General features: G+C 35.4%; 4 protein-coding genes and 1 long non-coding RNA gene across 6 annotated transcripts; 4 read left to right on the top strand and 1 right to left on the bottom strand.

Moving 5' to 3' along the window:
• The first annotated feature begins 22144 nt into the window (after nt 1-22144).
• Nucleotides 22145-23305, top strand: LOC111886209 (uncharacterized). Its single transcript, XM_023882440.1, has one exon. It carries the CDS (start codon nt 22145-22147, stop codon nt 23303-23305), a length of 1161 nt encoding a protein of 386 aa, XP_023738208.1.
• Nucleotides 23306-26685: 3380 nt separating this feature from the next.
• Nucleotides 26686-28519, top strand: LOC111886217 (uncharacterized). The gene is made up of 5 exons (XM_023882451.2): nt 26686-27029; nt 27272-27424; nt 27530-27662; nt 27898-27937; nt 28180-28519. The coding sequence occupies exons 1-5, from the start codon at nt 26760-26762 to the stop codon at nt 28265-28267; spliced, it is 684 nt and encodes a 227-aa protein (XP_023738219.1). The 5' UTR covers nt 26686-26759; the 3' UTR covers nt 28268-28519.
• Nucleotides 28520-31716: 3197 nt separating this feature from the next.
• LOC111886218 (uncharacterized) lies at nt 31717-32914 on the top strand. The gene is made up of 3 exons (XM_023882452.3): nt 31717-31897; nt 32122-32198; nt 32393-32914. The coding sequence occupies exons 1-3, from the start codon at nt 31760-31762 to the stop codon at nt 32811-32813; spliced, it is 636 nt and encodes a 211-aa protein (XP_023738220.1). The 5' UTR covers nt 31717-31759; the 3' UTR covers nt 32814-32914.
• A 127-nt stretch (nt 32915-33041) lies between these two features.
• Nucleotides 33042-36477, bottom strand: LOC111886216 (probable alpha,alpha-trehalose-phosphate synthase [UDP-forming] 7). 2 transcript variants are annotated; one of them, XM_052770399.1, is made up of 4 exons: nt 36339-36477; nt 33988-36056; nt 33620-33897; nt 33042-33542 (listed from the first exon to the last, which is right to left on the bottom strand). In XM_052770399.1, exons 2-4 carry the CDS (start codon nt 35967-35969, stop codon nt 33229-33231), a joined length of 2574 nt encoding a protein of 857 aa, XP_052626359.1. In that variant the 5' UTR covers nt 35970-36056; nt 36339-36477; the 3' UTR covers nt 33042-33228. The 2 variants fall into 2 exon arrangements, with proteins under 2 accessions (XP_052626359.1, XP_052626360.1); XM_052770400.1 differs by having other exon boundaries at nt 33988-36477.
• Nucleotides 36478-57390: 20913 nt separating this feature from the next.
• Nucleotides 57391-69175, top strand: LOC122197340 (uncharacterized). Its single transcript, XR_008231656.1, has 3 exons — nt 57391-57705; nt 68681-68753; nt 69008-69175. It is a non-coding gene; the product is annotated as an uncharacterized LOC122197340 (long non-coding RNA).
• The last annotated feature ends 2914 nt before the right edge of the window (nt 69176-72089 follow it).

Raw genomic sequence — 72089 nt, 5'->3', positions numbered from 1 at the left:
CCTCCAAGATCTATATGGGATTGGAGCTAGGGTTTGTAGAGGTGATGGTGGCACAGAAATTGAAGCTAGGGTTTGTAGAGGCAGCAATGGCAGTGAATTCGTCTCTCACCATTTAACATATTCCCTTCACAAACAGAGTATGAGAAAAGGTTTGTAAAGAAGAGGAGCGGATCCGGAAGGACGCCAACAAAGACGGGTTGTTTTTAGTGTCGTTTCCATCTTCATCTTCATTAGGCTGAGGGTTCTAACGATGTCTAGAGCTTCCATAGACTTAGGGTTATGATGAAGGTGGCGGTTTTCGTCATATAGAGATGTTCACCTTCACCTGATCCATTTGATTTGTCATTTGTGTATGTCTATGTGTGAGAGAGAAAGAGATAAAAAGAGGGAGAGGGAGACATGTCTGAAGCATTCCAACGACAATGGCGGTTTCCGACGGTGGTGGTTTCCAACAGTGGTGGTTTCTGGCATGGTGGTTTTGGGAATAGGCAGTGGTTTCCGGTGAAAAAATATAGAATATGAGAGTAGGAAGAGGGAAGTCGGTTTGGCGAGGTTTATATTTTGGTTTTTGTTTTATTTTGTAACACCGTAAATCTCAAACCAAATTTTTCATTTTCAAAACACAAAAAGATTCGTTTTACATTTCATAAAAACCACAAGTGTCTCAAATAACTGTTGGATTAATGTCTAAGCGCGTAACTATATTTGGTATGTACTTGACCCGGTTGTGCATGGTCCTTTTGGGTTGCCTTCACCAAAGCAACTTGACAAGGTAATTTAAGGAGAGAGCGAGAATATTATGGTTTATTAATATATTATAAGAATAATATATTAAAGGAGAAATCATATTTATTTAATTAGTATTGGTCATAAATTAATTAGGAATTAATTTGGTGACTAAAAAAGAGATTAATTAAATAAAGGGGCATAAACTGTCAAATGTATGATAGTTGAGTTTTGGGCTGGGAAACCTAATGGACTAAAGGGGGAACGAAATTATGATGGGGATCCATCATATTTTCGTCCAAGGCCTTATTCCAGAAGGTTCATTGGGCTGCTTGGTGGCTAAGTTGTCCATTAGGGTTTAAACTGAAACCCTAGCAGCCTACAGTATAAATATGACCCTTAGGCTATGAAAATCGGCTACACTTGATTCCAAGAGAACCCTAGGGCCGATTTTAGCATCCTCTCCCTTCTCTCATATTGCATTCTTTCTTGTGGGGTTTGTGAACCATTAGAGGAGTTACAATTGTGACTCTAAGCTCAAGATCAAGAAGACTCCAAGGATTTTAAGCAACTTGAAAGAGGTAAACACTGAGATCAGTTCTTATGATGTTGATTTTGAATCATATATGCCAGATCTAGGGTTGCAAGTCTTGGTTTCAAAGCATGTACAATAAAGAAACCTAGATCCAAGCATTTGGGTTTGTATGAGCACATAAGATTGTTCTTATGCCTAAATCCCATCAATAACATCATAAATCCACAATAAAAGTCAACTCCCAGAATCCTTAACATGATCATGAACAAGTGTGTACAATCAAGTCGGTGCCTTCCTACGGTCCTACGTGGTACCTGAAACACATATCATGTAACACGGTAAAAACAAAGCTTAGTGAGTTCCCCAAAATACCACACATATCTCATTAGCCTCTCATGGCTATGCTCAAAATAAGACCCTCTGGTCAATGTGTCTCAGTGGGACCCTCCGGTCCCACAACTCGGGTGGACCCTGCGGTCCTAACTCAGTAAGATCATAATAATACATAGCATGAATCACATAGACATAATGCAAAGAAACACAATACTCAAGTAGACACAGAAGACCCACAATTCACACAAAGATACCACTCATGGTAAGTATAGTGAGAAGACTCACCTCGTAAGTAAGCTAAGTGAATGTATATTCCTCGAACATGAATCACCAAATCTAGCCTCCGCCTAATCACATAGGATAATTATCTCTAATTAACACTTTAATCACAAAACAACTAAGTTATTTCTATCTCTACTCTTGGAAAGGGTAAAAGACCATTTTACCCCTCTATGGTCTCCATAAGTCACGATTGACCAAACCCTAAAGTCAACAGAAGTTAACTCGAGTCAATAGCCCATGTTTGACCCTACTCGTCGAGTGCACATATGGGACTCGACGAGTCTGTTCGGTATCCTCAGAATCACCCAAAAGTCCAACTCAACTCACCGAGTTGACCCGTCAACTCGCCGAGTTGCTGCATGATCAAAACCATCGGGACAACCCAAGCCGACTCGTCGATTCGGCTCATCGTGTCACACCCCCAAACCAGAATGGCGGAAACATTCGGGGGTGGATGACTTCACGTAGTATCACAACAATTGAATATTGTAAAGAAAGTAACACAACCATCATATATATAATAAAAACGTATATTGTTGCGTTATACATATTTGCAAAAGAATATTACAATATGATGATATAAATGTTTAATGATAAACGTCCTTAGCGTTCCTTCTTCAAAAACTGGTGGTTACCTGTATTACTGATTCCCTGAGAAATACAATTGGTTTCGAAAAAGTGTCAACAATTAAGTTGGTGAGTTCATAAGTGTTTTTTGTTGAAAAGTATGCCCTTTTGGTAGTAAATCGATGAACGAGGTTTTCAGAAAATCCAATATTTTCTATAAATGGTTTGAAAAGTTCCCAGAATTGGACTGCATTAGTGTGTTTCATACTTGAATAATAATGATAAACTTTATGCTAAAAATAACGTGGAAAAAAAACTAAATGCATATATGAATCTCGTAAATCAAACTTGTTTTTATACTTTTATGTGAGTTTTATAACCATACTATTGACACTGACTGTCTGTAACAACATTCTTCAGGTGTTGTAGTGTTATGACATTTGTCACCCCAGACCTGCCGGTCTAACTATAACTAATAGTTTAGGTGCGGGGTTGTCAATCCCATATAGATCTGTACACAAGTATCACGCTCTCCCTCCAAGAGATTATGATATATAATACAGGACTTGAAATGCATACATATGAGTACGTTGAAGTTTGAATATCTCACATTGCTTAGTATAAACAGATTTACGATAAGAAAGACTTTACTTCAATTGAAAGTATTTCGTTTGTCGAGATGTATATGTAAAATGTATGAATAACTTGCTAACTATACTCATTATAGTTTCTCAAAAAGTATGTTTCCATTTGGTAAAAATAACTTGGTGATATAATAGCCATTAAACATAATGACGTTTGTATCGAATACTCTATAAGATAGATATTACATTTACGTTTATAAAATGATACTTTGACTTGTAATGTACTTGTATTTCCCCCCTAAAACATGAAAAGAATTGAAAGGTAGGGGTATGAACTCACTCGTTTGGTTTGAAGAGAGGGAGGCTAGAGTTGAGCAGAACTTCGACCGCGGAAAGCTGCGCCTTCAGACTCTTCGGGGATCTCGGTAGCATAGATCTTTCGTCGGGGCTCGGGGGCGGAAACCGAGGGCGTTGGGACAGCTTATGGGGCTTGAAAGTATGAGAGAGTATGTGGGAGTTTGAGATGGTGTGCCAAAACCCGTAGCTGATGCCCTCTATTTATAGTGCTGGAAAGTCACGTACACTGGGCGTACCACCGGAGTACGCTGGGCGTACGCGGTACGCGGGGCGTACTTAGGTTACGCGGGGCGTAAAAATACGTCACAACTTACAACTCCGGTCTAGCTAACCGTAGAGTTGCAGCCAATGGGACTCGACTCTGGGTCTAGTACGCTGGGCGTAATCTGGGATTACGCTGGGCGTACTCCAGTCTCCCATCTTCTAAATTCCGTAACTTTCGCGTACGGGCTCCGTTTTCGCGTTCTTTATATCCACGCGTAAGTGAGATTATGCTCTACAACTTTCATTTAGACTCCGTCGGCTAGTTTTGACTTTATTTTTAATGATATATTTTTAATAGGCCGGGACTGCTAAAGTTCGTTAAAAATCCATAGTCTCTTTATTCGACGTCGGTTTGCGTTTGACTTTTTATCATTTTACTCCTATTGTGGAGATCTTCAACTTTCGTTTAGGTGGTGATAGCTAACAAACACTCGATCTTCAATTCGAGTTTTTAGCCCTCTACTACTGTTACGAAACTTAGGAAAAATCATAACTTCTTCATACGAGGTCCAATTTGGGCGATCTTTTTATGTACGTTTACAGTTTAACGAACTCTACAACTTTTGTTCAGATCCTTAAGGCTAAAATGCATTTTATTGAAATTTCACTTTTTTACGTTAAATAGCGTTTTAACGGTGTGTCGTAAATATACAATTAATTATAATTTCTTTAATATAACCCGGTTTTGAATGTTCTTTACGTTTTTGGAAACCTTGGCACGGTATCTAATATTTGATGCATCCCAACTTAGATACTTGAACACTTTATTTTTGAGGTTAATTTAGTTGATTCCAAATAGTTTTCGTTGTTTTTGACATTTGAGCGTTACACTGCTTTTGGAAAAATATAGGGTTGTCACATCATCCCCCTGTTAAGGGAATTTCGTCCCGAAATTTAATCTAAGATAGAGTTTACAGGTTAGGAAAAAGATGCGGGTACTTTTGTTTCATCTGATCCTCGCGTTCCCAGGTGTATTCAGGTCCTCGCTTGGCATTCCAGCGGACCTTTACAATAGGTATGCGGCTTTGTTTAGTCCTTTTTATTTCCCGATCCATGATCTCTACTGGTTCCTCTACGAATTGGAGATTCTCATTTATTGCAATTTCGTCTAGAGGGATGACAAGGGTCTCATCGGACAAGCACTTGTTTAGGTTTGATACATGAAAGGTAGGGTGTACGTTGTGGAGCTCCTGAGGTAATCTAAGTTTGTAAGCCACTGGACCGATCCTGGCTAGGATCTCGAATGGTCCGATGTATCTTGGGTTCAGTTTCCCGCGCTTCCCGAAGCGTATTAATCCCTTCCAGGGCGAGACCTTTAGTAGGACTCGATCTCCGACCTGGAATTCCAAGGGTTTCCGTCTTTTATCCGCGTAACTCTTTTGTCTATCCCTTGATGCTTTTATACGTTCCCGGATCTGAACAATCTTCTTCGTAGTTTCCCTTATGATTTCTGGTCCAGTGAGCGTGTTGTCTGTTGCTTGTCCTTTTGCTAGTTGTGTGTCTCCCACTTCGGCCCAACACAAAGGTGACCTGCATTTGCGGCCATAGAGGGCTTCGAACGGGGCAGCCTTGATACTAGTGTGGTAGCTATTGTTGTACGAGAATTCGACCAAGGGTAGATGGGTATCCCATGCTTTACCAAAATCGATTACGCAAGACCTCAACATATCTTCTAGGGTTTGTATGGTTCTCTCACTCTGGCCGTCGGTTTGTGGGTGATAAGCAGTACTCATGTCCAATCTTGTCCCTAGAGATTTTTGTAGTGCCTGCCAGAACCTTGAGGTGAACCTACTATCTCGGTCCGAAATAATGGATATGGGCACACCATGTAGTCGTACAATTTCTCTGAGGTATGTCCTAGTTAGCTTCTCTAATTTATCCGTCTCTTTGATCGGTAGGAAGTGCGCTGATTTAGTTAACCTGTTGACAATCACCCAGATAGTGTCGAGTCCGCTTGCCATTCTGGGTAGTTTGGTTATGAAATCCATGGTTATACGTTCCCACTTCCATTCGGGTATTTCTGGTTGTTGCAATAATCCCAAGGGCTTTTGGTATTCTACCTTGACCTTGGCGCACGTCAGACATTTACTCACGTAGGTAGCAATTTCAGCTTTCATGTTCGTCCACCAGTACAATTTCTTGAGGTCGAGATACATCTTATCGGAGCCGGGGTGTATGGAGTATCGTGTTTTATGGGCTTCGTTCGTGACGACATCTCTGAATCCACCAAACTTCGGCGTCCAGATCCGATCCATGAAGTAATGAACTCCATCACTTTTGACCTCAAACTTCTTATCCATTCCCCTTAAGGCTTCCCCTGCCACAATTCCAGATGTTAAGGCTTCTATTTGGGCTTCCTTGATTTGTGTGGACAGGTGTGAATGGATTGTCATGGTTAAAGACTTCACTCTGCGGCCCGAGTATTCCTTTCGGCTGAGTGTGTCAGCCACCACGTTAGCTTTTCCGGGATGATATCGAATCTCGCATTCATAATCATTTAGTAGTTCTACCCACCGTCTTTGTCTCATGTTAAGTTCTTTCTGGTTAAGGATATGTTGGAGGCTTTTATGGTCGGTGAAGATCGTACATTTCGTGTTGTAGAGATAGTGTCTCCATATCTTTAGAGAGAAGATGACTGCTCCTAGCTCAAGATCGTGCGTTGTGTAGTTCACTTCGTGCGTCTTTAGTTGCCTTGAGGCGTAGGCGATGACCTTCCCTCGTTGCATCAGGACACACCCAAGTCCTTGGTTTGATGCATCGCAATAGACCACAAAGTCCTCCGTTCCTTATGGCAAGGTTAGGATGGGCGCACTACCTAAGGCTCGCTTTAGCGTTTGAAACGCGGCATCTTGTTTTTCTCCCCAGTCGAAGGTCACACTCTTCTGAGTTAGGGTGGTAAGTGGTTTGGCAATCTTCGAAAAGTTCTGTATGAACCTTCGGTAATACCCGACGAGTCCCAAAAATTGCCGGATTTCTGTAGGGGTCCTTGGTGTCGTTCAATTTTCTATTGCCTTGATCTTAGAAGGATCCACGTGTATCCCCTCCTTGCTTACTACATGTCCTAGGAAATCCACTTTCCGAATCCAAAATTTGCACTTGGAAAATTTTGCGTAAAGCTTTTCTGCCCTCAACGTTTCCAAACCTTTGCGGAGGTGTTGGCTATGTTCTTCCTGGCTTCTAGAATAGATGAGTATATCATCTATGAACACGATCACAAATTTATCCAGGAAGGGACGACATACTCGGTTCATCAAGTCCATGAACACCGTTGGAGCATTTGTCAATCAGAAGGGCATTACTACAAACTCGTAGTGACCATAACGTGTTCGGAAAGCCGTTTTGGGGATGTCTCCTTCCAACACTCGCAGTTGGTGATAACCAGATCTTAGATCGATCTTTGAGAAGTAGCTTGCTCCCTGTAGTTGGTCGAACAGATCGTCTATGCGCGGTAGGGGATATCGGTTCTTGATCGTGAGTTTGTTCAGCTCCCGATAATCGATGCACACGCGAAAGGATCCGTCCTTCTTTTTCATGAATAGGACTGGTGATCCCCATGGTGAGAAGCTCGGTCTGACGAATCCCTTGCTCAGCAGCTCGTTTAATTGACTGGACAGTTCCTGCATCTCGGTTGGGGCTAAACGGTAAGGCGACTTTGCTACTGGGGTAGCTCCGGGGATTAAGTCGATTCTGAACTCAACTTGGCGCTCTGGTGGAATTCCTGGAAGATCTTCTGGGAAAATATCTGGGAAGTTGCAGACTTCCGGAATGTCTTTAATGTTCTTTGGTTCTTGTTTCTGGTCTACTACATGGGCTAGAAAGGCATGGTATTCCTTACAAAGATATTTTTGTGCCTTAACACAGGAGATGATTTGTAAATTTGAACTAGGTTTGTCACCATAAATGACAAGAGTTTCGCCGTTTGGCAGATTGAGGCGAACGGCCCTTTCGTGACAAAGTATATCGGCATGGTGAAGGCTCAACCAGTCCATACCGATGATGACATCGAAACTTCTTATTGAAATGGGCATTATGTCGATTTGAAATAAGTGTTCGTTTAAATTTAATGTGCACCCTACGTACATATCGCTTGTGCTTTCCGTTTTACCGTTAGCCATTTCTACCGTGAATATTTTATTGAGTGGTTGAGGTCTTTGATTAAGTAAGTGTTTGAATTTATGGCTCACAAAACTTCTCTCCGCACCGCAGTCAAAGAGTATGCATGCATAAATGTTGTTGAGGAGAAACGTACCCGTAACCACCGTTAGGTCGGCTATTGCTTCATTTTGACCTATTTCCAGCACTCTCCCAACACCGCCAACATTCCTCGTCTTGGGGCAGTCCCTCTTGAAGTGCCCAGTTTCTCCACACCCATAACATGCTTGGCTTATCCCAGTACCAGGAACTTGAGTGACTGTCGCGCTGGTGCCTTACAGAAACGGGCTGTGTGCCCTTTCTTGTCGCAGTTCTTACAGTGCATCTCGCGGCAATTACCATGGTGATGGTAGTTGCATTTGCTGCACTTGGGCAGGTTCCCCGCATATGGTTTTGTTGGCGCAGGGGTAGCAGGAGTTGTGGTGGGAGCAGTAGCAGCATGAACCACAACCATTTGTTTCTTTGAAGGTTCTTGCGAAGTTTGCCCCTTTCTCTTGTTCCAGAATTTCTTCTTGCTGTTGTTGTTGGCATTGATCTCGTTGTTGTTGTTCCCTTTGGTTGGTTCAGTCATGACAGTCGTGACTCCTTGACAGACACCATGATCAACGAGAGATTGCGCCAGTTCCTTGGTGCTGTCGAAGGTCATGGGTTTGGAAGCTAACACACTTCCTCGAAGTTGGGGTGATAGTCCCCAGATGTATCTCTTGACCTTTTGGCTTTCCAGGATCAACATTCCTGGGCAAAGTGTTATTAAATCACTGAACCTGTTGGTGTAACCTGCGATGTCCGAGCCTACCATCGAAAGGCCCCACAGTTCCTGTTCAAGCTTCTGAATCTCGCCTCTAGGGCAGTATTCTCGAAGGAGCATTCGTTTCAAGTTTTCCTAACCCATGGAGTTCGCCACCACTAGGGTTAGTGTCTTGACGTGGCCGTTCCACCATGTCAGGGCGCGTTCAGAGAAAGTAAAAGCAGCAAACTTTACTTTGCTTTCTTCAGGGCATGCGCAAATTTCGAATACAGCTTCCGTTTTCTCTATCCATTGAGATAGAGCCAATACTCCCCCAGTCCCATAAAAGGGAATAGGTTTTCCGTTGGTGAAGTCTTTGTAAGTGCATACCCCTGAACGGCCTTGACCTTGGCCATTTGTAAAGCTGTTTGTTCCTCCTCCCGATCCGTTGTTGCTCATTTGAGCCATCGCCGCGGTTACAACAGCGGTTACAACAGTTTGGAACATAACGGCATCCATAATTGGAGGAGGTGGTGGAGGTGGTGTTGAAGTTGAGTTTCTGCGTGTTGATCTACGAGGAGGCATGTTCTGGTAGAGAAAATAAGAATGAATACTATAAGTTTCTATTGTTTTGACAATCGTGTGTTAGTTGTATCTTGTAATTTGTTTTGACGTTAGTTTATGGTTTCAAGGTAGGTATAGAAATTTTTAGTTAATCCCATAAGTTCCGAGAGGTATACAAAGTAGTACTTCATATTTATATATATATAGGTCACACCTGAGGTGTGTTACATTACGCTTCTTGTTTGGAAAATTTGACCTACCTAGAGGTCTCTGATTACAGATACAAAAGGAAATAAGGGAAAAACTTTTATCCGAAGTCCTATTTTATAACAAAATTGTTGGGGTTTGGGCAAGCTCTACTTGCGGCGTGTTGCACGTTTGGAGCTAGATTCGGCATCCGACTGTTTGACTCCCATCAGGCGCCTCTTGAGATCTGCTTGTTGTTCCTTCATCTCTCTTATTTCTGCTAGTGCTGTTATCATTTGATTCTGAAGCGTCTCTGTGTAGATTTGGGTATTCTCATGTAGTCCTTCCAGACGGCGGATGTCTGCGGTGTTACCCTGAGTAGCAGCATTGACCTCGCGAACTCTGGCTGCTTGCTTGTCCGCCTGGTAGTTCTGGGTAGCTATAGCGCCCACAATAACAGGAAGTGCTCGATCGGCTGAGCCTCCCCCACTGACATTGTAAAAATCTCAACACATGCCGAAGGGAGGGCGTACACCTTGCTGGCGGCTCCAGTAGTAGAGGTGGCTTCCCCACATGGGAATGGGTCCCGGTTGATATGGTCTGATTTTGGGAGGATGAGGGATGGGAGGGTCGATTACTTCCGGCTCGGAGTCTGTTTCACTAGTAATTTCCTCGACCTCCTCGTCGACTTCGAATTTCTCTCCGACTTCGACTTCGAATTCTTCTTCGAATTCCTCTTCGAGTTCTTCCTCGACATCCTCTTCGATTTCCTCTGGGTCTTCCTCCGGGTCTTCTTCTATCCAGCCGCCGTTGCCTTGGTTTGGGTAGTAGAGATCTCCCGGTAAATGGAATCCGGCCATTTGTCTGAACTAGGATAGAGGTATGAGAATTTTATAAGAAAAGAAATTTCTATTTAACGACTTCCTACGTTTAACTATATCCTTACAGAGTGCAAATGTTTCATTGTACAATTATTTTTAATAATGCTCCTATAGTATTTCAAATTGGTGAATCTAAAATAATTTGTATTTGGTAAGTTTTTGGCTTGTTGTCCACTATGACCATTCCACGACGTACGTTGGTCAAATCTAGGATACATATAGTTGATCAGGCTATATTTATTCTCGACCTGATTACATACCCCGAGGCCCAATCGTAGTGACGCAACTTGCCTTAATACTTTTTAGAAAACTTGTCATGATATGAGACTAATACATGCGAGTAAAGATGTATATTTTTAAAAGCAAATATATTGTTCATGAAAACGTTTTGTCAGAGGGTTTTTGGTCCCCTTTGCATTTATAGTTTGTATATATTATGTGGTTCGATATACTTAGTTCACTATAAACAATGCTCTGATACCAATCTGTCACACCCCCAAACCAGAATGGCGGAAACATTCGGGGGTGGATGACTTCACGTAGTATCACAACAATTGAATATTGTAAAGAAAGTAACACAACCATCATATATATAATAAAAACGTATATTGTTGCGTTATACATATTTGCAAAAGAATATTACAATATGATGATATAAATTTTTAATGATAAACGTCCTTAGCATTCCTTCCTCAAAAGCTGGTGGTTACCTGTATTACTGATTCCCTGAGAAATACAAGTGGTTTTGAAAAAGTGTCAACAATTAAGTTGGTGAGTTCATAAGTGTTTTGTGTTGAAAAGTATGCCCTTTTGGTAGTAAATCGATGAACGAGGATTTCAGAAAATCCAATATTTTCTATAAATGGTTTGAAAAGTTCCCAGAATTGGACTGCGTTAGTGTGTTTCATACTTGAATAATAATGATAAACTTTATGCTAAAACTAACGTGGAAAAAAAACTAAATGCATATATGAATCTCGTAAATCAAACTTGTTTTTATACTTTTATGTGAGTTTTATAACCATACTATTGACACTGACTGCCTGTAACAACATTCTTCAGGTGTTGTAGTGTTATGACATTTGTCACCCCAGACCTGCCGGTCTAACTATAGATAATAGTTTAGGTGCGGGGTTGTCAATCCCGTATAGATCTGTACACAAGTATCACGCTCTCCCTCCAAGAGATTATGGTATATAATACAGGACTTGAAATGCATACATATGAGTACGTTGAAGTTTAAATATCTCACATTGCTTAGTATAAACAGATTTACGATAAGAAAGACTTTACTTCATTTGAAAGTATTTCGTTTGTCGAGATGTATATGTAAAATGTATGAATAACTTGCTAACTATACTCATTATAGTTTCTCAAAAAGTATGTTTCCATTTGGTAAAAATAACTTGGTGATATAATAGCCATTAAACATAATGATGTTTGTATCGAATACTCTATAAGATAGATATTACATTTACGTTTATAAAATGATACTTTGACTTGTAATGTACTTGTATTTCCCCCCTAAAACATGAAAAGAATTGAAAGGTAGGGGTATGAACTCACTCGTTTGGTTTGAAGAGAGGGAGGCTAGAGTTGAGCAGAACTTCGACCACGGAAAGCTGCGCCTTCGGACTCTTCGGGGATCTCGGTAGCGTAGATCTTTCGTCGGGGCTCGGGTGCGGAAACCGAGGGCGTCGGGACAGCTTCTGGGGCTTGAAAGTATGAGAGCGTATGTGGGAGTTTGAGATGGTGTGCCAAAACCCGTAGCTGATGCCCTCTATTTATAGTGCTGGAAAGTCACGTACGCTGGGCGTACCACCGGAGTACGCTGGGCGTACGCGGTACGCGGGGCGTACTTAGGTTACGCGGGGCATAAAAATGCGTCACGGCTTACGAATCCAGTCTAGATAAGCGTAGAGTTGCAACCGATGGGACTCGACTCTGGGTCTAGTACGCTGGGCGTAATCTGGGATTATGTTGGGCGTACTCTAGTCTCCCATCTTCTAAATTCCGTAACTTTCGCATACGGGGTCTGTTTTTCGCGTTCTTTATATCCACGCGTAGGTGAGATTATGCTCTACAACTTTCATTTAGACTCCGTCGGCTAGTTTTGACTTTATTTTTAATGATATATTTTTAATAGGCCGGGACTGCTAAAGTCCGTTAAAAATCCATAGTTTCTTTATTCGACGTCGGTTTTCGTTTGTCTTTTTATCATTTTACTCCTATTGTGGAGATCTTCAACTTTCGTTTAGGTGGCGATAGCTAACAAACACTCGACATTCAATTCGAGTTTTTAGCCCTCTACTACTGTTACGAAACTTAGGAAAAATCATAACTTCTTCATACGAGGTCCAATTTGGACGATCTTTTTATGTACGTTTACAGTTTAACGAACTCTACAACTTTTGTTCAGATCCTTAAGGCTAAAATGCATTTTATTGAAATTTCACTTTTTACGTTAAATAGCGTTTTAACGGTGTGTCGTAAATATACGATTAATTATAATTTCTTTAATATAACCCGGTTTTGAACGTTCTTTACGTTTTTGGAAACCTTGGCACGGTATCTAATATTTGATGCATCCCAACTTAGATACTTGAACACTTTATTTTTGAGTAGGGGTGAGCAAACCCGAACCAAGAAACCGGGAAACCGATCAAAACCGACGAAACCGAAACCGATAAAACCGAAACCGAAGCAAAACCGACGGTTAGAGTTTCAAATTTTTAAAAACCGAAAAATCGGGTTCGGTTTAGGTTTTTGCCTAGAAACCGACCCACCCAACCCGAGAAACCGACTCAATGGTTGAGTGCCATGTTTTTTTATATGTAATCATAAGAATATATATATCTAAGGCGCGAATTAGATATACAAACACACTCTTGGCCCAGCGGTTGAGCGCCTTCCCCTTGAACATTATGTCAAGGGTTCGAATCTTGTTGTTTGCCAAAGTTTTCCCTAAGTTTTCTATTTTAATTTGCAATTTGATCTATCCCACATCGATGGGTGTATGAAAGTTGCGCATGTTTCACCCTTAATATAAGGAATCGTTAACCTCTATCAAGCCTCAAATTATTTAATTGGGATTATCATTGGGTTCGGGTTTAAACCCGGAACCGACCCATGAAGAAATTGAAAACCGACAAACCGAACCGACGGTTTGGGTTCATGGTTCGGTTTTTATATTTTTGAAAACCGATTTTATTGGGTTGGTTCGGTTTTAGGTCAAAACCGATCCAAACCGACCCATGCTCACCCCTATTTTTGAGGTTAATTTAGTTGATTCCAAATAGTTTTCGTTGTTTTTGACATTTGAGTGTTACACTGCTTTTGGAAAAATATAGGGTTGTCACACATCGACTCGGCGAGTCCATTCAAACTCATTTCTCATTCAGACAATTTCAAGGTAGAAAACCTTCCCGAACTCTAGATCCAACCTCCCAAGGCTCGAATTTCATGTAAAGCTTCGATCTTTACGTTCATGCACGACATATTTGCTCCATATTACCAAATACATGATCTCACAAGGTGTTAAGCACAAAACCTCCTTATGTCTGAATTAAGTTAGGACCTTTAGACTCTAGGGTCCTCACAAGGTCTGGATTTGAAGTATAGACCTCCTAATAGACTCCATGCACTCATTGTCCCAACAAAAGGTGGTAAAAGCCCTAACTTCCATACTTAAGAGATCTAACTAAATAAATGAGAAAGGTGTAAGCTTTTACCTTCTACAGAAGCTCCAAGTGAAGGAATTGTTGGATCCCATAGTATCTCCTTGTCCCTTGCTTGCATCACCCTTCTTTCCTTCCAAAAGATTCACTAAAACACTCAAAAGTTAGCTCAAACACTCTCTCTTAGCTCAAAGGCCGATTAGGGTTTTTCTCAGTGAAGTTGGGCAGCTGGTGAGGCGTAAATGAGGACATAAGTTCTCTTAAATAGGCCCCAACCCTGGGGGATTTAGGGTTTCATCACACAGTGCCTACTCGGCGTGTCAACTCTCTGACTCGTCGAGTTGGTTACTAGTCCCACGTGGCCCATACGACTCTACTCAACGACTTGAAGCACCAAATCGTCGAGTTGCTCCATAGACCTGAAAAATAAATAAATAAATAATATACATCGGATGTTAAAATTCTCCCCCACTAGAATCAGACTTCGCGCTCGAAGTCATGATTTGGAAATATCTCTACGTACTGCTCGCACATCTCAGAACCCGACTCCTAAGTCCACTCGGATCCCTTCCGATGTTGCCACTGGACCTGGGCCAGGGGAACCTCCTTGTTCCTAAACACTTTCATCTTCCGATCTAAAATCGCTATCGGCCTCTCAATATAATTCAGGCTCACATCAACCTGAATGTCCTCTAAGGGTACCACCGTCGTCTCATCAGCTACACACTTCCGCAACTGAGATAAGTGGAAGGTGTCATGGATCTGGCTTAACTCTGCAGGTAGATCCAAACGGTAAGCCACCTTACCTACTCGAGAAGTCACTCAAAATGGACCAATATACCTGGGGCCCAACTTTCCCCACTTCCTGAATCGGATCACCCCTTTCCAAGGGGATACCTTCAGGAGGACAAAATCTCCGACCTAAAACTCTAACTCAGACCGCCTCCAATCTGTGTAACTCTTCTGGCGACTCTGGTCTGTCAGTAACCTCTGTCTAACTTGTTGAATCTTCTTAGTCGTCTTGAGCACTATCTCAATGCTCCCCATCACTCTCTGCCCCACCTCTCCCCAACAGATGGGTGTCGGTGATGAGATTTGAGCTTTCTAACACTCCTAAGGTGTACATGCAACCCTAGAAACCTTGGATCTTTGTTTTACTAAGATACATGCAAATTTTATTTTTCCAAGGTTCTTAACCTAACTAGCATGACATGGGGAACTTGTAATGTAAAAGCTAGTAGAATAACATACCTTTCTTGTTGCTTGAATTTCTTAAGACCTTTGTGAGCCTAGCACCCCAAATGTGATGCCTCAAATGTTTCACACAACACCACAACTCTTGGAATAACTTTGAGAGAAGAACACACTTGATCAAAATTGGCTATCCCTCTTACTCTTGTCTTAGTGGCCGATTTTGCTTGACAATGGGATCCTTATATAGTGTGTCACATGTAGGGTTACACCATGTAAACCCTAATTGACATGGATTTTCATTTCCTCCATGATCCATGGGTTTTAACCTTCATGGAGCAACCATGGAGCACCCTATGGGTTTTAGCCCAATCCAATGAACCATGGATCATAAGCCCACTATTTAAGAATGGATGATTTACACAATCAACCCCATATATTCAATTAGTCTCTTTTTGATCACATAATTAATTCCAAATTAATTCTTGAACAATACTAATTAAATAATATGATTTCATATTAATATATTATAACTTATAATATATTAACAAATCATAAGTGTCCTTTTTCTCCTTTTGTCTATCCAATTATCATGATGCCATGCAACCCAAATGGACCATGCCAAACCGGGTCAAGTACATACTAGAAATAGTTATGGACTTAAACACCTTATCCAACAGTCTCCCACTTAGATAAGTCTAATAACTATAACTGCAAGTATGTCTGCAGGAACCGATCAGCAATCATAGCTCTTTCAAAGTCTCACGGAACAAAGATGACCTGCCATTTAAGATAAGTGATCATATAATCTTCTGCTCTCAAGATATCGGCTGGAAAAATACATGTAACAATGTCGTACTTATTGTCCAGCAGTTTGTTTCCCGATTTCCGATTTGTTTGACATAGAACTAAATTGAACACATCAATTAGGTTCTGACCGGGCCCGATACATAGGTCAAAACAAAATCATCGAGGGGTCCATATATCACTTTTAATCCTCCAAGGACTAAAAGGAACAAATAAACTTCAACTCATATGCTTATTCTACTACTTGTTGAATCATACACAAAGGCACGTTTTAAAACATCGAGTTACCAATGTGTTTTCATACAATCGATGTATAACCAACTCATAGTCAACAACTCATATCTCTAGGTTAGAAGACTCATTTATTACCATCTCATGATCACTCGAGATAAATTCCATGAAGTGATACAAGTGAGTGTGGGTTGAATCTAATACTCGAATCCTTATGCAGGAGTACTCATGAACACTGTAGCCCCTTGTCCCAGACAAACTACAGACCCTTTCATGACAATTTTGCCTCATTACCTACTTCCAAAGTATGATTGACTGTGGATGGTTTGAATAATATGATATACCATAACATAATTATTCTGGACATCAAAACATACAAAAATTGAAATGATAGTAAACGATTGACAGAAGATAGCAAACTTTACTTATAAATAAATAACAACTTTTATTTAATCATCTGTTAGATGCATTTTATATGCATCTTTTAGCACAATTTCCTACGTATTTCATTATAAAAAGTTAACTAATTCCCGATTAATCTTATGTATTTCGTGTTTCATGATTATTTTGAAGAATGCTCGTACTGCTCACGTTTGTTACGACTTTTTAGGGCCATTTAGAGCACATGGATGATTGCGCAAGTTCGGGATGTGTTTGTGGATGCTTTGGAGCTTAATTGGAGTCTAGACCAAGGAAGGATACCGGGAAATGATCAAGCACTACTTGGAAGGAGGAACGACGATCAAAAGAGCCAAAAGGAAGTAACCTGCGATCTCAGGTATGCCTTTGCGATCGCAGGTTACCTTTGAGGTTTTATCGAGCCAAAAAATTCATCAGCTTAGGAAAAGTGATACACGCGATCGTAGGTTATGCCCTTGCGATCGCAGGTTGGTCAATTTGCATCGAAATAGCAATGTACTTCATTAAAAAGCCCCGTGACTCGTTTTTGGTAAAACCTGCGATCGCAGGTTGTCCCTTTACGATTGCAGGTACGGCGTTTTGACAGTTAGACGTATAAATACAACCCCATACTCTTCCAGCAACCCTAATTGGTGATTCCTAGCGATTCAGAGGTTTTCAAGTGAAGAACGCATATATAAAGGAGACGATTCGATTCCTATTCGTAGTTTAGTAAGATTTATCGTTTAGATTCTATTTCCACTGTTTGTAATCCGTTTTTATCCATGCCAGGCTAAAAACTCAGATTTCAGTTTCGCAAGACGTAACCTTTTCGTATGATTAATCATTAACACTATGTTTGACTATGATTACTGTTTAGTTTGATCAATTCTGTGTTAAATTGAGTGCTTGATTTTGATTTCAATTTCTGTTGGCCACTTAAATTGTTTGTGAATCATTCTAGTCATCTAATTGTTTAGATCCGTAATTGTCTAGATTAATTAGTAAAAAGTGACATATATTAGATTAATTATGCATTTAGGGTTAACTCTAATATGAAATGATCAAAAAAGTTTTAACGCCTCTGAGCTTATGAGAGGTATTGAACTTTACTGGGAATTACATTGTGTCTAATGCAACTTTTCTTTGTTAGTCAAGAGCTTGTTTGGTTAATTTAGTAAAAAGTTAGATTTAATTCAAAGAGCTTATTTTGATTAAATGATTTTTTTGTAATAAAGGTCATTAGAGTTTGTTAATGAACCTTAGTATCAGTTTAAACAAGTGCATAGTTAAATATTGTGTTGAAGGTTAATTATATGATTAGGGGAGTCACTGCGAAACTGGAATTGCATTCTCTTAATTGAATTTTCATCACTTTAAATTTAGTCATTTTCTTGTCATTTTCAATTTCTATTCGTTTAATTTTCAGAAATAAAACCCCCTTTTTATGTTTATTGCATTCATCAAGAATTAGTTCATACCTTACGCAAAGAGGTGTAAATGTTAGGACGTGTCCCTGAGGATCCGACCGTGCTTACCTGTACTACCTGTTAGTGCAATAAAGCAGTTTATTTTATATTTTTATTTGTTAAATCGTTTATGACAGTTGCCTTAACAAATTGGCGCCGTTGTCGGGGACACGAAAAAACACTAATAGTTTTATGCCAAGATATTCACGTATAGGTAATCTGATTTTTGATCCAAAGATTGAGAAGACTGATAGGAAGCTAAAGAAGGAGGCAAAACTTAGAAAGCAACAAACAGGAACCCCAACCTCACCCATACCACAAGGTACTCCCTTGTGGAACGAACTTGAACCCTCATTTCAACCTTTTCCAAAAGCACCACCTACCTCACCCGTTAACAGTCCGATCAAAACATACTCATCATCATCTTCAGAAAAACCCGAACTCACAGATTCTTCTAAAACTGAAACAGGGTCCACCATGAGCAAAAACGGAGATGAAGCTGAAAAAACTCTCCGTGAGTGGGCAACATAAAAGGTTACCCAATAGCCCTTGTGTATTACCTTTCCAGAAGCTCGAAATTTTGTGCTCAAATCTAGTTTAATCCATCTGCTGCCCCCGTTTTGAGGCCTTGAGAGTGAAGATCCTCATAAATTTCTCAAGGAATTCCATGTTGTCTGCTCTGGAATGAAACCCCATGGAGTTACTGAAGACCAGATCAAACTCAGGGAGTTTCCCTTCTCAGTTCAAGATGCAACAAAGGAGTGGTTATATGACCTTCCATCTGGTTCAATAACAAGCTGGAATGAACTCGCCAAACTCTTCCTAGAAAAATATTTTCCTGAGGTGAAAGTGTCAAATCTACGCAGAGAGATTTTGGGTATAAAGCAAGGCAAAAGAGAAGCTCTCCACACTTATTGGGAGCGATTCAAGAAGTTGTTAGTCCGATGCCCACAACATGGCATTAGTGATTATTAGTTATATCAGTGTTTCTGCGAAGGATTGATACCTATGGAGAGGCGACTAATAAATGCATCTAGTGGAGGGTCACTTTCAGACATGACACCAATAGAGATCAGGGCGTTAATAGATAAGTTGGCCAATGAATCAAAACATTCAGCAACTAAGGAAGAGTGGTACCCAGACCGTCCAAGAGGAGTCAAGGAGATGAGCAACGCCCACCTGGAATCCCAGATTTCAGAATTGACTAAAGCTATCCTTTTGTTAACAAAAGAAAAAGGTATAGAGCCAAAGGTCAAACCTTGCAGGATCTGCTGCAAAACCGGGCACCCAACTGATATGTGCCCAATACTTCAAGAAGATAATAAATCTGTGCACGCTATGGGAGGATTTCAGCAAATGCCATTTGATCAACATCGCAATAACCAAGCTTGGGGAGGGCCTCAAAATAACAATTTCCAGCCAAGACCTCAATAGAACTTTCAGCAAAGAAACCAATATCAAGCTCTACCCGGGTTTCAACAATCTTTTCAGCAAAATCAGCATCAGAGTAATTTTCAGCAACCACTTGTTCAGTCACAAGCTAGTAGCTCCAGCATGTCTTTGGAAGACATAGTTAAAAGTCTTGCTACCGGTACCCAAGCTTTCTAGAGTGAAACAAAGTCCAACATCAAAAATATGGAGCAGTAGGTATCACAACTCGCGAACTCCATGAGCAAACTAGAAGCACAAACCCAAGGAAAATTCCCATCTTAGACTAAGAAAAACCCGAAGCACAATGCTTGTGCTGTCACCCTCAGAAGCGGTAAAAACTACAAAGGACCAAATCAGCAAGAAGATGAGGAAGAAGAGATCGTGGTTGAGCAAGAATCTGAGGCAACTGAAGAGGTGCAGAAAAAAATTGTGACATCCACAAAATCACGGTCAGAAAAGACCGGTTTAATTTATGCTTTTAAAATGATTTCAGAATAATCCTTTGATTTAAAGAGTTGCGGAATTTGTTCCCAAAACAAAATATGATAAAATAAGATTTACCAAAGCATTTCTTAAAGAAATGTATTTTTCATTATATGACAATACTCGGGATGTCATGTTCCGATAAACAAACCAAAAGCATAAACATTTCAATACAGACCTTACAACAGTTATTTACAACAACAAGTCTATAATCCAAAAATAACTTGACAAGTCATCCAACTTATGCTCTGACGCCACTACCTGTAATACAAAGAAACCGAGTGGGTCAGACTTGGGAGCCTGGTGAGCATATAGGGTTTTCAATCCACAATAAATAATTATATTTAATTCCACCAACGAACAATAACCCAATTACCCATTCCCGTTATTCTCACTTTATGTCCCTAAGACAACTAACATAAGGGACCTAGTTTAAGAATATTTCTTCGGGGCGACAACACATGCTTCGGGGGTTCCTCAGCAATATAAGTCAAATAAGGCAACCATGAGGGGGATGGAGTACAGCGAATGAACACCCAAGTTCATTAACACCTACAGGTGGCGAGCCTGCTAGCGTTCCACAGGACTGTCTAGAAAAGTCTGTGGTCGTCATCTAAACTCCGCTAGATGACTAAATCAAAAACATCGAGGCCTCTCATCTTTTTATCACAAGACAACTATCTACCCATGTTCTACCCAACATTTTAGTAGATAAAATATACATTTTTATACATAGTTTAAAACCTGTATAGTATGTTCATTCAAAACACATTCCAGATAAAAGATAAGACACATACCCATAACACGTATTTCATAGAGAATAAATCATATCCATGAGATAGAAGAAAGTGAATATACATCCACACATATAACAACAAAATATACACATAACACGTATTTCGTATAAAATACTTCATAATTATGCGTTAGAAGAAAGTAATTACACACTCACTTGATCAGAAGATGATCAGACAGCACTACGGCTTGTAGAAGTAGTATTCTTTGGTAGATCTGGAAGATCTTCATAAAAACCGGACTCCTCGCGGGCAGAGGTTCGGCTCGGAAACTCTTTTCTTCTCGGGATCTTCGGGCTTCGGGACTTGATTCAGGTCTCGGGATGATACCGGGGATTCGGGATATTTCTTGCATGTAAATCGAGGTAAAACAGGAGAGAGAGGAGAGAAAATAGCAACCCTAAACGGCTGGCCCTTCAAATCTATTTATAGGGCAAAATCTGTCATTGCCACGTCGTGACACCTTTTTCCATGTCGTGGGCTTGATCGTCACTGCATGCGTCATCGCAAGTTGTGTCTGGGGGACTCCCGGAGGTGTCAAAAGACCTGCCACGTCGTGGCACTGCTTGCCACGTCGTGGTCTCTGACACAGCTTTGGGGTTCGCGCCTCGAACTTCAGAAATTCATAACTTTCGCATACGAACTCCGTTTTCGACGTTCTTTATATTGACGCAAAGGTGAGATTATGCTCTACAACTCTCGTTTAGACTCCGTTGGCTAATTTTGACTTTATTTTTAATATATTATAAATATATTACTTATATATTATTTTTAGTAGGCCGAGACAGGAAAACTCCGTTCGAAATTCATAACTCCTTCATCTGAACTCCGTTTTCGTCTGTCTTTTTATCGTTGGACTACTATTGACGAGATATTCGACTCTCGTTTAGATTGTTTCGGTTAAGAATCACTCGATCTCATATTTGAGTATTCGGGCTGCATACCACTAAGTCGAAACTTCAGAAAATCATAACTTCGTCATACGAAGTCAGATTTGGGAGTTCTTTTTATGCACGCTCTCAGTTTAACGAACCCTACGACTTTAGTTTAGATCACTAAGGCTAGATATATCTCTATCTTAAATTCATATTTTACGTCATTCGGCGTCGTGCCGGTTCTGTCGCGAAACTTCGATAGGTCATAACTTCTTCGTTATAACTCAGATTTCGGCATTCCTTATATCTCCGGAATCCTTGTTTCGACCACTACAACCTTATGAAAAGTTATCGGGCTTATCTCACACTTTAATTTTGACGCTTATTTTATTCTTAATTCAATTAAGCCACACAGCTAAACATAAAACACGTAATACTCAAATATTTCATCATTAATACTTCAAAAGAATTACAAAGGTTAATCTAGACTATTACATCAACAATAATGCCTAGCCTGGAAACGCGGGCGTTACAAAAATGGATCTGCTGAAGCTGAAGTGAAAACTACCCCTCCTTCTTTTCCCTCAAGACTGAAAAACACGAAAAAAGAAAAGGAAGATAAAGAGATTATGGATTTCTTCAGAAAGGTTGAGGTAAATATTCCCCTTCTCGATGAAATTAAACAACTACCCCGATATGCTAAATTTTTAAAAAAGTTATGTACTTCAAAAAGAAAATTAAAAGGAAACGAAACAGTTAAAGTAAGCGAGAATGTTTCAGCTGTTTTACAAAAAAGGCTACCCCGAAAGTGTAAGGATCAAGGAGTATTTATTGTTACTTGGAAGTTGGGGAACCTTTCAGTGCCACGAGCTATGTTGGACTTAGGAGCTTCTATAAATGTTTTGCCATATTCACTTTTCAAAACTATCAGGGTAGGGCCTTTAAAAAGAACAGGAGTCATCATTCATTTAGCTGATCGTTCTTTGGTGCACCCAAAAGGAGTGTTGGAAGACGTTTTGGTTCAAGTGAATGAACTCATATTCCCAGCTGATTTCTATGTTTTGGATATGGGAGATGACCACTCACCAAAATCAGGTTCCATTCGTTTGGGGAGACCATTTTTAAAAACTGCCAGAACCAAAATTGATGTTTATGATGATACCCTTTTAATGGAATTTGATGGTGAAGTTATCAACTTCAATATCTATGATGCCATGCATTATCCTGATGATGTTTCAGCCCTCAATTTTATTGATGTTATTAAACCACTAACTGCAGAATATTTTGCGATTGCTAACCGTGAGTCACTAGAATTAGTGCTCCATAGAAATTTGTCTATTAATGCAGCTCAGGTTATACCAAAAAATTATGTGGTTGATAGAGAAGTTCAAGAGATGGTAGCTCATATGGATCAGCAGAGAAAGTTGAGGTATGGTACCCAAACTCTTAAATTACCAATTTCTAACTCCAAGCTTTTTCCTTCTGTAGTGCAAGCTACCATCTTGGAGCTGAAGACACTTCCAGAACACCTGAAAAATGCATATCTTGGAGAAAAAGAAACATTACCAGTTATCATATCCAACAAGCTATTAGAAAAAGAAGAGTTAGAGCTGATCAGAATTCTGAAGGAGTATAAAACCACAATTGGGTGGACTATTGCAGACATCAAAGGACTCAACCCATCTCTTTTCATGCACAAAATTTTAATGGAAGATGATTATAAGCCATCGCGAGAAGCCCAACACAAACTAAACCCACCAATGATGGAGGTGGTTAAAAAGAAGTTATGAAGTTACTGAATGTTGGGATGATATACCTAATTTCTAACGGCAAGTGCGTCAGCCCAGTTCAAGTTGTTCCCAAGAAGGCTGGGGTGACAGTGGTAGAGAACAAAGAAGGAGAGCTGGTTCTAACTCGGGTTCAGAACGGATGACGCATGTGTATTGACTACAAAAAATTAAACGCAGCCACCCGAAAAGATCATTTTCCGCTCCTATTCATAGATCAGATGTTAGAGAGGCTTGCTGGAAAATCCCACTACTGCTACTTAGATGGATTTTCAGGTTTCCATCAGATTCCAGTTGCTCCAGAAGACCAGGAGAAAACGACTTTCACCTGCCCTTTCGGGACATTCGCGTATAGGCGTATGCCCTTTGGACTCTGCAATGCACCCGCTACCTTTAGAAGGTGTATGGTTAGTATCTTTTCTGAGTATGTCGAAAATATCATAGAAGTCTTTATGGATAATTTTACTGTCTATGGAGACTCCTTTGATATTTGTTTGAAAAGCCTTACCAAAATTTTACAAAGATGTATAGTGTGACATCCCCATTTTCATGGCCAGAAAAGACCAATTTTGTTTATGCTTTATAAAAATTAGAGTAATTCTTTTAATAAAAAATGTTGCGGAATTTATTCCCAGTAAAACATGATAAATACGTTATCAAGGCATTTATGAGGAAATGTATTTTTTGTTCATTTTAAAACATTTGGGATGTCATCGTCAATACAGAAACATAAGCATAAACAGAACTTACTTTCATTTACAGTAGTGATCTACATCTCTTTAATCTCTCAGTGTAATGTGACTTCATATCAACACCTGTGATATAAATAAACTGAGTGGGTCAGGTTGGGAAACCTGGTGAGTACATAGGGTTTTCAACCCATAATAATATAATTATTATGTTTAATCATCAAACAGTTAACCCAATTACATATCCCCATTATCTTCTTTAATCTTAAGGATCTACCCTAAGAATCAGCTATTTCTCGTTCATTCATTCCAAAGGATTTTCCTAAGGAATAGGTACGAAGTCCATCGTTGTCAATGACACAGCTGTTAAGCACAGCTGCTAGTTCTATCACTTAGGCACACCTGCCATAGTTGTGACATTCTATATGAGGCGCTTCTGCCGGTATTGTCCTTTAGACGCTACTGTCAAGGTTATAATGTTCTTTATTAGGCGCAGCTGCTGATATTATCCTTAGAGTGCAACTGCTAGGATGTTTATCGTAGATCAACAACATCTACAGGTTGTGGCGCAGTTGCCAGTGCTCATCTATGGGGAACTAGGTCCATTGTTGCCAATGTTCACCTATAGGGCACTAGGTCCATACCACTAATATTCCTCTATTTCAGCTTTCACCCCTCTTCCTTCATCTACCCATGTTTTACCCAACATATTTTGTAGATATAAAAATACGTATACAGTTTAAAACATTTAAAACATGTATAAAAATCTCTCACCTAGCATAGACAGCAAGTATTCAGACAATATGCACACATAGCATGTAATTTATATTAAGTACTTCATATCTATGTGTAAGATGAAAGTAACTATGCACTCACTTGAGAAGGTGGTGACTCGGCACTCGGACAACACTTCGTTACTCTTAACACAAATTTCCTCGGACAAAATCTAGTATCATTACCACTAGAGTTTAGTCTAATATTTACCGAGACTAATTAATAGTCTAGATATTATTACTATTATATAAGCGTTAAACGATACTTATATAACCCATAATAATAGCCCAAGTACTTATTATAAGGTCCTAATAATATTACTATATTGAAACATAAGCTATACTAAAGATAGGATAGGCGTAGCTCACTTACAGCGGGTTTTCTCGAAAACCGGGCTTCACTGGAGCAGCGTTTCCGAGCCGAAAGGCTCTTTTCTCGGGGATTTGGGGGCCTCGAGGCTTCCTTCGGGTGCTAGGGGGTTTACCTAGGCTTTTAGGGGGATTAGGGAGCTTAGAGAGAGAGAGAGAGAGAGAGAGAGAGAGAGAGAGAGAGTGTGTAGCGAGAGAAAGAAGGTTTGAGAGGTGTGAAGAGATGGCAAGACTCGACACCTCTATTTATAGGGTGAATTCCTGATGGACTTGCTGAGTAGGAGGACCTACTCACCGAGTTGGGGCATGTGATAGCCTTCTGGTGGTGCCACGTGTACAATTTTGGTGGTGCCACGTCACCCCCTATCGCGTATCAGCCTTTAAGCTTAGAAAAATCATAACTCTCATATACGAGCTCCGTTTTCGACATTCTTTTTTTCAACGCGTAGGTAAAATCAAGATCTACAACTTTCATTTAGACTCTGTCGGCTAATTCTCGACCGATCTTAAATTTAACAGTAGGAGGCGTTTAGACTGTTAAATGACCGCGAAAAATTCGTAACTCCTTCATACGGACTCCGTTTTTGTCTATATTTTTACCATTGAGTTCCTATTAATGAGATATTCAACTCTCATTTTGGTCGCATAAGCCAAAAACCACTCGAACTAAAATTCGAGTTTCGGGCCGTGCACTGCTAAGCCGAATTTTAGAAAAATCATAACTTCCTCATACGAAGTCAGATTTGGGCGTTCTTTTTATGGATGCTCTCGGTTTAACGTATACTACAACTTTGGTTTAGATTGCTAAGGCTAAAAGTCACTCCATCTAATTAATACATTAAATTCATTATTATTCTAATTTTAATGTTAGTTCTTTATTTTCAAACCATATTTTTCTAAATATTCAAAAAGTTTAAATATAATACCTAAATAAAAAACACAAAAGTAACAGAAGATAGATAAAGACTACTTTTTATAATAATATTTTTTTTTAAAAAAATGATAGATTTAAAATTATTTAAAATATTAAATTTTCAAAAGAGATAGATTTAACATTATTTTCAATATAACTTTCAAAAGGTTTGAAAGTTATTTAAAAGTAATAAATGTTTAAATATACTGTTAACTACAAACCATACATCGAAATGAAAAATTTACTTACAACTTATGAATATACTTCATTAAAATGTCATAATCATAAAATATGTCTATATAAACTCATTTGCCATTCATAATTAAAAATAAGTATAAATCAAGAAATAAGTTTATTTTTATTTTCATATACAACACATAGGTAACAGTTATTGAGATGATGTAATTTTAATATTTATATATGTTATCTTTTATTTAAAATAATTATAACAAATTAGAGTTATTAATTCAATTTTTTTTAATAACAATATATATACTTATATCTGCAAACGGATATTTCTGTGACACATCAAAATTCAATGACCTAATGTTGGTGCATTGAATTGATTGAACCCATCCCACGCGGCATGAAAGTGTAATTTACTCCATATATAAAGATGAGGTGGGGCGTAGTTGATTTATCATTTGGACTTTGGACCACTCGCAAGTCACAACCTTTTCTTCTCCAAAGTCCCAACTTAGAACCCCGTAATAATGGGGTCACTGGGTGGTGGTGGCTTTGGCCATAATGGAATTTGGGGAATGCGCCCTTTTGATTCTCAAAATGGAGACAAAGGAAGAAGGAAATCACCCAAATCATCAGGATCATCTCCGGCTTCCCCAGAAGCCGGTGGTCGTTTCCCTGTGAAACAAGCAGCGACGGCCGCTGCTCTTGCCCTAACCGGTGACACTATTGCTCAGGTTCGCGAGAGATGGGTCAAAAATAAAGCTCTCCAAAATCAACATCCTTCCGATTCTCATGAGGTCAGTCACCTTTAATTAATTCATTTCCCCCTCTTTTTATTCCAAATGCTAGCTACTTTTTGGAGGAAATATTGAATACAGCCGAGGGTAATAGCTACAATTCATTAGTTCAATAACAACATACTTACTTCCATTCATTTGTTTATCTCAACATTCTATTTTCGTTTCTTCCTGAGATTTGTGCATTTACAAAGTGAAGCAATTTTGATTATAAGATTTGAAATTACTACACAATCTATTAGGATTTGACATGGAGTCTCATGGACCATAATTGGCTTCGAGCTCTCAGAATGGCGTCTTATGGGTTCCTTCTTTATGGACCTGGCTCTTATGTCTGGTACCAGTATCTTGATCGTTGCATGCCAAAACAAACAGCACAGAATGTAGTAATAAAGGTAAAAAAAAAAAAAACAAATTGAGTTCCCTTATTACTAGAAACAGCAACCTCCTTTCACTTTCATTGATAAATTTGATATTTATTTTCCTATTCATATGCACAGGTAGTATTGAACCAAATTGTGCTTGGTCCATGTGTAATTGCTGTTGTGTTTGCATGGAATAATCTGTGGCTAGGGAAACTTGCAGAGCTTCCAAATAAGTATCAGAAAGACGCTCTTAAAACATTACTTTTTGGTAACCCCTCTTTCTTTTTGACTTAATGTGGAAAGCCTCCTTTTCCCACTTTCTCCAGCAAGTCATTTTTTTTTTCTGCATTATGTCAAAAAGAAACACCCATACATATCTTATTGGATTAAGTCATGTCCCCATTAAGTCCTTTTAAGTCAAACAGGAACAACACATCAGCATTCTTTCTTTCAGGTTACTCATAATATATGCAAATTTTAAATCTGCTCTAATTTATTTGCAGGATTCAGATTCTGGATTCCTGTTAGCGTGATTAATTTCTGGTATCTTTCTCTCTTTGTTTCTTGTTATTTATGCAAATTCCCCTGTCTGCAACATTTCTTAAGCCATATCTGTCACATTAAATGAAATATTAACCCAATTATATCTTTGCTATAATCGGGTAGTTTTTTGAAAATACAATGTTGTAATAGGAAGAAACAAAAGTAAGATTCTATATAAAGAAATAAATGAAAGTAGGTTGCTATTTCATGTACTAAAACCCTTGATTTGGCATATGTTGCAGGGCAATTCCTCTTCAAGCTCGTGTAGCTTTCATGTCCATGAATTCCATATTCTGGAATTTCTACTTGTCTTCGACTATGAGCAAGTGAACTTCTGCCCCTTTTATTTTATTTTTTATTTTTTTTTTTAATTTCCCTTGGAGATATGTTTTTTGTAAGCACATGATTGTGCCATTTTTGAAGCAAGGTAACTTTGATATTCTGGATAGTTTTTTATTCGGTGTTGGACTTCACTTCATTGCCTTTTTTTTTTTTTGTCTTGCTTTTGTAGTTGTAAAAAATATCGAAAAATAACTTGTATCAAATTTCTTTGCTGAATTGTATCCAAATGTTTTAGCTGCTTTTCTTTTGGTGAGAATACATAAGTGAAGTATGAGTGGGGCCCATACTTGCATTATAGGTGTGTGTTCCTTCAAAAAATTAGGTTTTGAGTATTTTTGACGAAGGTATTGTTTTATTTGGGTGTGAGTGTTTATGCAATAGTAATTGTAAGCTTTTGAAAGGTTTAAAATGACATAAAACATGCAATTCTTTCTCATGTTTGTTTGTTTGTTTGTTTTTTTTTTTTTTTTTTTTTTGTATATATATTTTTATATTTTTAATTTCCTTTAAGGGAATGAAATGATATATGTTATAATTATAAATTATTTTTAATGGCATAATCTTCGATAAATATTAATCCTTTAAAAAATTTCAAAACTTTATTTAAATAACTTTTTTTTTTTTAATTTTTAAAAAATAAATAAAAACATTATTTATTATAATTGTATTTTAGGATATCATGGTTTCCAATGTTTTTTTTATTATTATTTTTTAAAATTTTTATATCATAGATAATTATCTTTTAACTATTTGCAAACACATGCTATGTACTTTGATCAGATTGAAAATATGTTTATATGCAACTTATTTAGGAATTTATCTTTTATTTAATTAAACTTATTTTTGCAAAATGATATTTTTTTAACTATCCAATTTATTTAATTTTAGTTTTCTATTCATTTTATTACATCGTTTATTCCATTTTGGTATCCATTTCATTCCTTTATGTTTTTATTTCAATCATATCAAACTTGGTGTTCTTTTTCTCTTAAATTGCCAAAACAAATGTTTTGATTTGTGCGTGTTTGAGTATTTGAAATGCTACCAACTTGTTCTTGATATTTTCTAAATTACTCAATCCATCGTATGTTTTCTACATCACGAATGCATATAATTCTGTAAAGAGTAATTTTTTTTAGAACAACAAATCTAATCCATACCTAATTTCATCCCCAACATGACTTGAACTCTTGACTTCAAAAGAGGAAGAACACTACCTGATACAATTAGAGCATCTCCAACCTATTCCTATTTTTCATTATTTCCCCAATTTCTTTCCCAATTCCTCTCCAATTCTATCTCATTTATTCCTCCATTTTGGGTGAAATGAATAGTCATATTTAGTGTTATACTATTTATATCCCTCAAAATGATTTCCCCCAAAATGAGGATGAACTTTGACTTGTCGATTTTAGTCCATCTTTTTTTATATATTTGTACAATTCTGGTTTTTTATCTACTAATTATAATTTAAATGTAATATTTAATATTTATAATATTGTGTTATAAATTAAATTATATTAATTAATTATAAATATAAAATTTGTTTTTTTTATTAAATTCATGTTAAAATTAAAATACATATTGAAATTTTAAAACACGAAAACGTATTTTACAAAACTTATAGTTAAGTGTTATAAATATAATCTTATTTATTTAATATTATTGTAATGAAAAAATATAGATTATATATTTGTTAAAACCAAATTAATAAAAGAGGTGTTTTTGATAATTTATATAAGTTAAAAGAATGAAATATACTTTTTGGGGTAAAAATGGGGTAAAAAATAAAATAGGGTTGAAAATGAAACATTATGTACCCTATTTTTTATTCTATTTTTGGGGAAAAAATGGAAGTGGGTTGGACTTTAGAGATGGTCTTAGGCTAGAAACCTATTGTCATTAATTTCATTTATTAAATATATTTTTTTTAAAGTTTTATAGTTTCATTTGTTTTTTTTATGAATTTTCAATGGATATGAGTAATCTATTTGTAAATATACGATATGTTTTATTATATAAAATCTAAAAGTAATAATTAAAATAACCATTATGAATTAATAATGTATATTAAATTAATAATAACCGAATTATAATGTGTTTATTATTAATATGAAAAACTAGGTTATAACTCATAGAAACAACTGTAGTTAAAATTATTATATTGATAAAAAAAATTAATAACTGTCAAAAATAATGCAACATACTGTCAAAAAAAAAAACTAGGGTTTATCATGTATTTGATATGAAATTTAAATGAAGAATAAGGTAAAAATTTATCTCTGGTTTTGAGATATAGTAAAATCTTAGAGATTTTTAAAAGATAGGTATCATATATTTCAAAAACGATATTAGAATATGATTTAAAATAAAAAAATTGAATCGACGTTGATATGTTATCAATAAAAACCGAAAATTTGAAAAATCATAGAAAATGTCACGTGTCAAAGAGACATGCTAACAGAAACATGTGACATTTTTATGTTTCGTTTATTAGGATACTAGTTTATAACCCGTGTACTACACGGTTGATAAATTAAAATAACATAATAAGTGGAATAGAGATTATTTATAATTGATTATTTCACGTAATTAATTACCAAACATTTTGAATTTCAAAATTTCTATTAATAATGCTAATTCGAAGGGACTTAAAAGAAGATTTAAATTTAAATATAAAATCCTAGAAAAAGATATATGTAATTTTTAGAAAGTAAGAAAAAAAATTATAAATTATAAAAATTTCAAGTAATAAGTTTAAGATTCAGAGAGATTTAGAGGTAGAGGTAGATAAACCAAACAATCAATTCAAATTATATAATATTGAATATGATTCAAAATTTCAAATAAAAATTTAGTCTAAAACACAGGTCAAACAGATCAAATTTTTTAAAACCCACTTTACTTAAGTTTTGGTGACATCCATTTCGATTATCGTATTAACGATAGTGTTTGTAATCAGAACTAATACGTCAAACAATGTTGGAGAGTCTATTTTAATCAATTTTAAATATGTATCCGTTTTAAACTTATAGCAATTTTAGTGCATTTCATATTTTTCTAATTTAACACATTTTGTAACCCATTACCATGTGGCAATTTTACCCCCCCCCCCCCCCCCCCCCCCCCCCTAAAAACGGCATCACATATTTCATATAAAAACCATTTCGTTGATCGATTAAAACAAAAATGGAATATTGTTTCATGCATGTGCATTTAACCTTTTTTTTAACACAACGTGATTATTCTTAAGAGAAAAATATCGGTGGATGCTAATAGAATCACATAGATTCTATAGAACAAACACGACATTATAATTAAGCAAGAATCTCTCAATTAAGTGGGAATGGCATAGAATCAAAGTTCAAATCAACCACAAAAGAATGAAGGCATATATACTTGGAAGAGGTAACACTCCTTCAAGCAGATCTTATATAAACCTTTAATAGGAAAATATAAGATTTACATGTCTCGAACATAATGAGCAACCACAACAACATCAATACTCAACAATCTTTGCGACTTGCCAACGATGCATATGCATGGTACAACAACGAGGATAGGGACTCATTTTTGGACATTATATCTCCACCATCGCGTCCTTTTCCTCATATCTTGGTTACTATTCTTCTCTAACATATCCTTATAGAAATATTTTAGTGAAATGAGTATCTCGTTTTTTCTTTCTTTCTTGTGGAAATATATTATTTGGGTGAACATGATTCAAATTTTGACACCTTTAGGTTATTATTAGCAAATCCCAAACATTTGTGTATAAATTATTTTAGCATGTCACTTTTAAATTAACCGAATTATGTATGCATAAATATTTCATTTTGCAGAATGAAAGAGTTGGTATTGATCCGTGGCTATGGTCACTTGACGATAGAATCTTCACTTTACCTTCCTCCATAATGAGGTGATCCCCTTTCTTATAGTCTCCCATATTCATCTTTTAATGACTTTTTCCCTTTTCTTACTCTTGATATGGAAATATAGTGAATTCATATTTATATTTAGATTGTTTTACTTAAAAAGTTATATGATTATCATAGTAATATAGTTTTTGTAATCGTATTTAACATACATATTGTTGAATGCAAAAAATTTCAGTTTCCCACAACCTCGAATGCATCTTGTGGTGTTGCAAAACAATTTGGCAAACCACACGAATTTGAGGTCAAGACAAATGGATCGATCACGAACACGAACACAAACACAAACACGTGATTCAAACAATCAAACAAAAGCTTTAGAGAAGCTTAGGAAAGAGATTTACAATCCTGTTCCAAAGAAGATTATACAAAGGTTGGGTAGGTTTTACTCACAAAAGGATGGTGGAAATACCATAAAAGAAGTACATGAAGATGATGATGATGATGATGATAAAAGGTGTGTCATATGCTTAGAAGACTTAGAAGCAAAACAAGTGGTGATGGTGACACCATGTAATCATACGTTTCATGAGCAGTGTATCTTGCCTTGGGTGAGAACCCATGGTAGATGCCCAGTTTGCAGGTTTACTTTTTTGTGAAAGGACTAGATAATAGAATTTACAATTATACCATTGTACTTTGAAAAGTCTACACAATTATAGAATTATACTCAAAATTTTCTTTCTTTGAACCCAAATAACGTTGTACTTTTAGTTTTTTTCTTATTAAGACAATATAATGTTGAAATAACTACCAATCATAGCAGTGAAAATTCCTTTATATTTGGATGAAATTGCTATAAATTATTCAAATAATAAGAGGAAACGAAAGCAAAATGTTATAATAAACAAATCAATGAAAGTAAAGTACACTAACTACTACTTCTTGAAAAGAATACACTAAACCTACAACCTCATCTATGTAAAAGAATGTGCATAGACACAAAATATGCAATTATTTGATCAAAAAAAAGAATAATAATAATTAGTACTACTTTTAAAAAATGAAATTATTTTAAGGATAACGGGACCCGTAATTTTCATCTTCAGATAAAGCGGGAGAGTCAGTAGCTTCAGCCAGACTTTGAAGCATTAAAATAACTTCGTTGGTGTCATCAAGATAATATTTTGCTTTACTTGGTTTTTGTCCAACCGTGCATGCAAAAACCACAGTATTAACAGAAATTATATTTCTTGAAATTGCATTCCCGATTATTTCAAACATATCTTCATCAGATCGATCATCACCCACACAAAGCACAAAATCAGCTTGTTTCCCATTTTCAGCCATTGATGTGAAGATCTTTTCTGCAACAAGACCTTTACTTGCTTCCTGCAACAAAAACAAAAAGATCAATATTCAATACACTTTCAAGATTATAACAAAGTGAATAAGGACAAAGGACATGCCTGAGGTTTGACTTCCACAATATATTGACCACTTTTAACAGCAACAGGTTCATTTGCTAAGACACTTTCAAGATGATCAAGCATCTCTTTTGCTTGAGCAAATCCAAACCCTGGATCTGCATCTCTATATTGCCAAACTAAAGCACTTTCTTTAGTTTCTATAGAAGATCCATCAGTTGATTCTGTATATAGTTTCATCACAGGTTTAGCCATATCCATCCATCCAAAATCACTACTCTGACCACACGTCTCCCACTCAACATCTTGACACCACCTGAAAAAACCAAACCGCAGGGGTATTTACGTCCTTTTCACAGAAAAAAGCTACAGATAAAAATTAAAATACACAAGAGATAATACTAACCTTATGAAGTAGCCATGTTCAGCTGCAATTCCAAGCTTCCTACATGGAGAAAAAGCCCTACTTAAACTCTCCCTACCTCTTCCACTAACAATAAAAACCGTATTATTCAGATCACCAGAAAGTGTATTCAGAAGTGAAATAACTTCTCTACTTGGTGTCTTAATGATGGAATTTTGAGGCATTACAGTTCCATCATAATCCAAAAAAATCGCCCTGCGTTTAGCCTTTAAGTAATCTGATACAATATCATCAATCGAAAGCTTCCGAAAATTCGGATCAAGACTCACAACTCTAAACCCAAACCCTAAACCGATTCCCCAACATCTTTTCCTAAAATGATCTGCACAACTTCTTTCCATATCTTGCAAGAAGCTTCTAGACCAATAAGCCACATCATGTGTACTCACATAACGATAATGCTTCTCATGTCTCATTTGTTTCTCAGGTTCTCCCATTGATATAGCTTCGTTCATTGCTTCAGCAGTTGCTTCAACATTCCATGGATTGATACGAATTGCACCACTTAAAGAAGGAGAACACCCAACAAATTCCGATACCACTAACATGCTTTTCTTGGGACCGGAATCGGAATCGGAATTGGGAATTCCCTCTCGGCATACGATGTATTCATATGGAGTTAAATTCATTCCATCTCTTACAGCCGTCACCACAACACATTCAGCTATGCTGTAATAAGCAACCCTTTCATTAACTGACATTGGTTTGTCTATATAAATAATTGGTTGATACCCAGGTTTACCGAATTCTTCATTTATACGTTTACAACTTTCTTGAATTTCAGCTTGAATTTCTTCCAAATCTATACCACCTTTACCTCTAGCTGGATTTGCAATTTGGATAAGAACAACTATTCCTTGCCAAGATGGATGTAGTTTCAGCATTTGTTCCATTGCTAAAAGCTTCAGATTGATGCCTTTGAAGATGTCCATGTCATCAACTCCAAGCAACACGGTTTTTCCTTCAAATTGTTGCTTGAGTTCCTTGGTTCTTAATTCTTTATCAGCAAGTTTCATCACAGATTCTATCTGTCCCATGTGGATTCCAACTGGCATTATCTTGATTCCGACTGTTCGTCCGTAGTAATCTAATCCTATATACCCTCTTTTGGATTGGTATTCCAATCCGAACATTCGGCTACAACAGGAAAGGAAATGACGGGCGTAATCGAAGGTGTGGAATCCGATTAGGTCAGAATTGAGTAAAGCTTTTAGGATTTCTTCTCTAACAGGAAGTGTTCTGTAAATTTCGGAAGAAGGGAATGGGCTATGGATGAAGAATCCCATTCTTAAACGATTAAATCGTCTTCTCAAGAAAGTAGGCAACACCATTAGATGATAATCATGTATCCAAACAAAATCATCTTCGGGATTTATGACTTCGATTACTTTCTGGGAAAACAATTTGTTTGCAGAGACGTAGGCTTCCCACATAGATCGATCAAATCTACCTCCATGATCAGCTGAAATTGGTAACATGTAGTGAAAGAGAGGCCACAACTGTTTCTTGCAAAAACCAGTGTAGAACTTTTCGATGAGGCTAGGTGGAAGAAAAGTTGGGACGCAACTGAATCTTTCCAACAAGAGTTGAGCAACATCATCTTGTTCAATTCCATCAACATCGACATTTAAGGAGCCAACATATAGAACTTCCATGTCATCAGGAAAACCATCTTTGAGTCGCAAAAGGAGAGAGTCGTCATCCCAAGTAAAACTCCAGCTTTTATTATCAGGTCTTCTTTTGGCTTTCAGAGGCAATTGATTTGCAACTATAATGATTCTATCCATAGAAAGTGAAGAAGCGTTATCAGATGCAACACTACTTGCTGGCTCATCGTCAAATTCGTTGATACTTCCGGGAACAGTCATTATCCTTGGCATCTTTCGCTTGTCCCTCTCTCGCCCCATTACAGGGAAATTCCCAGAAGCCAATTCTAGAAGATTAGTATATGATCTCGATTGCATCTTTATCTTTTTCTATCTTTATTAATTTCCAACCTAAAAACAAAAAATTCTTGGAAGCCTCCCAAAAGGGTAAATTCCGATTATTATCTGCCAGGAAAAAGCAAACCTCGCTTTACATTTAAACAAATGAATTCACATTGTTAGGAAAACAGTTACATGCAATCGACATTATACAATGCAGTAAGTTTTTGATAAAACAAACACGTAACTGATTAGATCAAATTCAAATAAATGACTACCATCTCGACTACAAAAAACGAACTAAATCAACAAGATCTTAGATCATACAAACTCCAAAATGACAATTAACACTATCTCGATGCGAAATCATTTCAAATCAATCAGATTAAATTGGGTTATGAAACTTACATGCACTAATTTGAGAAGTTTCCGACACTTTATATCATATGATAGTCAAGAATAAATTTGAGATCGAAGATCAATGTTGTGTTTGAGAGAAGTTTGAAGGTGACAGAATTTCTAGGGTTCGTTCATTTATCGTTGTAGTTTCAAAAATAGTAATAACAGTAATACCCTGTATATGATGTACATTAAATACATATAAACAAAGACATGGATAAGGTCCCTCACTTTTGTCGTTATGAAAATATATTAATTTAAAGTTATGTCTTAAAATAGCATTATGATGATTAGTACGAACAAAAAGGATAAACAAAAATCCATTTTAGAGTTTTGTACTAAGGCATAATACTTTTTTTAAAATATTTACAAATGTGTGGTAGTTCCAAACATAATTACCAAAAAATGGTATTTTGGTATTTATCACTACTTACTAATTTAAATTAAATGGGATATATAGAAGGAAGGTGACTTTTTATATTTCATTACTTTTACTTACAATTTAAACTATTTTTACAATAAAAAATATTCTATAGATAATATCTATCCACCATAACTTTTATAGAATTTATATTGTAAAATTAAAATTAAAAGAAATGATCATATTTTTATTATATCAGAATTTATTTATTTATTTTATTATTATTTTTGTTTAAATAGTTCTTAATAGAGAATGTTTGCTCAAGTGATTAATAAAATCACTTAAAGTTGTTCAAAGCAATTTTAAGCTAAATTATCAAGTCATAAATATTGCAGATGTTATTTTTTCTTAATCATTCTACATTAACGGTTGTTTAATTCTTGACAAAAACATCTAATTTTATTTTTTTTTTTCCAAACTTTTATGAATAAAAGCATACACAAAAAAGTAACAAAACTAAAAACAGCCATCAAAGGTCATAGATACAAGTATAACTTGCATAAATCTATCAAACACCACTAAAAAAAACTCTAATAAATCCTACTCGATCAACCACAATTACACATCAACACACCGTTTTCTAAGTCTAAAAGGACATGTTTTTTTATTATGACTGCTTTCCCACCCAGACCTTCCTATACGGGGGAGTATATCCTAACTTATCAAGTATTTTAACTCTTACGGTAGGAACACTAATAGATGATTGTTTCTTTATAAGGTGTTCAAGAAAAGTTTCTTAAGCGATCAAGTTTGCATCTAAATTTGGATGGTCTTGAGTAATTCTATATTGGTAACAAGTATGTGGACCAATGTATTGTGTTATTTCAAAATAACCACTGCATTGACGTTTACATGCACACAGTTGCCACTTACAACCTGTTTGTGTACATAACTTACATCTTACCTTCCAAATTGTTGGGCATGTTTCAACCACTTCATATTGTTGATGCTTCTTAATCGTATAAAGTTTGATAGCTCTGATAAGTTCATCCTTATTTTTAAAAGGATTTTCTCCCAACTCTTGAGTTAAATCATTTTTATTTTCAGAGTGTGATACCATCCAATTGTCAACATTAGCCATCTCAAAATCATCTCCTCACGATTGCATTTCTTCCATTCTCAATTTCACATTCATCTCCACTTTCATCTCTTTTTCATTGTCTGTGGCAAACCCACTATTCATTCCATTGTTGTCTATAAATCGATGTCACGATATGAATTTGGTTGATCTGGTCATTGAATTGTGTTCCATAACCTTGATAGCTTTACTTGGTGGCTTGTTGTAGGTTATATCTATTTCCCATCACAATTTTTACCATCATGATAACACAACAATGTAACAAATTTTGATGGCATATTGATGACACTCTATAAACAACAAAACATGAAGAAAATTTGTATAATATAACACATTAATACAAAACATATTGCTTTGGTTATAAAACCTATAAACATATAGAAAAGAAAACACTCCATGATGTTTTGTATTGGTTATAAAACCTGTAAACATATACAAAAGAATCAGTGTATGTTAGCACAAGATTAAATTACTATACAAACATATAATGGAATTAAAAGTGACACTTGCATCTGTAACAATGAATCATTATCAAATTAATTTATATACTAACAATTGTAGACTAAAAAAACCAATGCACAATCTTTCGTAACAAAACTCATTGGCGAAAGACAACTTAACAAAGAAGCCACAAAAAATTACTTACCTACGACCTCCTCATGAACAACACAATTCTAAGAACTTTCGACAATGGAAAAGGGGTTTGTAGACAATTATGATGAGGTCAGAGAGACTCGTTATCGCTGGTGGTTCTCATAATAGCAGCGCACGGAGGATGGAAACGTGAGAGAATGCATGAATATTGATCGCGTGAAGGTAACGAATAGAAAAATTGGTTTTATTACTATTTTTTTCAAATACAATTACTTAATAAATAAGTTTTAAACTACCCATATCTAGTAAATATTTTTTCCAACTGTTATGTTTTTGTAAAAAACTTATCCATTTTACAGAAGAACGTTGTAATTACCTGTTGTATAAAATTGAATCGTCATGAGTGAAACTATCATATATGAACAACAAAAGAAAATTTAGTAATATCCGTTTACCCGCGCGAAGCGACGGGTGCAAATATTTTTTTTTTTCAAAAGTTAGGTTGTAGAGGTGATTAATATTTTTGCGTCAATCATGTTTACTACATCTAAACAATTATCAATAAAAGTCATACTAAAAATATAAAATTAGGAACAATAAAAAATGAAAAGTTAAAATTGTTTTCAAATATGTACGAGCATATTATTGATTGTTACATTATTAATTGTTTAAATAAATTCCGGTCAACATTCAAAATATCAGTAAAAACAACAAAAATTAGTTATCTAGTGTAGCAAATTTACTATTTTTAAATTTAAATAAATATGATTACATGAAATATAAATACAATAATGATATAAGTACATTAATTGTAAGATGGACAATTAAATATCTAATATTGATTAACGGAACTATTTTTGCCCAAATATGTACACAAAATCTTTTAGGAGAATCCTTGGACCATTAATTGTTCCAAAATTGATTTCTAGTGATTAGGGAATAGTTTCCTTTTTATAGTTGTTTTCCTTTGAGAGATGTATTTTCCTTTCAAGATTACTTTTCTTTCGAAGAACAATGAATACGCGTAATCATATGTGGTGGTGTGGTTATAGATGATGCACAGAATAATAGGATACCGGATTGATTTTTCAAAAATAAATTATTTAATTTTTTTTTCAATGACAGACATATAAGCATTTTTTCAATGTAATATAACAAATCGGTTATTTTAACATTTAAAATAAGAGAATCATATAAAAATGAAAAAAAAAAAAACAATAAATTTATTATATTGAAATATTGAATGATGAACCTATGCTGTCAAAGAAAGTACCTTTTTGGGCATAAAGTTAATCAAAATTTATAATAAATAAATTTTAGTAACGAATGCTACTTAAAATTGACTCATTTAAAAAAATTGTATAAATATATTATGAATCTATGAGACTTGAGATAATTAACTTAAATTTAAATTTCAATATACTAAAACAAAACAAAAAAAAGATATTTATAAAAAATATCATTATTATTATTATTATTATTATTATTATTACTTTTTTGAGAAAAAGAGGCAATTATTTCATTCAAAATAAAAAGAACAAAAAAACGAATACCAGTGTAGAAATCATAGCCAAATTAAATAAAAATTTGTAATTTGATGACTTTGTTTAATTCTCTCAAAGGGCTAAATAATGACTTGTTCTTTGTTCTTCAAACCAAGCCCAACATGAAACCCTTTTAAAAAGAAGTTTTTGCTCTCCGCTTAATATTCTTACTAACTATTAATATTGTAAAACAGAAAAACCTCATCTTACTTTTATTTTTCTTGTTATTTCATTGTACTTATATTTCTTCTTTGTACTTGGTATAACATCCTACTTCTATTGATGTGCATTGTATAGTATTCTACTTTTAGTTCAACAACAAAGAACCATTGCTAAAATATAGCACCAAGTTCTATAATTTATTTTTTTTATAAATTTTATTAGAAACAACATCATGTGCTATAAAGTGTTTAAGAAGCAATGCCATGTGCTAAAATAACTTAATTATATTTATGACTGATCCTTGATAATAAGATAAATGTTTTGTAAACAGCACCAGGTTTAAACATCAAAGTAATGCCTTATAATAAGAAAAATATTGAAAATATGGTGTAAGAATTAGGTACGGTTTTCAAAGAAGAATGCCATATTTAAATAATAACTTAAAGTACGATGTTAGATCACCCTGGTGCTACTGCTACTATTGAATCGAAATTTTCAAAAAAAAAAGTGACCTTTTCTAATGCCTTACTAAGAATCTTGAAAACAGAAGTCTTTTGTCTATTCAACAATTGCCAAATCCTTTTGGGTGTCAACTGATTAGTTGATCTCCATGTAACACTTGATGTTATCATTCACAAGCTGCAAAAACAACATACAAGAGAGACTAAATGTGATTGTAATCATTGTACCACAACCATTTCCTTATTCAACAATGACAACCAAGTTTTAATTTAGAAAATACCCAAGGCCAATTGCCCAATTGTTTTAAGAAACAGTTGAGGGCATAATGGGGAAAATATTTTGAGACCAATGCCCAAGATGTATTCTTGGGCATTGAGAAGTGTATTGGAAGAGGACCCAATTTGATAAAGTGGATATGGCGCTTGAGAAGTGTTGTAAAATATAAAAACCCCAAAATCCGAAAAAACCTTAATAATAAAAAAAAAAAAAGCAAACTATATGATTAACCACATACTCTGACCTTTTGATAGCTTAGCCACTTGTGGAATTGGACCAAGAGGCAAGTCTCACAACACAAAAATAAAGTTTAAAGCTCACACCAATAATAGTGACCTACTTTTAAGGGTAAAAAACCAAGAAGAAGTGAGATTTATTTCTCAATCGGCCTAATATGGCCAATCAAGGGCATTCCCTGACATGAATTATCTTAACTGCAATGAATCCACACTACCTCGCCTTTGTAGTATATGTCCTGTGTGCATCTTGAATCTTGACCATGCTGAATTTAAAGTCAAATCCCTGCAACCATTATGTAATTTATTGATCACATAGTAAGTACCAATTTCAACCAAGAACGTTTTTTATTCAAAAATCAAAATAAAACAAAGAAACAACCAGCTTATTGTAAATTCATAAATGTTAACAAAGAATCCCACCTAGGGCAGTGCTACAATTTGCATACAGACTTAATGAGAGACAAAAGAAACAGGCCCTAAAATTTTCTATTGCAAATTTGGTTTTTATATATGCTTCTTGTGCAGTTGATGGTAACTGCATTAAGTAATGTAACTATTTAGCCGTTGAGAGTATAGCCGATTTTTGCAATTTTGATCCCAAAATTAGTCAACTATCTTGAACAACAGAACAAGAACATTACAAAAACCCTAGATAAGGACTAAATTTGGAAAAAAATAAAAATAAAAAGAAGATATAGAAGTAAATAAAGATAAGCATTTGAGATAAATTCAAATTTTATCTTATCTACCATCCAACATAGAACAACAGAATACATAAAAACTACAGCCAACACATACACAAGTCGAAATATATTATACAATTTAATAAAAAAACAAAAGTATATTTATTTTTTTCAAACACTACAATTTATTAGTCATAATAAGCTCATGAAATATGAAGCTTACACACATCGAGATTCCCCAAAAATGACACATTCCTTTTCTTCGACTGCTCCAAAGCTTTGATAGTTAATTGTTTGTTATCATCGAATTCTTGATGCTTGTCCTTCTCAAAGCTAATGCAATTAAGAGGAATCAAAGTTGAAATAACATCACCCGTTAGAGCCTAAATATCAAATCACAAAAAGAGAAGATGAACTGATCCAATTTCATGGAATAGAACACACCCACAAAAAATTACCCACATACCTAGGATTTATTCTTGTTTTCTTGTTTTTATAGTGTCTTTTTGATCTGAATTAAAGCCAAAAGGGAATATTTTCCAAAGTTTGATGGAGTAATAGGTATAAATCCCCAAAACAATTATGATTGAAAAAATAGAAAAAGAAACTAACCTTGTTAGGGTTTTAATCCTTCACGATTGATGAGATATGAGATCCACTCATGTTTGCATCTTCAGAAAGATAAAAGAAAAAAGAAACAGGGAGTAAGAGGAGATAGTATAGGTTGTCGCAATGCCTGTGATTACAAACCAAAAAGGGCAACTGTACCTGGTGGTGGTGATGTTGTGTAGTGATGCTGGCAATGAAAAATGATACAAAATTGCAGATGGTGAAGAGAGGTCAACCGTATGTGATTGGGGAAGGATGGAGGAGATCATCCAGCAGAATTTTAGAAGCAATAATCATTCGTAAATGCATACCTGCGTTTCCCAGTTTAAGAGTAGAAATATAGCAATAGAAAACATCGAACTTATGGTATGTAGATGAAATTAGGGTTTTCCACGTTTAGATACAAGGAGAAGGAACCACCGTCAGTTACAATCAAAGGAGACTGCGCATACGTTTTCATTATGCTTAATAGATTGTACATGATGTTATAATAGGTATACCTCTTAATTTTCAAGAAACTGGCAATATACTTAATAATTATTGTATGGATGTATGAATGATTGTGAGCCAATCATTTTACTTATTTTAAGAAAGTGATTAATACATACTATTAAATTAAAGATAATTGAAAAAATACCATCTAATTTCATTCTAAGGGTATTTTAGTCAGTTAACATAAATTTAAAAAAAGAAAATTACAGATTTTAGGAAATAATTAATTCTCTAAGCTTTAAAAATATGATTTTTTGGATTATAAATATATTAATTCGGACATTCTAAAAGAATGTGTTTATCATTATCTAGAAAAAAAACATTAAATTTTGATAGAATATTATAAACATATAATATCAAGACTAATAATTTTTAATAAATACAAATTTTATATGAATTTTTTTTTAAGATCTTAAGATTAGTACTTACATTCATTCTTAACTGATACAACTATGAACATACATAAATGGCATTTATTCTGAAAAAATATAAGTAATAATGGTAAACAATTACATTTATTCTTAAAGAATAAAATTAAGAATGATTAAAAATCAAATAAAAACATTGAAATTTAAGTAAAACACTAATACATTCTCATAGAATATTGTTGCTAATCCATTATGACAAAAAAACATGCTAATCAATTTTGAACGAATATTGTTGCCTTACTTTCCATTCTTCACGGTGCTTCAAATAGACTACTCAATTGTTGCTGCCTCTACACAAAAAATGTGTTTGTACTCATCATCTCCAACATTGTTTTCAATCCCATAAGAAGTTTAGAATTCTTCACTTCATCTTCTTTTTCAACTTTTGGCCTCTGCAATGGAGATTACTAACACATAATTAATCAACTGGACAATTTCACATGTTAAAAAGTCAACATATTCATGTGTTCTTCAAATACCATAGAGAGACAATGGATACCTTCATCAGCTCGAAAGCTTAAGAAGGAAACAGTTCGCATGCTTGTAGTACCAAAGTGGTTATCTTAGGGTAGTTGAGCACAAATTCTTTGCACACCAAGATTTCTTCTAAATCAGGTCTGCCTGCATTGCATGTGAGATGAGATCTCACTGAATTGATTCTACAATCTTCTCAAATATTAAAAAAAATCATCAACAAAGTTTAGAGATGACAAGCCTCCGCTAAATTCGAAGATAAAACGCTATAACAAGTGACAATATCTACTCACGGACTCCGGTATACAACTGATATAAACGTCTACCCTGTCATCAAAGATGCCGAAAGTGCGGCCGAAAGTGCTGTCTCATCCTTCATTTTAATTCTTTAAAAGCTGTAAACTTCTTAAACGAGACGTTGTAATTACAACATACAGTGTCAAATAATACTATATACTTGTACAATAATAATTCATTCATTCAAAAATAATGAAAACATACCCAGGTACACCACCATTCACACTCAAAGAACTCAAGCAAGAGGCTGTTAAGAAAGGTGACTCCTCTCTTTGTCGGGACCGCTTAATACCCCGTTCATCATCGTCATCATCATCAATGATATAAGGCGGCTCTACACCAAGCTTAATAGACCTTAAGTTGAAGAAGAGATATTAGTAATTGTGTGCATATTATAGTGTAATGAACAATTAATGACAACAGTTATATGATACTAGACAACATAATGCAAAATTATATGCATTCATAAAACTCACGGAATCAATGTTATCCTCTTGCTTCTAAGGCATAATGGTAATCACAAACTGAAAACGCTAATCTCAAATTGAATATAAATTGTCCTCAACCTATGAACCTACAAATAACAAGCAGTGACACTTTAAAGCTCATTGTATATAAAGCCGTGTGAGTATCATGATATCATCAACTGTGTATACAAAACTAGGGTTATGAAATGAGCATGCATGGATGCAAATAGTAAACCATCTATGTTTTCACTATTAGACATACAAGCATTGAACACAAAAACAAGAAACCTTAGAAGGCATTCATAATTTTCAAAATTTGCTATAAAATAAAGTTCAGAAACATACCTTTATTGTTATATTGTAATAAATAATGGATTCCTTGAAGATCTTTATCTTTGAGAGCAAGTCTCACAAGTGTAACACCTCTAATGACTCACAAACACATTAAGCAAGATGATGATTTGAGAGGGAAGGAAGAGGCTATGATTTTAGCTCTTCTTAGGGTTTAGGAAGCCTAACATGGCCGAAATCCATATTGGGTTATGCCATTTATATAGTTGTTGGTTGCTTAAGGCCAAAGTTAGGGTTAATATAAGGAAACCCTAAACTCTTTGCTTAAGGCCTAAGCATCTCATGGATCCTCATCCTTAAGGTCATGAACGAAATTTATAGTGCCTTCCCTAGAGAATTTCACCCATCCCTCCTAGGATGGTCCAAGAGCCAAATACCACAACTATCAATAAATTGCAAAACATCCCTTGCACTTTTAATTAATTCCTTTAATCCAAAAATTAATTCCAAATTTATTTATGATTAAATATTAATTAATAATATGATTTCTTATTAATATATTATTTCCATAATACATTAATAAATCATTTATTTCAATTTATTATTCCAAATAAAAAATTCTTCCTTTCCTCAATTAATCATCCTATCAAGTTGCTAGTATGAAGGCAACCCAAAAGGACTGTGCTACTATCAATTCACGTATATACCAATTATAGTAATGGGCTTAGACACCTAATCCAACAGTCTCCCACTTGGATAAGTCTAGTAACTTATAATTGGAAGTATAACTTCAAAAATTGACTAGCAAATTGTAGCTCTCAAAGCCGTTGTCGAACTCTGACCCAGTCAGTTATGTGTCCTAAGATAAGAGATCAAATATTCCTCCATTCTACAAGATATCGTATGGACATGATACATGGATTACAATCAATCTCTCTATCCAAGATTTGTTTCCCGATTTCTGATTTATGACGACCGATATCAGACTACTAATCGATCACATCAATTTAGTCCAGGCTTGGCCAAACACTTTAGATGTCATCACCAAATCATCGAGGGGCCCACAAATATCGCTTTTTCCTATTTAGGGCAAAAGGAACGGATAAACTTCGATTCATATGATTGTACTATTTACTTATCAAATCGTGCACAACAGTACGTTTTATAACATCAAGTTACTGATGCGTTTACGTATTATCAATGCATAACTGACTCGTAAACAACAACTCATATATCTCCGTTTCAAGAATATAAAATATTATCGTCTCAAAATTACTCGTGATAAAATCCCTGAAGTAATTCTCTGAGTGTGGGTTAATCCAATACTTAAAATCACAATTTTAAAAGTACTCATGAACATTGCAGCAAAACCATTGCTATTTCTAATCTCCATAGACAATATACAATTCAATTCATGACAGTCTTAATTCAATATTTACTTCCAAAAGTATGATCAACTGTGGATGTTTGAGTAATCAAATTATTCAGGAAGTAAAACATGCGAAGTGAAACACAATAATAATCTAATTAACTATGGTCTCAAAACTATTGAATATAAATAAAACACTTAATATTTAATCACCATATTAACTGTCCAATGTTTCGATTAATCAACTAATATAGTTGAATTAAACATTAGTCATGCCATGTTCTAAACATGCATACTATGTTTCTCTATATGGTCCTTCCTTTGTGAACATATCAATTGGATATAATTCCAATGATGCTCATATCATAATTCCAAATCCTTATTATAAGTGTAAGAATTTCAAATTCTTGTCACTACTAAATGTGTTAGAGTCTAACCTTACATGCAATATCCTTTTGTGATGATGTGGCATCAAAGTCACCGAGACTTGGCCAACGATGTCGTAAAATGCTCCATTGAAACTTTGTTACTTAAAATAGTTTCATGGTTACGAAGTCTCAAATTCAAGATACAATTCTTGAACACCTTCCTTGCATTAAAGTTTCTAACTCATATAGATTATAATCATCAACTCCCATTATGGAAACATTTCCATATTCCCATATGACTATCAATTCTGATAAAAAATTATCCCAACATGTCATTATTTTCCTTCCAGATTTATACTATACTTCCAACTATCCACGAGCAATGCATCTTTTGGTAAACCTCAGACTGTTCTTGACAGATGCTTAACAACTTTAGTCACATCTTGTTCTAGTCCTTTTTTCCCCTCTCAATGCCCTAGGCATTTGGAAAAATCAGAACAAGTGAATATTATGACATATGTTATCAATCTTATATCTGAAGCATATGAGATTCGATACATAATGTCTTACATAAAGACATGATACTTGATCAGTATCTTGCTATAATATTTCCATATATCAAATTTCTTATGTTGAATCACTTCAACATGATATTCATATATATATATATATATATATATATATATATATATATATATATATATATATATATATATATATATATATATATTCATGACTAAATTCCATTAGAACTTTAATCTAAACTCTTAGATTTGAAATGAAGTATACGTGCCTTCTCCCCTAAATCCTTTTGTAGCGTAACAACTCCCAAACTTTGTAATTTACAAATATGAAAACTTTGTTTCATATAAATAGTATTGCCAACTTGCAATACTTAGCATAACAATTATGCTCTCACTTATATAACTATTATGATCCCACTAACTTTGATGTAACATCCCAAAAATACCGGCAAAAATTTCATTTTTAAATTAGGTTAATACGTAAAAACATCATTACAAAACATTCATAATAATACTCCATGTTTGAAAACCGGTAATAAGATAGTATATTTCAGAGTACATCCCGGAAAATCCATAGTGCGGAAAACAAGAATGTGTGTGACATGCTGCTACCGCGACGGCTCCTTTCCCTTAGCTGAAGAGATACCTGAAACCATAACTAAAAACTGTAAGCACGAAGCTTAGTGAGTTCCCCCACTATACCACATACCATATAATCACATAACATACATAAATTGTCAGGCATATCCGGGTGCCCAACCTACCCCTTTGGTCCTCTCGACCGGACACTGCCTAGCATATCTGGGTGCTGGCCTCCCCTTCGGTCCTCTCGACCGGATACTGCCTAGCATATCTGGGTGCTGGCCTCCCCTTCGGTCCTCTCGATCGGATACTAGGGAACTACTTCTCCCCTCTACTACTACCACATAACATGTATCACAATATCAGAGTCTATCTAACATGGCTGGGTATGACTACCCCTTCGGCCCTATCGATCGGATATCTTGGGGACTATCTCCCCCTACTGTCACTAGCACATATACACAACACAGGTAGTAGAATTCCCTAGATGAATATCACAGAGACAATCATCTACATATGACTCCTACTGGTGGGCCGACATTGTGGCCGTAGACCCACCGCTACTGGAAGGTAACTCACCTCGATGTAGCTGCTGATCTGTGTGGGAATTAACTGTCCGCTGCTGCTCCGGAAATCCTCCGGCTATAATTCCCACAAAACACTCAATCAATCACTGTTAACTGTCCCTTGGGGTAAAATGACCATTTTACCCCTGACCAAGTCATAAGCCAAGGTCAGAGTCAACTTTCAGTTGACCCGACTCGCCGAGTTGGCTCTCCAACTCGCCGAGTCTCTATCCAATCCATTGTCCTGTATCCCGTCTCTACTCGTCGAGTTAGGCGTTGACTCGACGAATTCCCCTTCTAAACTGATGTCCAAGTCCTTCATCCTACTCGCCGAGTTGTATGAACAACTCGCCGAGTTCATCTTCATCCGATGAACACTTTATGCTGTGGCTCGCCGAGTTGTATGAACAACTCGTCGAGTCTGTTCTTGATCTAAGAAGATTGTCTTGAACTCGCTGAGTCAGGGCATTGACTCGCCGAGTTCCTTCATGGATGAGTTCGGCTTCCAACTCACCGAGTCCACCCCGGACTCACTACACTACTCGCCATAACGAAAAAGGGGGAAAACCCAGGGACTCGCGTCTCGACTCGTCGAGTCCGATGAACGACTCGCCAAGTCGTTACCATGCAGTTACTATATGGTCGATTCCGCTTGAATCCAGCTCATGCCATACATAGATCCGTGATCCTGGGGCTTGATTAACACGTAAAGTTTCCAACTTTACGTGTAAATAGGCAACCGTGAGGGTTTTAGGGTCCAAAATACACCAAAAGGGTAGATCTAGGGCTTTCATGAAATATGGTTCCAAAAAGACAGTAGATCTGAGCTCCTGGAGCTCAACCATGCCTAGATCTAAAGGTCAATCAACTTATTACGAACCCTCAAACATACACAAGCTTGGAAATGGTTCAAGGAGGACTTTAATGGAGCTATAAGGGACAATAACCATGAAAACAAGGGGAAAACAAGTTATACCTTAGGAAACACACTGAGATAGCTCAAAGATGCCTGACCTCCTCTTCTTCTTCTTGATCTACACTTTCCCACTCCAAAACTTCAAGAGGACACACAAAAAGCTTCAAACTCACAAGGAAACAAAGCTTGAACGAGATATAGGGCTCTGAGGGTGAATGGGGGCGAGATTGGGGCGGAATGAGGGTTTAAATAGGGTGCAAACCCCTGAAATTTAGGGTTTCATCCAACAGCGGTGACTCGCTGAGTCCAGAATACGGACTCGCCGAGTCGCCAACTTAAAACGTGTCCCGGGTCCCGACTCTACTCGGCGAGTCGGACCTACAACTCGCCGAGCACAAGGCTAAAAATGCAAACACTTATACAAATTTCCACATACCAGGAATCAGGTGCTACATTTGACATGTATCCAGAAATCAACTAGACTTTCAGAATTCAATACTATTGACTTTCTTACTAAAGTGCGGATTTTTGATATGTGATGCTTTGATAAGTCTTTAACCATGTGAATTTTTCATTTCCAACCTACAATCATAAGATAAGGTTGGGGAAAAATCCAAAATCAATTTTAGTTTTCCTTTCAAGGACTAAACTTTTCTTATTCTTAATTTCTCGCCTTTTGGTAGCACAAGGGACTACCGATGCTTCCAAGTTGTCAAGCAGCTCACTTCCATTGACCAATGTACTATCACTGACCCATGTTCTCTGCCTATTGCAATCAAATGAGAACCATAGAACTCAAGAGCTTTGCCAACTCAAAAGGATGATGCACAAAAACAAGAATACGTCAACTTAACATGATAGGTTATCAACCTCAGGTTGTGTGCTAGTGATAACTAAAAAGTTTATTCTCGATTGACTCTTGAAACTCTTTAAGACCAATAAGACTCCCGCCGACTTCTTGACATATAAATTTTTATGTTAAGGAACATTCCTTGACAAGCAAAAACAATATTCAAAAGTTAATGTGGATTCTTGTCAAGATAACACTTCATTGGATTAGTTTTAGTTTATCTTTGTTTTAACCAAAATATCATAACTACCAATTTCAAATGTACTAGAGTAAGAAGACATTTCTACTCCACATTTCATGAGGTGTTATAGACCCACGTAGTTTGAAATAAGCTTCAATGTACGATATGTAGTTACTAGAGTATGACTCTAAAACTTGATTTGATACGAAGTATGACTCATCTCTTGATTAAACTATTTCACCAATTAACGATTCCTCTTCTTAGTCAAACAATCGAGCCTCACTAGTACAAAAATCCTTAATTGATGCGGGTATTGGACCGTATCAACAAATATCGCATAAAAAAATACCCCTATTTAATAATATGGTTGTATAACCGCCCCAAAAAATGATGAAAACTGCCTCAAAAAATACCCACAGTTAATGATGAAAACCGCACCAAAAGATTATAACCTCACCGACTAATAAACACACCAACTTATGAAGTCACAATTCCAATAATTTCTTCATTGTTTTTTATAATAAGGATGTTAGACATTATGGTATGGCCTCTATATTAGTATATTAGGGTATAACATCAATATTAGTTTATGATTGTAATGAGTTTTATATTTAAATATTATCTGCCCCAACCTATCTACCACCCTATTGATCCTTAAAACATAGCCTCCTCGTTTTTATATTTCTTCTTGGTTCGATGATGGCGTAAGTATCATGTGGTTATTGTTGTCAAAAGTGTTAGCTGGGGTGTAGTTTGTTCGAAGTCGGAATATGTAAGAGGGTGGAGGTTCTGATGGTTAGAGGTTGTTTACAGTGGTGGGTTTGAGTTTAGAAGGTGTGAGGCTGAAACAAATGGTGTGTGAGGTTGTGAGGGGTGGCTTGAAGGTTAACCGGTTTAGCCGATTTTGATTTTGAGGCAAATGTTGGTGGTTCGTGGAGGTTGCGATGGGTGCTATCGGTGGTTGGATATCTTCGGCTGTAACAATTGGCGATGAAGGGTGATGGCAGGTAGTTTGTGGTGGTGAAGGTCTCTGGTTCTGCCGGTGATGGTTGAGAGTGGTCTCGGTGGTGCAGGTTGACTCGTGGTTCAGGTTGAAGATAGTGTAGGGAAGGTATACAAAAAAAAATCATATCTACTACTCTACTGAAAAACAAAAATACAAAGGAGTTATGGTTTCCATGGGTGTGTGCTTAGATTTATATTAAAAAAGATGGAATGCGAAATAAAAATTTGAACGAAAGGAAAATTTTAAACGATTCAATGAGGCGGTTCTACATGATTAAATAGGGCGGTTTCTATTGATTTAATGGTGGGGTTTTAAAAACCACACCAATAAATACGTTTTTAATACCTTTTAGGGAAACCGCACCAACAAATGTCTTAAATGATGCGGTTCATTGATTTATTGATGCAAAAGTGTTTTAATGATGCGGTTTTATGCTATCACCGCTCCAAAAATAAAAAATCATTCGCACCAAAAAATAGGTTATGTGCTAGTGCCTCGCTCTGCATTGCCTAAGCACTCGCTATGCTAAAACTCTATAAGGTCCATTTTTTTTTTTCTCAAGTGGTCCAAGAATTTCTTTCCCATGATGAGCTCCAAATTTACCTGACTCGGTCCTAAAATTTGGATCGCTTCAAAAGATGCGTTCTTACAAGTGTGTCCATGGTTGACACAAATTCTTTATCTCATCTTTTATAAAAAGATGTAAAATGTAAAATGTTATTTGTTTATTTTATTAGTTAATATAGAAAATTTAAGTTAAAATATAAATAAATAAGCGGACCCATTTATAAACTAAAAGGTTTATGCATAATAATGATATGTTTGTAAAACATAGAAATTAATAAGTTAATAATATGACATGATAAATGGCGACGGTGTTTTGGACGAGAGGTCTAACATTGAAGATACTCTAGTTATCTTACTCATTTTGCTTCATATGATCTAAACCCGTGTTAGGTAGTGATATAAGGTTCCAAAATACGGTCATGGATCTTAATGGCTTAGGCTCGAAACCTACAAACATCAAGTTCAACTTTAAGATGAAATATTATTAAAATTAATAAAAATAAAAATTCTTCTTTAGATTTATTTATAGTATCCAAAATTTTGGAATCTTCTTTGATTTTGATATTTTTGAACACCATTTGTCTTTATCTTTTTGATTCGGATTCAGACAACAGCAGTCGAATTGCCACCCTATGCATGCTTAATGTATGCATCTTTTGCTTTTGTAGAGCCCTACTATTCTACTAATCAACAATCGAGTTGCACACTAGTTGCAAAGTAAAACTGCAAAACCCTAAAGATCGATCATAGAGAAAAGAAAAAGAAAGCTTCAAGAGTTAGCAGACTGCACTAGAATCAACAACATGAATCCAAAACCTTGGCAAACAATCAACGTACGTACCACAAAAGATCATCAAGAATGAATAAAGAATCCACTAACTTCCTTATCAGTGATGGATATACGTATACATATACATATATATTCCTTGCTTCTGTAGAACCCTACTAAAAATCGAGTTATATATTGGTCGTAAAGTAAAACCGGTAAAACCCTATTAACTACCACCAATGAAAAAAGAGGAAAGATCGTATAGAAATTGAAAGAAAAGAAGAGCTTCAAGTTTTAGCTGACTGCAGAAGCAACAGAATGAGCCCAAAACCTTAGCAGACCCTTCAACTCCAAATCGTTTCTGCAGTTCATTATCGTCAATGCCACATTTTCATCTTCTTTTACGTTCTTTTTATGACTTTCTGCTTCGTAAACAAGAACTGGGGGCGGGTTGCTGGTGAGGATCTTATGCTGAAACCAGTGTGAATCCAAGAGTTGGGAGATATCTTTTGCTTCTGTCGTCGTCATTTTGATTGTGGAAGGGATGATATCCAATTGTCCATGGTGTTTTATTTATAAGGAACTAAGCGTTTGTGTTATATCTTGGAAGTTTCGTGTAAGATGGGAGGAATGGGGGACGCGTTTTTGTTTTGACTTCTGAATTTTCTATACTTTCTAATTGCGGTCTTAACCACCATCTTATCTGTCAATTATCCATAAAGAATTTGAATTGGTAAAAGCATTTTATTATAATAATTTTATTTGAAGATTTTTATTTTATAATAAAACAGTTGAAAAGATATCAACGTTCATAGTTATTTTCTTTAGAAAATCCATTTATTTACTTTTGTAATATAGAAAACCAAAACCTGCTTCTTACCATTTTACTTTTACCGAATAAGTTGCTCAATTTTTTTTTTCTTTTTTTTCTTTTTTTAGTAATTAAAGCGTTTATATTCATAGGATAATCATAATAATAACCAAAAATGAGATGTATAATACTAATAACCAAGATCATCTTCAATGCATTAAACATTTAAATTTATATGAGTTCAACAGATTAACACGTATGCATTCTATTCATTACATAATTTTATTTATTAAACTTTACACTTTATTAAACTTTATATAATTTAATAGATTGACACATCATTTATTATTTTCTTTTTTACTTATCGTTATTTTGTAAATAATTAATTCGCATGAAATTAAAAATAAAACTACAATTAAAAAAATTAATTAAAAATTAAAAATTGCGAACTTTAGCACAATAATGATTGAACTTCTCATTCTATTGTCATAACCCATAATGATAAAGCATTAAGCACAATAGAGATTTTGAAGTTTAATGAGATTATTCATTTCCATTGGAGATGACATAATATCTATGTCATCATGAAGTCCTTATATTTTTGTTATTACTAATTTGTTGCTTTTGAATATCATAGTCTCTAAATATAACTTTTTTATATAAACAAACTCGTTAATACTATTAAGAGTCGATAAATGTTATAAAATAATCAAAACAAAATTGTCACCGATCTATTTTTAAAGTTTGTAAATAATTCGTCCTAATCCGTCAAAGATATGTCATTATTTGCCGCTAATACTAATACACATAACAAAATTATGGGCCTTCAAACAACAAGACTCTATGCGGTCGCACATCATGCAGATACCCGAGACTGACCTTATAGACACTATGACCGTCTCTTTAAAATTATCATGAGAATGTTTGACACAGAGTGTTTGAGAGCTTCTAGCTTCTAACGTTCAACAAAACGCTTGGTTTTGAACAAAAAGTCTCGTTTGACACTACAAATTTTTAGCGTTTAGTTTAAACAAAACGTTTCAAATCTAAAAACTATCTCATGCAGCATTTAATAAAACGCAATTAGTTACCAACTACACGCTACCTGCCATCTGGTATCAACTAGTTTTGCCGAACACGCCCTACATTCCACAAAGAGTTCTAACGATATAAAGGATAAGACAATGTGATTTAAATATTACAAATTATGTAAGTTTATTTAAAACACCTTCTTTGGAAAAAGTATGTCAAAACTTGTTCGTTTATTCGAAACTTTTTGAGTTTCTAAACATTTTTTTTTTCTAAAAAAAATATATTTCAAAATTTGTCATAAATTAAAAAGCTTTTTGAGTTGCAGAACATATTTTTGCTAAAAAAAGATATTTCAGAACTGAAATTTTAAATTTGAAATTCAAACATTAAAAAACTTTAAATTTTTCTATTTACAAATTTCGGTCAAAGCAAACTTAATAAAACAGTTTAAAGGGGTGTTTGAGATTTTTTTTCAAAACCAATAGTCTTTTTTATAAAAGTTATTTTTTTGAAAGTTTTTTTAAGAAGTAAAAGTTAAAAGTTGGTTTTAAAAAATATTTGGATGAAATTTGTTGACTTTTGAAATGCCAAAAGTCACAAAAATACAATTTCATGACTTTTGAAAAACCTTATTTTTCTTCTTGATAAAAAGTTATTTTCTAATTCCCAAAATTTTTTTGAATTTTTGACTTTTTCAAAAAACTAAAAATCAAAAAATTATTTTAAAAGCAATCCCACACACCTCTAAACATGAAAACACTCCGTTTAATCAAAAAATTAGTTTAAAAGCAATCCACGCATCTCTAAACATAAAAACACTCCGTTTTAAGTCATTTTCATTGCAACCACAAAAAAATGATAATAATAGCTTTCTCTCCTTTTTGTTCTTTTTGAGCTTGAAAAGCATCAACTCATCAAGTGTCGTGGGAAAAAAGAAAGGATAAGATGGTATTTTCCACGGATGGAAAATCAAAGACGTAAGCAAAAAGAAATTTAGAACATAAGATAAGTTCAATATTTTGAGAAAATTACACGGATGGTCCCTAAAAAGATTTTTTAATTCGGACCATCACCGAAACTTTAATTTGTTACCCGTCCAGTTGCTCTGCTAACTTTTTTTGTTTGTTTAGGTGTTAGTAACATCCATAGTGGGGGCATTTTTGTCCTTTCACCATTGCAAGGCCTTTAAACCCATCTCTTATTTTTTTTTTTAGTTTCTTCTTCTCATTTCTTTCCTTCGTCTTCTTCCCCTGGTGTATACGATCTAAACGATCCAGACAAGATGGTGAGGCAAGACAAGAAAATAAATTTTTTGAGTTGCCTTAAAAGCTAAAACCATAATGTACAGGTTGGATCCAAAGAAGCCCCGTATGTTTTCTTTCTTTGAGATCAATATAATAATACATGAACGTGAAAAAAGTTTAACTTTTGTCTCGATTCCTCAAATTCTCCTTATTCTTTCCCCTTTTCTCTAAATTATCATCCACCACAATTTTGGAAGGGATAGATCACTCCCTTCTTCCTGCCATCTATTATATCTCCCACTTCAATTATTCGGAACTGTAAATCGATTATTGATTAAGGGTTGAACGGAAAACCTAAAGTTTTGTTCTTTACAGATCCTCAGTTTCGTTTTTATTGCTATTTTTCTTTTTTACTTTTCATAAATGCTCATCTGATTGTTAATGGAAGTGGGTTTTGCTTTTCTTGTGTTCTTGGTTGGTTTTTAGATTAGGGTTCTTTGGTAAATGTTTTAATGGAAAAGAAGTGGGTCTATTTTCTTCTTATCTTGTTGTAGACTTTGATTGTTATGTGCAAGATGTGGATTTCATCACATCGTTTTCGAAATCCAGTTATTGGTTTCTTGATAAATTAATTTGTTTCAGAGACACCATTGAAAACTTACTCTTCTATTTGAGGTAAATTTTTAATATGAGTTTGTATAATAACATAAAGCTTGATCTCAGATATAGTGATTTAGATGTGCAAATCATTTCTATAGTTTTTTATTGCCCTATTTTTTCCATTAGTAATAGCTTCTCTAATTTGTAACTGGATCGCATGGAGAAGAAGACAAAGGGAATAAGTGAGAAGGGAAAAAGTGAGAAGACGTAACTGAGAAACAGAATGAAGGGGGTGGGTTTTAGAGGCCTTATAATGGTGAAAGGACAAAAATGCCCCCGTTGTCGGGGTGACTAACACCTAAACAAATGGAAAAGTTACCAAAGGACTAGGCAGGTAACAAATTAAAGTTTCGGGGATGGTCCGTGTTAAAAAGTCATTCTAGGGACCAAGCGTGCAAGTAAGCACAAACAATAGGGACCATTCGTGTAATTTTCTCCAATATTTTTGGTTAATTTCTCCTTCTCCTTTTTCGTTTAGTTATGAGATTCAAACGTGGTAACTTCGTAATTCGTATTAGGTAATTGTATTGAAATTACAAAATGAAAAACTAAAAATAGAAAGAAGAATCAAGAAATGTTGAATTCATAGCAAGAAATTAAAGGAAAAGAATGACGACGAAGGAAAGAAAAAGAGAGAAAAAAAAAAAGACAAAGAAATTTCTACATCTAGTTGGGAACTCCTTGTAGTTTGAAAGTGGCAAAGTTGAGAAGACGGTGGATATTTGCTACTTATGTATAGGAGACCAAATCCGCAGTCTATAAAGACCTATTCCATAGGATGCGAAAGACATTTTTTTGTTGTATATATACTTTTTAGTTTTTTATTTTGTTTGCGAGGACCATACAAAAAGCAAATTTCGTAGTTAATAAGTCAAAATTGCACTTAATTGCAAAAATGTTGGTTATTTGAAAAAATTTAATCAACCCTACATTAGGAAATTATATATCATAATGTCTGTATTTTATTTTTCCTCCAAAACTATTGACACCAAACAAAAGTAATTAAATAAAAATATTTATAGTTGTCATATAATAAAAATAACAAAACATTAATATTATATCAAAAAGAGTTACTCTATCTTACTCATTTAATTTTCGAAGCGTGTAGTATCAATCCCTGGCGATTTCGGACCTACCGCCTCCGACTACTGTCCTCATCCCTTCTTCTCCGATGGATTCAAATGTCGGCAAGGCCGAGGCCGAATCTCAGTGCTTTTGTGGTTGATTGCGTGATCATTTGGTTTCAATTTAATTTAGGGCTTGTTGTCTCTTACGCTCTGTCAAGGGTGTTCATCATCATGTCTTTTCGGAATTCACATTGGAAGCCCGAGGAGGGATGGAATAGGGATCAATATTATGATGGAAAGAATAAGAGAAACAAATTTCAATCTAATTGTGATCATCATCTTGGCAGGTCTGATACTCATTCTTTTTAGGTAACGAATTTTCCGGAATTTGTTTTACCTTCGTATATGTGGCGAGTTTGTTTCAGATTCACTACAAGAAAAAGAAAAATGGTTATCAAAGACTGACAGTCTCTGACGAAAATCAGAGGATTGATTTATTAGTCCCCAACTAGTCCCTGAGACCTAATCTTGTTGATTTTTTGTGTATCTGGGACTATAAATCAATCCCTATTACAACAAAGTACCAACGACAGAAAACCAGTCTTTGATAATATCTCATTTAGTCTCTAAACTGTTTTCTTCAAATCCCCAATTTGATATCATATTAGTCCCAATATGTTTTATTTGTTGTATCAATCCTTGAAACTATCTTTCAAAGACTAAATATTTGTCTTTGATACTATCATGCCGAGTCTTCATTATATTTCCTTCGAGGACACATTTATATCACATTAGTCTTTAATACCATCATCCAAGGAGTGAATACCAATCTTTAATATTATCTCATTTAGTCTCTAAATGTTTGTTTAGTGACTGATATTAGTCTCAAATATCTGTCTCACATATAATGTCATTCCGTTCCTAATGTAATTTTTCAGTGACCGGATATTAGTCTCAAATAGAATGTCATTCGGTCCATAACCTGATTTCTCAATGACGTGATATCAGTCTCGGATCATTCGGTATCCGATACGTGTTTACAAGGACTGGTATTCAATCCCTAATACACACTTTTAGTTGTAATAATATGTTGCAAATGCTACAATTTAATACTAAATTTTAGTCTCAAACTAACATATATAATAACTTAAAAATATAAAATCAATTTTTATTTTTATACGAAATGAACTAGTAATATATAAATGAAACGTAATCGTTTGAAATCAAACAAAGTTAAAACAATAAACAAAAAAGTATAAGAAACAAGTCAATAACTAAACCATATGTGAAAAAATTCCAAATTTTGATGAATAATCATAACTATTATTCTTGCTTTAATAGATTTGTGATGTCATCATGCATAAAAACTCCATGTTTATAGGTGGGCATACCTTGAGCCTTTAACAAAATATTGTAGGCTTGATACATCCCTCTAGCCTGAACAAATTAACAAGATATATATTTAAAAGATTTCCTAAAAAAATTAACAATAATAAGATATACAAATTTAACTGATTAACAAAGGTCTAACAAAGATGGCATGAAACGCATACATAAACATCGAACGCTTAAGTACAATTCCTTGAAATCTATTTAAAAGCAACCGAAAAAGGAATCTACATTCAAATCTAGAAAGTAAGTAATCTAATCATGAAAGTAACCGACTAATGGAATTATTGAAATAGTGGGAGAGTAATCGACTACAGAGTTCAGAATTACCTATCAACAGAACATCAAATTAGAAACTAACTTCCACCATCTTACCAAACATTAACAACAAAAGTGGTTTGACAATAGAGAGGTAGAGAAAAGCTTCAACAAGTTTTTGTGGGGAAGATCTCGTTTCAGAGTTTCCATAGCCACCACCAAATAGGTTAAACATCAAGCCCAAAAAACATTCAATAAACGATATTTTAAACCTAAAATATGATAACTTTAGAACAAACAGAGTAGATACACAAAACTAAAATAAAAAGCCCAAGAACAACTGATAAGACCAAAAATCAAAAAATCTGACAACGAATTACACATAAGAGCGTGTATTACCTTTTTCGATGGTGTAGGTAACGGGGGGATAAATGAAAGGGAGGAGTTGCGAACACAATCTATTCATGCATTTCGTTGAGCACTTGTTGTGTGCCTATAAATTATTGACAAGGAGACCTAGGATCAATTTTATGATGATACAAAGGGGTCATAGAAAAACCAACTCTGATCAGATACGCATTGAAAAATGATTGAGCGTGATAAGGGAGAGAGCATGACATAGTGGCGTGAAATGAATCACCGTTTTCCGGTGGTGCAGAGAATGGGGGAGCACCAAAAGGGTGGAGTTTTAAACACAGTTTCTCTAGGCACTTCGTTGAGCAGTTGTTGTACGTCTCTAGACATGAAAGATATTCCATTAGCATTGAAAACCATTCTTGACGAGCAGACCTAGGATCAATGTATGAAGATACAAAGGGTCAAAGAGAAATTAAATTTGACATGATTGACATAGAAGAGTGATTGAACATGATTAGGGGGGTTGGGAATCCTTTTAAAATGCCCTTTAGTATTTTTGGTTTTTTTAAAAGCGAAAAGTCAAAAAAGATGTTTAGCATTTCAAAAAATTCTTTTAGATCAACTTTTTTTGGCAAGAATAGAAATGAATTGTTTCAAAAGTTATGAATTTGTGACTTTTTGTAACTTTTGAATTTTTAGATTTTAAAAAGTCAAAAGATAAATCAAACACATTCTAAAACTTTCTTTGTAAAAAGTCAAAAGGTCAAAAAAGATTTTTGTAAAAAGAACTTTTTAGCCTGAAAAACAATCCCAAACACCCCCTAGGGAAAGAGCTTGACATTTTCGCTTGGAAATTACAAGCCCTAGATCAATTGAATGAAGATACAAATTACAAAGGGTAAGAGTGCAATGAATTTTTAAGAAGGGAAACAAAATTAGAATTTGGAAATTTAAAAGGAATGAAATTGAAATATAGGAAAGTAAAACTGTTGGGAGTGAAATTAAAATATAAAATCTATAATTTATAATTTATAATAGCATTTCAAATCATCAATCATTAAAAAAAATATGATATTAAATGTTAATGTCACGAAAAACATATTACAATGGCAAAAAAATGTGTCATTAAGCGTGTGTCACTACATGTCTTTTTGTTTGTAGTGTGAAAGGATGGAGGTAGTCATGGTGGTGGTGACGATGACATAGATGGTAGTGGAGGTGGTGGTGGTGGTGGTAATGGTCGTGGATGTGACAGTGGTTGCGGTAACAACAAAGGTGATAGTTGTGGCGGTGGCAACATAGATGGTTGTAGTTGTGGAGGGTGGTCATAGTTGTGGTAGCAAAGGAAAGGAAGTGATGGAGTAGTTGTGGCAAAAGTGGCATAGGTGGAGGTTATGGTGGTGGTGATGGTCGTGGAAGTGGTTGTGGTGGTGGTGGCGGCGGCAGCAACGACGGTGGTAGTGGTGGTCGTGATCATTAGCTAGTAGTTGATTATTTTGTGGATTAACGAATCTCTTGATGAAATAAATGCTGGAACTTGACCATTTCTATCCTTTTTTCTATTTCTTTCTTACTAGATTCCCCTACCCCTATATTCAATTAAAAGAGGCATGATTGATTCAGTGATGTGACTTCTCCTGCTCCAGTAAATCAGTCTGGAGACTTGCTAATTCAATTCAATTGCCTTGGTTTTTCCAAGAAATACATGGGAAAAATAGTTATTGAAGGTATAATAATGTTTTTCGTGAAGGTAGATAATCACAAAAAACTTCAAAAAAAAAAAATGGTAGTTTCATTTACAAATGGAGGTTTTTTTTTTATTTTTTTTAATGACAACTTATTTTGTTATATATCACTTTTCGAAATTGATTTAATTGTAAAATTTCCGGCCGGTTCAAAAAAAAAATTTAATTGTAAAATTATTCTCATTAAGGAGAGGCTTTAGGAAAAAAAAAAACTAATATAATATTACAAAACCTTCATTTTTTGCAAAATATGAATTTTTCAAAAACTTTATACATTCTTTTGTTGAATCTGTAAAACAATTGTTTAATTTTCATCATGAAATCGATGATCATCTTGTATAAAAAAAATAATTAGATTATTAGATGAAACCGTCCATTTTGGTATTTTGTGATAATGACATTAAATAAATCATGGAGATCAATATTAGTTTTACTTAACTTATTATTGGATTAAAATCATGAAAATGGAAGATGCTATAGTTGCAAATATTTTTAAACGTTTGAAGATAAGGGTGGATAATGTGTCGATTTCCTTCCAAATAGTATTTGTGATTGATTCATCAATCTCTGATAGATGGTATTATGACTAAATAATGCATGTCTTTCCAACCAATTCGAAGTGTTTATTTGAATGTTAAATAGTGCATGTCTTTTAGAGACTGAAATTCAGTTTTTAATATGTTTATCATCCAAAGGAAAAATTGGTGCAATTTATTATTGATCGAAACTCAGCCCCTAATAACATCCTTACACAGTAAAAATTGGCACACGTCTATCATGGGTTAATTTCAGTCTGTCATAATTTCCCTTCCAAAGTCGAAATTTGCGATAGACTATCTATTATTGAACTTCAGTCCCTAATATCTTTTTATCAAAATAGTATTCGTGACCAACTTATTAGTCTCTAATATATGGTATATATGACTAAATAACATTTTTCGAAGACTAAAATTCAGTCCCTAATAATTTCTCTCCAAAGTCAAAAGTGGCTAGTCCATCTAAGACTGAATTTCAACTCCTAATAACTTTGCTTCCAAATAGTATTCATGACCGATTCATCAGTCTCCGATATATGGTATATATATGACTAAATAACATTTCTTGAAGACTAAAATCCAGTCCATGATGATTTCTCTCCAAAGTCAAAAGTTGCTAGTCTATCTAAGACTGAATTTCATCCCCTAATAACTTTCTTGCCAAATAGTATTCATGACAGATTCATCAGTCTCTGCTATATGGTATATATGACTAAATAATCATTATTAGATACTAAGATCCAGCCAGTTTTAAATGTTTATTTGAATGTTAAATGGTGAATGTATGTTATAGACTGAAATTCAGTCTTTAAAAAGGTTCCCATCCAAATGAAAAATTGGTGCGGTTGTATTAATGACTGAAATTTAGTCCCTAATAAGTTCCATATACAATCAAAACTGGCACAAATCTATCAACGACTGAAATTCAGTCCCATATAACTTTCCCTCCAAAGTCACAACTGGTGATATACTATTCGAGACTAAAATTCAGTCCCCAATGTGTTTCCCATCAAGCCCAAACTGGCGCACATAGATTAGTGAATGAATGTTAGTCTTGAATAAGTTTGGTTAGTATCTAATGATTCACACATTAAAATCAGTCCTGGATTGTATTCGAGACTAATTCATCAGTCCTAGATACATGGTATCTATGACTGATTAATCAGTCTCTGAAATTTTAGTCATATAAACCCATTTTTATTGTAGTGATTGGGCAAAGTGGTTGATGTCTTTATTTCTAATAAGATGTCACGTATGGGGAAATGTTTTGTTTTTGTTAGATTCTTGGGAATTCATAATGTTGATCGTATGATCAAGAAATTATATGATGTTTGGTTTGGCTTTCATAAAATGTTTGCATTGGTTCTGTATGTTGATAAAAAGGAGATCCCTCATCATAAGACACCTTCTATGGTTGAAAAACAGGAAACACCATTTTTTTGTATGCAAGTGCAGTTAGAGGTCATTCTAGCAATTTTTAAAATTGGTATGATGACCGGTTTCCGGTTCAACCGATTCGACCGCCGGGTCAACCGGTTTCTATAATTTTCATCATTTTTTCTATTTTCCTACACATGCATACATAATGAAGAAGTGAAGTTTGAGATTACAAGGAGAATTCAATGGCTCGGCGAAGTTAGGAAGTTTTGCTGGCTTTTCATCAAATTTCTAAAACTTGATAAGTAAGAAAGAAAAGTTGAAGAGGTCACTTTGGGGGAAAATGTTGATACATAAAGTGACCCTCTTAAACTTGACAATCCGCAACCACTTATCCTACCACAATCTGTTCTATCTACCGCAATCACTTTTGCTACCGTAACCACTATCTGAAGATGTCATCCGCAACTATCCATCCGTAATGAAGATTTTAGTTACATCATCTGACTTGTCTTTTATGCATTATTTTATCCAATGGGCCTTGCATGGTCACGTTAAGTTAGAAGTTTATTACTTGTTTATTTCCAATGTAACTTTTTGAGTCTCTATAAATAGAGAATTCATCTTCATGTAACTTACACCTCTGAACATCTTTGAATACACATCACTTATCTTTTCTCATCTTTCGATTATCAATCTAAAAGATCTTTCTGAACTTTCACTCAAAATATTAAGATCGTATTCTTAACTCATCTAGTCTTCGAGACTACTTTCACTTTAACTGATCTCATATACTAACTTGCGTTTGAATGAAAACCTTGTTAAGAATCAGTTTAGTGTTTACTTGATATATAACTTGTTGTCATTTATATTTCCTTTACTTTTCGCACCTTACATTTCTGTAACTAACTATCTAACAAATCTAACTTCTTATTATTATTGAGCTTTATGATACTTTGAGATTAACTTATTCCGCAACCTTATCTTGTACTAACGTTTGTTCAAGTGTTTCTCAAAAGTTTTTCTCTCAATAGATTGCGTATTATAGATAGGTAAGACTCGGGTTGATGGTTGAGTACCTTTAGGCCACTGTGGTGCTAGTCATGAGTCTTCAGGATAGCGATGGAATAACGGCAAGATTAGCTTAGTGGTGGTTGTCGAGGCCAACAAAATAAATACCCTAAATATTACACACTAAAATAGTGTATAGTGGTAAAGGGATCGTATCCATGGAGATTGGTTCAATTTAAATCTCTATGTAAATTACTTGTTCAAGTACTTGTAAAACAAAAGTAAAAGTAAAATGGGGGGGGGGGGGGGGGGGTTAGTTCTTTTTGATTGTTTGACAAAATTAAAACTAGCTAGAATGTAAATATGACAAGTAAACAAGTAAAAGATTTGATTCAATTCAATGAAGTGAAATTAGTTGATTTTGGGTACACCACATGGATGACATGATTGACTTATCATTAGACTAAATGGAATAACACTTGTGAATTGGTTTAACTTGGCAATAGCAATTCATCAGCACAAATTACCTCAAATCTTCTTAGATATTAAAATGGCTAGAGGAGCTCTTAACACATTTCCTTAATTAAAGTCACAAAATCAATGAAGCTTATAATCTTATGAAAATCAATTAGCTTTAAGTTCTAAGAGTTACCAAGTCCAAAAGATAATCAAATGCTTACATTATCATTATGGAGGAAACATTTCCATGGTCTAAATGAAATGAAAACAAACATATAAACCATTTGTTTCTTACTAATTTGAGGGTCCATTACTTAACCAAGAAATTAGGCAACAAAAATAAGCATTCATACATCTAAGCTCATGATCAAAGATAAATAAACTCAACAAGATGTTTAACTAGAAAACATTTCCATAAACTTCAAACACATGATAATAATAAGTCTTCAAAGCAACTAATCATCCATGGGTTAAACCCTAATCAACCAAATGAAAGTTTAGCCAAGCATGACCAAAGTAAAAGAAATGCAATATAGTTTAGTGGTACCAAACATTGTTCTAGTTGCAAGATGGAAAGAAATCACACTAGTCTTCAAAAATCTTCAAATCTTCGAAAGCTTTCTTGAGAGAAAATTGTGTGTGTTCTTCAAGTGATAGATGACAGTAATACCTCCAATCTTCAGCAAAAAGGGGCTCATTTATGGATTTGAAAAGGTGCCAAAAGCCACCCACCAACCTTCCATAAATAGAGTCAACAAGTCAAAACCCGGGTTCACTTCATCACAATTCACGCGAACCGCGTATGGGTCCACGCAGACCGCGTGGGTCACGCTAAATGAATGTTTTAGCCCAATACAAAAACCATCCAACCCAATCTTCTATTTTATGCTCTAGCCCATTTGTGCAAGTCTTGATAGCCCAATTGTGTTACTCCACAACCTCCAATAATGATCCAACGCTCCTTCAATCTACCGTAGCTCGAATTCTTGTCCAAAGATTAAGTCCAATATGCTTCTTGCTTTTGTTGACACCGAGCCCAATTGTACCACCTCAAGTCCACAAACAAATTGCACGCCTCCAATAGTCCCGCACTCCTTCAATACCTCCAGTAACAAATAGTCTCCAGTAAATTCTGCAAAATAAGCTCAAGAGAATGGAAAGCACCTAGTAAATGAGGAAAATAACAAAAAGAGAAAAATATGCATGAATATTAACTAAAATGAGATGGTTTTAACTAAAAATAAACTATGGAAAGAAGTAATAAAATGAAGCTATCAAATCACCCCAAGCTTGAACCTTACTTGTCCTCAAGTAAGACAAGACTAAAATAAACTTGGGACGAATTATCCAAAAAAATAAAAAGAATGGAAAGAACCATAGAACCTGTTCAACGTTAGTCAACATGGTCATAATTGATCTCGTTGTTATCTCACAACTTTTTCATCCGATGACAATGGGACCATAAACCACAGCTAGGACAACTCCTCTAGGTGAGTAAGGAGGGATGATCAGTCGCAGCCCCAATGGAACATGCATACAATGAAGAACATATGTAGTAGGGAGAAAGCAACTGTAGGGAGAAAGCAGCTGAATGGGCTTGGGTGGAGCTGTTCTTTAAGTGTACACGCTGATCTCACGTCTGCCGGTTTCTCTCATGTGTAATTGGGTTTAATCGCTTGGGCACCATTGTAGGAATCGGTTCACTTAATGTTGGCCCAAACCTCCCATAGTATCCGACTCGATGGTCTCCCTAACATTCACCAATTCGCGAAAAACAACTCGATCTATATACAATAAAACATACCTAAATAAATGAATATCAAACTTCGGGCGACCAAAATGTTGGAAATTTTGTTCAATAATTGAACCAGTCACCAATCTAAGACAGTTGCGGCTGGAAATTTTTGCTTTCCATTTATTTATTTATTTTTATTTTTATTTATTTATTTATTTATTTTATAATTTTTTTAACTAGAAAATTTGGCTCCTAAGAGTATGTAAGTGGAACTGAGAGGGTGATAATATAATCTGAATGGTCTAAGTGTGAAAATGACCATGTGTGGAGCAGTGGGTTGGTAATCATGTGTCAGGGAGTCAAGGGTTTATTTTAGGTTTTTGGTTCGAATTTTGGATTTGGGATTGGTTGAAATTCCCGATTAGTGTGTTTTGAGTATTCGTTCCACATGTTTGATGGTGTTCTTAGTCAAAGTTAAGGGGTAGGTTTAACGAATGGGTGAATATTAGTCTTGGAGTATGGTTTCTGAAGTTTAGAACTGATGGGTTCCTAGTCCTTGGGAGCATATAGATGGAGTTGTTTCGGTGGTTGTATTTATGAGAGTCCTCGGATCTGTGGTTCTCACTAGAAGTTAGGTCTTATAGCTAGGAAGTTGTGGAATATGTTGGCGTTGTACGTGTTTCTCTACAGTGGTTATCTAGCTAAGACTCGTGTTGGTAGTCACCTTGTTTTTGAATGAAGGGTTCAACAACAATGAATATTTAAGGGTTCTGTTTCCTAGTGGTATCAACAAGGTAATTCGGGGTCGGAAGGGGTTTATATGGTCCAGATTGCGAAATGAAGTCCTATTGACTGTGTTCAGAGATAGTTTTTCCTGGTTGAGAGTTAGTCAAGGTATATTTCCGGATTCTGGGCAGAATTTTGATGGTTTTTCTTTAGTGGTAAAGTTAGCGGGTCAAATATTGGTCGGGGTACATAGATTTCACTAAGATTAGGTTAATTATAGTATGGGAAGGCAGTCGCCTGAATGTGCCAACTTTTTGTTCGGATCGCGCTTCGGGGAGGATTGTCTGAATGTCCCGAGGCGGAGATGCGAGAACACTAATCTGAGTTATTTGTGAAAGCGGACTTCAAGGACAAAGTCTTACTTAAGTGGGGGAGAATTGTAACATCTCTATTTCCAAGTAATTACACTTTTAACCCTTGGTATGAGAATTGTTTTCAAAATTCGTCCATAATGGCATTCTTGTAATTATGGGGGTTGCGTTAGTACGTTGGGCGTACATGTTGAGTATGTTGGGCGTACGTAGACTTACTTGAGTATGTTGAGCATACACCTGGTACACTGGGCATACGTGGTCAAGGTTCAAACCCTAATTTGTAGGGTTTGAACCCTATTTAAACATCCTTATCTCCCAAGACTTCTTTCTTTCATCAGCCTCCAGCTCCATTTCGACCCTTTGAAAAGCCTACTCCATTTGAGAGCATATTTGAGACATTATGTGTGTTTTAGTGATCTTGAAGAAGGAGGGAAGAAGAGGATACCATCTTAAAAGAGTGGATCAATTTGGATCCAAAATTACATCATCATTTGCCATCATTTGAAGGTAAAAAGCTCTGAACTTGATGAAGTATTGACTAGATCTTGCTTAGCCATGGACTTATCTTCTTTTGGTCCCATAAGCCTGGTATTATGAGTATGGGCTACTCTAATTCATATGATCTATCCTTTCAGATGTTTTGGAGTATTTAGAAGCATAAAAATGTAATCTTGGTCATTAGTTATCTTCCATGCATGGGATAGGATGTCTTATTGAGTTAAGAAGTTATGGTTTTTGGTATTGAGCACTTAATAACCATGCAAGACCATAAAGTTGGAAACTTTATGGTTAAGGACATCATTTGGGGGCTAGATTTGCATTTGGACGAAAGGACTTAATGAATTAAGCACTTCAAATGGGAAATGATTTTTGGCCGAGTACACTAGGCGTACTTCTGAGTACGTAGGGCGTACTCCCTTGAAGGCCCAATCTATTCCTTGAGTACGCTAAGCGTACATGCTAAGTACGTTGGACGTATTCAGCGGAGTCAAATCGGTTGAGTTTTTGATTTTTTGACTTTGACCATGTTTTGACCAAGTTTGACCTTAGGGTATTTTGATTTATAGTTATGTTTGGTTATGTTCCAATGGATAGGTGACCGGTAGAGCTGATATTCAGAGTAGTGTCATGTTCAACAATCTTTTCAGACTGAGAGGTGAGTTTTCCTAACTTTTCTTGTGGGTTGAACGCATCAATGATGTAGTGATCTGTTAGATCCATGTCATGGTATATAGGATGTTGGTATACGGTAGTGATATGTGGATCGGCCTATATGTCTATTGACTTGTTATCTGATTATCTGTTGTTGGATATATTTTATTTGTTATGTATATGTTGACATGTTATGGTTTTAGGTTGAGGCTTTACTACTATGTGAAAGAGCCAACAGAACGGGGGTAATCCAACCCGATGACTGTTGACCCAAAGGTATTCTAGTTTGATGATTGAATAGACCCATTATATATTAGTATTCTAGTCTGATGATTGACTCGGACAGGGAATTCCGACCGGAAGACTGTGGCCCAGGGGTAATCCAACTGGGAGGTTGTGTACCTGTGGGTATTCAAGTTCGATGAGAGATTGGACCCTGTATGCATGATTATATATGTTATATGTTGTATGGTGGGACTTTTGGGGAACTCACTATGCTTCGTGCTTACAGTTGTTTGTTATGGTTTCAGGTTCTTTAGATGATCGGGGCAAGGCGAAGGCTTGATCATGCACATCTTTCAAAATTTATGAAATTCGATTTCAGGATACTTTGATTTGTAAATATGACTTTTGGAAATAGTGTTTTGTAAACAATTATGGTTTTGGGCTCGGTCTTAAAAATGAAAGTTTTATTTCAATTTTTAGGATGCATCAGTCTTTAGGGGGTTCTATTACAGGGACTGAGATTTCTCATCTTCTTTGCGTGGATGATGTCATGCTTGTTTTAACTTGGGATCTTGAGATTATGAAGGTCTTATTCACATTCTCCGATGTTTTTTATGGCTTCAAGGTTAAAATAAATTATCATAAAAGAAAATTGATTGGTGTGGGTGTACCTTTAACCTAGGGTTCTAGTGTTGCTGATGGGGTTGGTTGTGCTACGAATGAGCTGTCATTTCTTCATCTTGCAATACTAGAAAAACAGCCTTTTACGACGCGCGAACCATGACACACAGTAATTTATGATACGTAAATGTGCGTGTCCAAAAAATAATGTCATCTCTTCCAAAATTTAAAGGATTCAGGACACACATTTTTGCGTGCCCTAAAATTAGTGTCTAAAAAAAAACATGGAGGGCACCTATAATAAAATGCGTGTCGTCTAAGACTGTCGTTTTATAAATTTTAATAGAACGTGTGCGTTCCATCCGGGAAAAATGAAATCCCAAAAAATTAAAAACCACGTCTTCCTTTTTTCTCCTCCACTTTAGTTTCCCTCTTTGTAATAGCTAGGGCTTTTTTTCAAGAACTTGCCTCGGCCACCTTCCTCTACCGCTCGTTCTCTCTTCAACTTCTCTTTCTTTCTTTCTCACTTTGACAAACCCTTTCTCTTATTCTCAGTTCTCGATGTCGACAACTTCTTTCACCTCCGACATTTCTCTTAGCATTGGCGCCTCCCTCCTCTGACCTCAGTCCAGCCCCGCCCCACCGTCCAATGCTTTCCAGTGACACCCAGCCGGTGGAGCCCCTCCTCTCTGACACTTTCCAGCGAGACCCAGCCGGTGGATTCCCTCCTCTCCGCCAGTCTTAAATAAGATCTAACAACTGACCAAGACTTCCTAGCGGTGTCGCCCACAATTCTTTGCCACAATTAAACCCCTTGTGTCGATGCTCCGCTCTCCATCACCGGAAACCAACAAAGCTGCCATGCTCGCCCTTCTTAGCCTCGCTGTTAAGGATGAAACATATGTTTGTTTATCTTTCTGCTTTTACTTTGATAATATGATGATGATGATGAGCTTCACTTTGTATTCAATCGTTTTCTTTTCGTATCGTTGCATCTTTTTTGGATGTTTCAGAAATATTTGGAAAAAGGAAAAGGAATCAAAGCTTTTTTGAAAGTGTGTTTTGTGGTCTCTGTTTTATCGTTGATCTTTTTTTCCAATTGGTTAACAGAAAAGAAAACAATTTGACTCAGTTAATTAAATTAGTGTTTGTTCTTATTGATAAAAAAATCCATATATTGTTTCTATAAATTAAATAATATACCCATGATTTTGATTGAAAGTGTTTAGTTTTATGAGTAGTTCTGTTCATGCTTAGACAAACAGTGTTTTCTTGTTCATAAGATTCCCTACTAGGATATTTCATTGGTGGTTTTAAAATTCTTGGAAGAAGTTAAAGTGAATTAGAATTTGAAAAGTTTTTGTGGTTTTTATTTGTTTTAATGATTATTTTATTGATTTATGGACCTAGTTCTTTGCTACTGTGTTACATTGACTCAACTTCATTACTTGATTAGCTTAGGTTTCCAATTTTTTCTACTTCATTACTTGTGTAATTTAACTAAAAGCCTCGAATTTCATTCATTAAATGCATATTTTGTTTACACCGTTGCTTGTACCCACCATGGCACCATCCATCGCTACGCACCACCAACACAACCAAACACCCATCTACGACCGCTAACCACCCACCCTTCACACCCAAAGTTAATTCTTGGTTGCTATTTGTGATTTTCTTTGCTTCTTTAGGATTACATGTTCATCCCCAAACTTTCCTTCATTTGTAATTGTGCTATGTTGGATTCTTGGATTTTGATCTTTGGTCACATGAAGTACTATGTTAACCAGGTCTCTCATTTTCTTTTCCTTTTTGATGATTTATCCACATAAGTGAATCATAATAATGTTATTTTGATATATGTTATAGAAAAAGAATATATTAATATCCTAAGATACAAGTTTTGTTCATTTTAGGAATCACTGTTGGCTTCAATACTAGGTTCTGAAAGTTCGTGGGCAACACAACAAAACCATCGGCCGCAGGGTAAAGATTGTTGGTGTGTGTTGAAAGGTATGTGGTAGCATAACCATCTGTGCTTTTTTTTCTATCAAAATATTGAATTTTTAGTTTACTAAAACACCATCACTTTTATAAATTGTGGTCTAGAAAATATATAGTAGTTAATATATTACATGACTTTTAGGGATTGGGACAAGGATAATAATAGACAAAAAGACTATTATGCCCCTTTCAGTAATATATTGAAAAAATTATACATTTATTTTACGGTCTGGTAGTTTCAGCTTTTTACTTTTAAAGAATTACATTTTTAAAAATTGTGGTCTAACAGTTTTCTTAAGGCAAGATGCTATTTTGGCTACTAAAACTATGCACAAGGTATAACCAACATTCAAGATTCTTATTTCAGATCAGATCACAAATTCACAATATATTTATGTGTCTTTGTTATACATACAGATTAGGAAGGTAGATCCGACTTTGGACATGGAGGCTGATAAAGGAGACAATTACACACATATTCTAGTAAGAAACAAAGTTGGATTTTGTTATTATTATGTAATGAGTTAGGATTTTGTTATTATCGTGTGGATGATTCAGAGGTGACTTTAAATGTCTGTTTGGGGAAACAGTTTGCTGGTAATGCATATATACTCTTTTGTTTTAGAAAGATTATGTAATGAGTTAGGATTATGCTTTAATATAGTTTCTCTTTTGGCCACTACATAATTTAAAAATAGTCTGTTTTCACATTCTGTTTAACCACAGTCAGGTAATAACTCATCTGAATTTTGATCAACTCTTTTC

The sequence above is a fragment of the Lactuca sativa genome, chromosome 4 (assembly GCF_002870075.4).
Source record: "Lactuca sativa cultivar Salinas chromosome 4, Lsat_Salinas_v11, whole genome shotgun sequence".
Classification (NCBI taxonomy): Eukaryota; Viridiplantae; Streptophyta; class Magnoliopsida; order Asterales; family Asteraceae; genus Lactuca; species Lactuca sativa.
Note: the sequence above shows the minus strand (reverse complement) of the source record. Positions and strands in the feature narration are given on the sequence as shown.

What these genes read in the sequence shown, in the direction of transcription:
- LOC111886217 (XM_023882451.2), top strand. Translation starts at nt 26,760, where the DNA reads ATGGGGTCACTGGGTGGTGGTGGCTTTGGCCATAATGGAATTTGGGGA. An exon ending in ATCCTTCCGATTCTCATGAG is followed by an intron (nt 27,030 to 27,271) that starts GTCAGTCACCTT and finishes ACAATCTATTAG; the next exon opens with GATTTGACATGGAGTCTCAT. An exon ending in GTTAGCGTGATTAATTTCTG is followed by an intron (nt 27,938 to 28,179) that starts GTATCTTTCTCT and finishes CATATGTTGCAG; the next exon opens with GGCAATTCCTCTTCAAGCTC.
- LOC111886218 (XM_023882452.3), top strand. Translation starts at nt 31,760, where the DNA reads ATGAGCAACCACAACAACATCAATACTCAACAATCTTTGCGACTTGCC. An exon ending in GTCCTTTTCCTCATATCTTG is followed by an intron (nt 31,898 to 32,121) that starts GTTACTATTCTT and finishes TTCATTTTGCAG; the next exon opens with AATGAAAGAGTTGGTATTGA. An exon ending in TTACCTTCCTCCATAATGAG is followed by an intron (nt 32,199 to 32,392) that starts GTGATCCCCTTT and finishes AAAAAATTTCAG; the next exon opens with TTTCCCACAACCTCGAATGC.
- LOC111886209 (XM_023882440.1), top strand. Translation starts at nt 22,145, where the DNA reads ATGGATTTCTTCAGAAAGGTTGAGGTAAATATTCCCCTTCTCGATGAA.
- LOC111886216 (XM_052770400.1), bottom strand. Translation starts at nt 35,969, where the DNA reads ATGCAATCGAGATCATATACTAATCTTCTAGAATTGGCTTCTGGGAAT. An exon ending in GAACATGGCTACTTCATAAG is followed by an intron (nt 33,898 to 33,987) that starts GTTAGTATTATC and finishes TGGTTTTTTCAG; the next exon opens with GTGGTGTCAAGATGTTGAGT. An exon ending in GGAAGTCAAACCTCAGGCAT is followed by an intron (nt 33,543 to 33,619) that starts GTCCTTTGTCCT and finishes TGTTGCAGGAAG; the next exon opens with CAAGTAAAGGTCTTGTTGCA.